This window comes from Camelina sativa, chromosome 17 (assembly GCF_030686135.1).
Source record: "Camelina sativa cultivar CO46 ecotype springtype chromosome 17, ASM3068613v1".
NCBI classification, from domain to species: Eukaryota; Viridiplantae; Streptophyta; class Magnoliopsida; order Brassicales; family Brassicaceae; genus Camelina; species Camelina sativa.
In genome coordinates, this window is record NC_141896.1 from 32,616,859 (window position 1) to 32,688,090 (window position 71,232).

General features: G+C 36.1%; 6 protein-coding genes, 1 long non-coding RNA gene and 1 pseudogene across 12 annotated transcripts in view; 5 read left to right on the plus strand and 3 right to left on the minus strand.

Annotated features, from left to right (window-relative positions):
* The window catches only part of LOC104742293 (filament-like plant protein 6), a 5,900-nt gene extending 2,805 nt beyond the window's left edge, over window positions 1-3,095 (minus strand). For both annotated transcript variants that reach the window (XM_010463286.3, XM_010463285.3), the window contains exons 1-4: window positions 1,696-3,095; window positions 1,072-1,179; window positions 658-982; window positions 1-562 (exon numbers count right to left, since the gene is read on the minus strand). The exon at window positions 1-562 is cut by the window's left edge and continues 1,710 nt beyond it. In XM_010463286.3, coding sequence (XP_010461588.2) covers window positions 1-562; window positions 658-982; window positions 1,072-1,173 — 989 coding nt within the window. In that variant the 5' untranslated portion in view covers window positions 1,174-1,179; window positions 1,696-3,095. The remainder of the gene's footprint in view (window positions 563-657; window positions 983-1,071; window positions 1,180-1,695) is intronic.
* Window positions 3,096-9,828: 6,733 nt separating this feature from the next.
* Window positions 9,829-13,369, plus strand: LOC104758080 (uncharacterized; annotated as a pseudogene). The gene is made up of 15 exons (XR_015587204.1): window positions 9,829-10,081; window positions 10,218-10,282; window positions 10,376-10,482; window positions 10,575-10,632; window positions 10,790-10,865; window positions 11,010-11,076; window positions 11,216-11,292; window positions 11,342-11,416; window positions 11,563-11,646; window positions 11,724-11,765; window positions 11,853-12,008; window positions 12,173-12,250; window positions 12,414-12,482; window positions 12,606-12,671; window positions 13,199-13,369. The product of XR_015587204.1 is annotated as an uncharacterized LOC104758080 (transcript).
* Window positions 13,205-15,404, plus strand: LOC104758079 (F-box/LRR-repeat protein At1g48400-like). The gene is made up of 3 exons (XM_010480891.3): window positions 13,205-14,635; window positions 14,734-14,874; window positions 14,971-15,404. Exons 1-3 carry the CDS (start codon window positions 13,649-13,651, stop codon window positions 15,301-15,303), a joined length of 1,461 nt encoding a protein of 486 aa, XP_010479193.2. The 5' UTR covers window positions 13,205-13,648; the 3' UTR covers window positions 15,304-15,404.
* A 258-nt stretch (window positions 15,405-15,662) lies between these two features.
* On the plus strand, window positions 15,663-17,849 carry LOC104758081 (F-box/LRR-repeat protein At1g48400-like). The gene is made up of 4 exons (XM_010480892.2): window positions 15,663-16,791; window positions 16,889-17,029; window positions 17,135-17,388; window positions 17,768-17,849. Exons 1-4 carry the CDS (start codon window positions 15,811-15,813, stop codon window positions 17,847-17,849), a joined length of 1,458 nt encoding a protein of 485 aa, XP_010479194.1. The 5' UTR covers window positions 15,663-15,810.
* Window positions 17,850-26,927: 9,078 nt separating this feature from the next.
* Window positions 26,928-29,001, plus strand: LOC104758082 (F-box/LRR-repeat protein At1g48400-like). The gene is made up of 3 exons (XM_010480893.3): window positions 26,928-28,129; window positions 28,275-28,415; window positions 28,503-29,001. The coding sequence occupies exons 1-3, from the start codon at window positions 27,134-27,136 to the stop codon at window positions 28,800-28,802; spliced, it is 1,437 nt and encodes a 478-aa protein (XP_010479195.2). The 5' UTR covers window positions 26,928-27,133; the 3' UTR covers window positions 28,803-29,001.
* Window positions 29,002-31,216: 2,215 nt separating this feature from the next.
* Window positions 31,217-35,830, minus strand: LOC104758083 (uncharacterized). 2 transcript variants are annotated; one of them, XM_087493593.1, is made up of 9 exons: window positions 35,456-35,830; window positions 33,771-34,630; window positions 33,584-33,671; window positions 33,206-33,253; window positions 32,955-33,122; window positions 32,722-32,872; window positions 32,550-32,636; window positions 31,915-32,039; window positions 31,217-31,802 (listed from the first exon to the last, which is right to left on the minus strand). In XM_087493593.1, exons 1-9 carry the CDS (start codon window positions 35,564-35,566, stop codon window positions 31,614-31,616), a joined length of 1,827 nt encoding a protein of 608 aa, XP_087349719.1. In that variant the 5' UTR covers window positions 35,567-35,830; the 3' UTR covers window positions 31,217-31,613. The 2 variants fall into 2 exon arrangements, with proteins under 2 accessions (XP_087349719.1, XP_087349718.1); XM_087493592.1 differs by having other exon boundaries at window positions 31,217-31,805.
* Window positions 35,831-38,863: 3,033 nt separating this feature from the next.
* LOC147924614 (uncharacterized) lies at window positions 38,864-40,153 on the plus strand. The gene is made up of 2 exons (XR_015587274.1): window positions 38,864-39,162; window positions 39,278-40,153. It is a non-coding gene; the product is annotated as an uncharacterized LOC147924614 (long non-coding RNA).
* LOC104758084 (F-box/LRR-repeat protein At1g48400) lies at window positions 39,563-41,748 on the minus strand. Of its 3 annotated transcripts, none has more exons than XM_010480895.3 (4): window positions 41,622-41,748; window positions 40,435-41,502; window positions 40,149-40,289; window positions 39,563-40,061 (listed from the first exon to the last, which is right to left on the minus strand). In XM_010480895.3, exons 2-4 carry the CDS (start codon window positions 41,428-41,430, stop codon window positions 39,762-39,764), a joined length of 1,437 nt encoding a protein of 478 aa, XP_010479197.2. In that variant the 5' UTR covers window positions 41,431-41,502; window positions 41,622-41,748; the 3' UTR covers window positions 39,563-39,761. The 3 variants fall into 3 exon arrangements, with proteins under 3 accessions (XP_010479197.2, XP_010479198.2, XP_087352319.1); XM_010480896.3 differs by having other exon boundaries at window positions 40,435-41,452; window positions 41,622-41,740; XM_087496193.1 differs by having other exon boundaries at window positions 40,435-41,737.
* Between the last annotated feature and the right edge of the window lie 29,484 nt (window positions 41,749-71,232).

Sequence of the window (71,232 nt, forward strand, 5' to 3'; positions counted from 1 at the left end):
AGACTTCTCAGTCTCTGGCATTCTCCTTCCAACTTTGCTATTTTCTTTACCCCTTCCAAATGTTGCTTGTTGGCAGATTCAGCAGATCTAATACACATGTTCTTTTCTTCATTGCGTATCTCCAGCTCTTTAGAAACTACGTGAACTTCATACTTGAGAGATTTTATTTCTCTTTCGCACATTTCTAGATTGCTCTTCAGGGTCTCGATTTCAGCATCAGCTCGTGACTTCTCCTCACTGATTTTAACTAGCATGTTGGACCGCTCCTGCAAAGTTCTCGATAAGGCATCACTATCCGCTGCAGACCTTAGCAACTCTTGTTCATAGTCACACATCCTCTTTTCAAACTCCATGGTTAACTTTTCAATTTGCTTGGTCTTGCTTAAAGCAACATCATGCAGTTTCACTTCATGGTCTTTCTTCAAGTTCCGTATCTGTCTCATACACTCTTTCAATGCACCATCTAAATGTGCCGCACGGTCTTCAGCTGTGAGTTTTGAGAGAGTAACAGTCTCCAGTGTATTTTTCAATGTCAAAGCTTCCGCATCAGCTTTTTCCCAACCTGAAGGAACAACAAAAAGCTATAAAACTTTACTCTACATTGCAACATAAACATTCACTGCTAGTAAGATTAAAAAAAAAAAGTTAGTAATATACCTGAGACAGCATCTTCAGCAACCTTGGAGTGTTGCTTCACTAAGGCCTCCTTTGTAGTTATTTCATCATTAGCAGTAGAAAGCTTTTCATTCAAGTCCTCGACATCCTCGTTCAGTCTCTGCACCTGTTCTTCATACTCATGAACCTTCTCATCATACGCATCAATCTGTTCTTCAAAATCCTTAACCCGCTCCTCATAAGTCTCAACTTGTTTCTCATAAGATTTAATCTGAACATCGTATGTCTTTACTTGTTCTTCCAAACCAGTGAAATGTGTATACTGCTCCACAGAAATCTGAACATACTTTGGCTTCTTAACTGATTCCTGATTCCAAAAACAAACAAAACCAAAACCATTCAGTGTAAGCTGCATCAAATTGATTAAGCTTAACTCACAACAAGCAAATCACATACCTTTTCAATCTGAGAATGAGAAGCATCAGCTGAAGCAGAATCAATCACTAAGATTGATTTATCAGACCCCTTTTTCTTCCACGGCCAGCTTCGTCGGTCCATCGCAGTCTATAAGTTTATTCACAATAAAGATTGTTAAAAACATTGCCATTAACAAAGAAGAGTGAGCTATATAGTCCCCAAAACTAAACTTAATACTTATAGGACCAAAAACACGAACTCAATGTATCGGATTGAAGCGAATCAGATCGGGTAAATCTGATAGTGATTGTTAAGTGAGATTTATGAGAAGAAGGTGAAAGAGACAAAGTAACATGATGAAATTGTTATTTTTTTTTTGCAGAATGAGGAAAAAAGATAAGGTAATCTGAGAAGGCTGCATCGTTCTAAAAAGTAGGTTACTAAATTAGGAAAAACAACAAGGTAAAGTGAACTTGCCGACACACTAAATCGAAGACAAAATAGAAAAGAAATAGTAATTAACTCTACAAAACTTCAGTAACCACTGTAATCGAGTTTTGAAATTAAATCAAGAACACACACAAACACAGAGACGACGACACCAAGACGAAACAGAAGAAGAGAATAAAAAAAAAGAAAAAATACAGATGTTAAAAAGCTTACATCGGAGAAATGTAGCTTGTGGAAACGAAATCTGGAAGTGAAAACGAAGCTTTTCTTAGTTGTTTTCGTAAGTTTAGAAGTGTTTGGACATGCGATTGTTGTCGGTAATGGAGATCTGAAATCGAGTTTGTTATTACTTAAGAAGGTGTTTGGATTTGGAAACTGTTGTTGGAGTAATCGGAACCCTACGGTTTGGTTTCACGGTGGCGGTAGTGAGGGAAAAAACAAAAAAAGGCGATGAGGTCAGTGGTGGCTGAGCTGAGAAAAGGAAAAAATGGTGTTTTATTTGTTTTAGTATTTGTTTAAAGAGAGAGAGAGAGTCAGTCTCTTCGTTAAATGTGTCAAAATTTTAAAGAACGTTGCTGCAGCATAAAGCTCCAAAAGAAAAGCATCTTCTTTCTTCTTTCTTCTTTCTTCTTTCTTCTCTTCTTCTTATTTATTTTTTTTAAATGTCAATAAAGCATTTTCTTCATTTTGCTTTTAAATATAGAGGAAAAATAAATAAGTACTAATAAATTGACATAAAATAAATAAATTTGTTTACTGGTAATAATAACTATGACAATAAAGGGCCCATAGCTCTACCTAACACATTCAACTCCAAAAAAAAAAAAAAAAAAAAAAAAAAAAAAAAAAAAGAGTCTTTGGCATTTGGTTAACTGACTACTATATAGTATATACCATTTGGCACTTAAGTAATTAATAGAAAAGACTTATAAGGTCTAACACTCTAACATCTGTTGGAAGATTTGCTGAATTTAAGCTGAAAACAAGAAGAAAAGTAACCTAATCCTAATTTTGAATTTCCAAAAATAATTATTCTAATTAGGTTACTTTGGAAGTGTTGAAATTTGGTAATTAGTTTTGAAATTTGGTAATTATTTCTAAAATTTATGGTTGAGTTTTGATTTGTTTTTGTTTTTTTGCTAAAGGCTTGTTGAGAAAAAAAAGACAGAATTATTATTAGTGGAATAAATAAGTTTTATTAAGGTTTGTTGAGAAAAAAAAAGACAGAATTATTATTAGTGGAATAAATAAGTTTTGTGAAATAATTGTTGAAACAAATAATTATTTTTTGTCAACTGTTTTTATATTTGTAAAACTATATGTGGGTTATTCGAATAGTTTATCCCACATACTTTGACGATTATCCCGTACCATAAAATTTTCCCAAACAATGTAATTTTTCCAGTATGATGAATATAGTACGAGATGTGAAGGACACAAAATTTGTCTCGGATTGACAGCCTACTTTTTATGATACATAATAATTACATATATTTGATAAAGTTAATCTAGGAATTTTTCTTAATATTTTCATATGGAACACATAATTGTAGTAGTCGGCACATTCTATCATTGATGTTAATTTAGTTACTTTACAATATTAATCTATTAACTAGTTATTTTAGTTTTTTTTTTCTTGGATTTCTCCATTCGCAGTTTTCAACTAGCTAGACAAAATTTTACTACATTAATTTGTGGGGAGAAAAACTAGATTGACCCAAATTAAGAGGTTAATTACTAAGATAACTCATAAAATATGAGGGTTAGATGAGTTATTTTTGGTCAAAAATACCCTTTTTGCTTTGTTAGGAAAAAAAATAAAGTCAAATTTATCCTTCCAGAATTTTTTTTAAGAAATCAAAATATTTTCAAAAGTCTGCCGGACTAGTTGTGACAGACTTATTTGTGTATGACAGATTTGTTTTTACACAACCGATTTATTTTTGTATGACAGATTTTTTATGACAGACTTATTTTGGATGACAGATTTTTTAACTACAGTTATGACAGATTTATTTTTTACGACAGATTTATTTATAAAGACACAACAGACTTTCATAATATATGACAGATTTGATATAATGTTTGGCAGATTTCTTTTCCACAGTTATTTCAGATTTATTTTCTTGATAAAAGATCTATCGTAACATAACAGATTTTTTTACAGAGAAATAATTACTAGGTTGACTTCTAGTGATAACAGATTTTTTAAACGTTACAACAGATTTTTTAATTTAACCAAAAATCTGTCGTTTGATAACAGATTTATAACGTTTTTTAAAAATTGCTAAAATGACCTATGCGAATACCATATGTGATGGCAGATTTTTTAATGTTATGACAGTTTTTTTTGTTTGCTTCTAAAAATCTGGTGTTTGATAACAGATTTATTAGATGTAAAATGTAAATATAGTGACAACAGATTTGTTTTAAGTTATATTTTTCAGTCATATTTTTATTAATTATATTTTATAAATCATATTATGAATCATATTTTTAAACTCATATATTTAAAGCATATTTTATACATTTTAATTTTCCTAAATCATATTAAAAATTTTAACATTATATTTTTATATATTATATTATATTATATTTTCATAATCTTATTTTAATATTTTTATATACATTATTTTAAGTTATAATTTCATACATTATATTTTTTATAAAACTTATTTAAACTATATAATCTTAAACTTCATATTTTAAAATCATATCTTTTTAGATAATATTTTCATGAACAATTTTTTGAATATTATTTTTACACATTATATTTTAAATCATATTTTATTTTTATAAATTACATTAAAAATAATCATCATATTTTTAATCATTTTATATTTTTTATTAATTATATTTTAAAATCAAAATATTAAATCCTATATTTTTTTGGTTTTTTCAAAATATTAAAGCTCTCTCGTTTTTTCAATAATCATCATATTTTCGTTTTGTAGTTATTTTGTTAGTCAACTATATTTTGCCAATCCTACATTATTGATTTATTGTCATAACTCTAGACAATTTACAAGAACACTAACCTTTAGTATGATACGATTAATTACCTTTAGTATGAGATATATTTAGTCCAACTATATTAAAATTTCTGTAATGATTTGTCTTGGCATCAACAGGGATTTGAGCTATTAGGATTCTTATAATTATGTGCTTTCATGGATCTTATGAATTTTAATTGGAATGCCAGAGTGATATTAAGGATTTACTCGGGATGCACTTCCAACACTCAAAAGCCCAAATAAAAACTACTACATCTGTTTCATAAATAGTGTCATTTTGACACATTTCACACAAATTAAGAAAAATTTAAATTATACATGTTTGTCTCTATTTAATAAGTGGTTAATGATCTAAATTCAATGAAAATAACTTTGAGTTTAGAGATAAAAAAGTAAATAGCATTAAAACATTCATTAGAAATGTAAAATGATATTTTTTGTGAAACAAAAAAAAAAATTCTCTAAAATGACATTCTTTGTAAAACGAGAGAGTATTATATAGGACAAGATATACATTTTTAAGGAGATTTTCAAAAATACATTTTTCCTATATCACTTTTCAAAAATACATTTTTATGTTGTCCATTAAAAAAAAACAATTTTCTATATATGAACAACTGAATTCTAAATCCTAACCTCTCAAAACTATATACTAAATGTAAAATAGAGAACCCAAACCTAAAAAAAAAATTAAAAATTAATTTAAGATATTACAATTGTGTAAAAAAGGTAAAAATGCAAATATACAAAAAAAAATGAGTATTATTTGAAAAGGAATATCCCAAAAGAGGTATTTCTAACAAATTCTCTTTTTTATTTGTCTCAACACCAAAAGTTCAAGACTATTTGCAAGACCAATATTAAGTGGAGTCTCCGAATAGACAAAATTTGCTCCGGTGCCAAGTTGGGGATTGTTGGAATATAAACAGTTCCTCTTTACGTTCAAGAACATGTGAAAACAAGATCAATACCATGCATTTTACGGGTTAAAAGAATAGTCAATGGTGTACTGTAGCCTATCAGTTCTATACACAAAGACAAAGCTATAAACTCTCATTTGGTAGTTTGTTCAAAAAAACTCTAATCTGGTAGATGAGAAGTATTTTAGAACTTAGAATGGATTGCTAGAGAGTGTTTAAAATAAAATAACAAAACAGCAACCAAAAAAAAAAAAAAAAAAAATTTGTTAGCCTCGTTAATTTTATGGGTTCAACTTTAAAATCAACTGAAAATTAGTCAATTGGTCCACATCATTTATGCATTACTCTATAGGTTCCACATCTCTGATATAATGATTTTTTTGCTCCCACTTTAAACTATAAACCTCACTATATAATGACTAGCAATTAATAAATCTTATTTAAGTTAACAATTTTGGCTTTAATACTATATTAAATTTCATAATTTTCTTTAATTCAAAACTAATTGATAATAAATATATTGGACCATCATATACATTACTTCAGATCCCATTACATTCCACTTCAATGTAGAGTTCTTAACATTTTCTATCTCCTCAATTGTTTTTATAGATGTTTTGTTTCGTCTACAAAAAATAGTTTAAGTTTAGGCTTTAAATGGTTGTTATAGGCCAAGCGGATTGAACAGTTAGTTCATGGAACCATTCTATATTTAAGGAGAACAACAATACACCGCAAGCCAAAAAAAAAAAAATATGTAAAGCAGTTCGTAACTTGTCTGGAACGGATTTCTTCTATTTTTCTTAATCCTCTCTACTACAAATATTATAACATATGAATAGTAAATAAAAAACAGTACCAAGCAGATATTTCCACCTCAACCACTATAACCATTTAAACTTTTAATCTATATATTGTTTTCTTCGTAGTAAGGTAGACCATTGGTAATATATTAAGAGATGTTAATTTAGCTTTTGTAGGACCTGACCTTTGGAGTGGTTTAGTTGCACGAATCTGTAAGTTTCCAAAAAAACGTTAATATATAATTATCCTTCAGTACGATTCAAGTTATAATATTTTCTGGATAACCAAAACGTAGTTTTATTGTTATGTTGTCTCATACGGATTTAAATTAACATAATGCATGTTGAAAATATTCTTATATGTAAAGAATCCAGGATCTAAAGAAATTTTATTGTATTTGTAGTTTTTTTTTTTTTTTGAGCAAACAGATATTATTATTCACTATTGAAAGAGTAACATACATGAGGAGTAGGGTAGCTTAAAAGATAACATAGGAGGGCATGCCCCAAATTTAACAACAACAAAGTAGCATAGTAAGATAGGAGCAAATGATATTAAGGGCTTGAGAGCTATAGACCACAAGCTAAAAAGCTTACTGGAACATGTGAGATCAAGGCATATCAAAGCTGCTTCCAAGAGCAAGCCAATGGAAGGGGAGATGGCCATTTCTTTCAAAAGAGGGTTTAGTGGCAAAGAAGCGGACAAAGCTGACATTCTCACCAAGTTGGGAAGGACTACTCTAGGTAGATCTTTGTCAGGGGTTCGAGCAAGTCTGAGAATGCTCTGATAACCGGTCACTACTAAGGTGGTGGCGGTTCTGATGATGGGATAGAGATGCTTGAAGAGATTGGGGTAACCTTTGCTTCCATGAACAGAGGTCATAATGCCCCTAATCTTCAAGCTGATCTGAGGGAACTTAAAGAAGTTGATGAAAAGCAGATTGGAGAACTTAGTCAATAGGCAGGGTAATGGGAGGAGGCGGATGAAACAGAGGTAATCCTCACTCAGTGGAGCTAGGATCATAATGCCAAGTTTCAACAAGTTATTACTTTCAGAGAAAATAGTCCTATGTGTTTCTGGTAACATGGGTTTTAGAGGACTCTTAAACCAATCTAGCAACATAAATGACTTAAGGTTCACTAGCAGTCTTCGAACTAATGGAGACCTTAAGCTACCAAGTTGTTGACTAGAATGGGAGAGAGTGGATTGCAGGTCGGACCTAGTTACACAATGACACTGAGGCAATCGAAATATTGGTGATAGATACGGTAAAGGTGCAAAGGATGCAGGCACTAAAACAAGCCCGACTAGCGGGACAGACATACTGATGAAGCTCAGCCAAACAAACATCCAAACCAAACCAAACAACTGGCCATGACAAAAGGGGTTTTCAAGACAAATAAGTGCATCAACTGTTCTGCTACCGAGTACGACTCGACTTGACCACTCAGTGTAGACTGACACTAACCAATTTGACCTTGGTATGAAGTTATAAACGGGTCTATGGGACTTCCAGATCAGAAATAAATCATGGTTTCTCTGAGGACGACTAACTTCTAGGGTTCCAAGAAAAGAGCGAGAATACAACCTGGGCCAAATGGGTAACAAGAGGGAAAGAGAGGATGCCGATAATGTGGGTTGCTTTGTCAAGATCTTCATCATCTCCGGCGTCAGAACAGAGCTTCCGTCCAACTGCAACCAAGTAAAAGCCTTGGTGAGGGGATTAAAATCCGAGGAGCGGTAAGATGTTGTGGTTGACAGCAAAGTGAGGCGGTGAGATCGACAGAAACCGGGACTAGTGGGGCAATCATGGCTCTCAGAGGTAGTAACGGATGATTGGGGTCTCGATGAAGCAGGCTCACCGAGAAGAGAGACCGGGTGCAGAAGAGAGGTAGGGGGTTGAAGCTGAAGCATGGTCAGAGGTGAGATCTGGAATCTCAAAGGGTCTCCAATGGGGATGAAAGCAGAAACAAACGGACTAGAGCGAACGAGGAAGCAACAGAGACGCAGAAACAAAGACCCAACGACGCCGATCGGATTCAACGCCGCCGGGAGAGGGTGTCTCGGTGGTTGTGCCAGAGAGAGGGTGGCTAAGGCGAACTATTAGTGCTTTTACATAATAGTGAATTTATTGTATTTGTCGTTAAGAGAATGAATTACGAGAGAATCTTCTTACGTGTAGCTATGAAAGGGTTTCGAGGATTTAATTTTGTTTATATTATAGAGCCGTTACGTATGAGTGGAACCTTTAATTTGTACTTTAATATTCCATTAACCTTTAAGTCAACTTTCAAGTCAACCTTTTTTTTAACACATCTCATTAGCGGTACAACGTGGTAAAAAAAACTAACGTAACGTATTGACAGTATTAATTCAATTTATTTACCTTGATTTTTGGTTAACAACATAATTATGAGTAGTTTATTTTATTTTTATTTTACTTCAAAAATAATAAAATCTATAAGTAATGACTTTCAAATCCATTAGTAGTGTTTTCAAATCCACTTTAAATGCATTAGAAAACTATTGAATTTTAAAATTTACTAGTGATTAAAATTCATTAAAATTTTTCATCCAATAACATCCCCTTAATTTAATCTTGTTTACATATCTTGATGGATCGTAGATCTTTTTCCAATGCAGTGCTTCAAGTCGGATTAACATATGTGACTTAACTACTTACATTTCATTAATAACTATACAAATATAATATCCACTATAGTACATAGTATGCACATATACCAAATTTATCAATTGTGGATTAGTTCACATACTAATTTTTGCAAATCCAATTGTTTGTTCTTCTTTTAAGTCTGTTTGTACACACTGATTAGTCTGTTTGTTATTCTTTGCAGGGTACGGCTCACTCTCACCAACATGTTTATTTGTCTCTCCGTAAACTTTGCAGGTGGGGGATTTGTGCAACCTTGCACCAACTTAGCTATACATGGTATTCATTTGATTTTTTCCACGAGATCCCATTTATAGATTGTAAAATGTAGAAAGATATGTGTGACATGTGAATCCTTTCCCTTGTTCAGTTTAATACAATGTAGCGACTCATTCTTCTGTATGGATAAGAATCATACAGTTTTTTGGATGCTTGATGCTAAACGAATGTTTTGTATTGTCTTCTTTCTTGGTTTGTTGTTCTGAGACTGTTTTCCTATTTCCTTTCTTGATTTGTAGACACACCACCACAAATTTTGAGCCTTTTGTAACAATATAAGAAACAAGCATAGTGAAAGATGATCAAATAATTTGGCAAGACAATGAACATAATAAGACAGAGATGAATTATGAATAAGCCTCTCTCTGGTACTGAGTGTTATAAGCAGTTTTGGTGGGATAAAAATCTAGGAACTTGTTGTAATTAGTAGGGGGTGCTCAAATCCGGTTTGAGAAAATCGTAAAAAACCAACAGTTTGAAAATCAAACCGAACCTAAAATGAAATACAAAACCACAAATTTTCCTTCTAAAAAGAGAACCGAAACCGTATTCAGTTCCTAAACCGATTTATTTGAATCGAACCGAGATAAAAACCGGATTTGTCCTGCATCTGTTTGCCCTTCTCCATCATAAAGCTCTGAAACGGTGACGTTTGGGTATGTGAAACTTTGAAAAGACGAAGTCGAAGAGAGAGGGACGAGACGAGGGAAACCAAGTTTATCAAAAGTGATTCCGCCATTGAAGAGGGTCACATCACATTCGAAAGAAGAAGAAGAGATCCAAAATGGATGATGACTGGGGTTTGACCGTGGAAGAGATGGATGCTGTCGAAAAAGATGCTCTTCGGATGATCAACCAGAAACGCAATTTATCTTCTTCTTCTTCCTTGCCAACTCCTAACCAGTAACGAGGTTTTAACCTAAATTTGGGTTTTTTTGTTTTTCTTGTTTGGTGCGGTAATTAGGGCAATTTCGTATGGCTACGAGTGTTTGTAATGTTCAATTTTGCTTCTAATCAGTCCCTTATGTGTGTGTTTCTTACGCTTAGGTTCATGCTTCGTCTCAAGGAACCAGAGTCTTACCTTCAACTCTCGCCCCTAAAACCAAACCCTGGTCAGTTTATTTTTTATTCCAGTACCATTTTATCTTATGTTATCTCTCTGCATATGGGTTTGTTCACGTTTACTGTATTAACTGCGAGGCTAGTCTCTAGGCCAAAAGATGAGAGCTTTAAGCCAAAGGAGCAAAAAGTTTCTGTCAAAATTTTGCTTCATTATAGTGGAGATCTTGCTGCTAAGTTCCCCTATAACCAGGTAAGTTATCATCACAAGTCAGAAGTCTTTGTGTGGAAATATGCTAAAGTAGTTTTGTGTTTGACACTTACTAGGTCTTTGTTTTTCTCTAGGTTGTGGTGGATGCTGTGTGCGTAAAATTCCTTAGGCTATTTGGAATGCTAAAGAAAGGTTTGTCTTTTTTATACTCTTTCATATGCATGAGTCATTTGTGTGATTTGTTTCTTTGTGTCTTTTGTATATCTTATGTGTTTTGTTGTGATCTGTTAACAAAACTGAGAAATAAGCCTTGGTATAATGCATTGTTTATTCTCTTGTGGAACTCCAGGTTATGGACCTTTCCCCTTTCTTCATTGTCATCAGCAGAAAATATTTTGCAACATGTTTCCAGCGTTAAAGTCGAGGTAAGGCACCTTGGTTCTTTATAATGGTTCAGAAAGTTTGATCTAGAGATCAAGCATCAATTAGGGATAGAGAACTTAGATCCTCTTGAATTTGATCTAGAGATCAAGCATCATTGCTATCTAATTTTTCCTTTTAATTATCAGATAGAGAACTTAGATCCTCTTGTGCAATGTCCAGTAGCCTCTGCCTCAAGAGTTCCAGATCTACAGCGTAAGTCAGGCACAATGTTTATTACATCAGACACTAATGTGATTCTTTAATATATGTTCATTCGTTGGACCCCTTTTTATTGGATTTTCATGTCTAACTTTCTCTTGCTTTCTTCTTCTTCTTCTTCTAATCTCCCTAGATCTTTATGAAAAGATACCAAGCCATATTGAGCCAAAGCTTCTTCCATTTCAGCGTGAAGGCATAAAGTATGTGTATGTCAGTGATATGTAGTACTTGTGATTCTTCTTTATTACCAAATGAACAGCCTTTTGGCTTTTGGCTACAGCACGGAGGACGTGTGCTCCTAGCAGATGAAATGGGTCTTGGAAAGACTTTACAGGCGAGTAGTTCCTGCTTATAGGCCTCTGTATATCTTTTTGTTTCTTTATAGCCCCTTGCAAACCAGCGAGAAACTATTTCTGGAGAACTGCTTGTAATATTTGTTTTTTGACACCAATCTTATTCGCATGCCCATTGTCTGTGCAGGCAATTGCTGTTTCAACATGCGTTCTGGAATCTTGGCCAGTTCTGATTATTGCACCATCTTCATTACGTTTACATTGGGCAACAGTATGCTTATGATATTTGAATTTTCTTGGACGTTCTTTATGTCACTTGAGATGATTCATTATGTTACTTTCTTGCAGATGATTCACCAATGGCTGCATGTACCTCCGTCAGACATAGTTGTATGTAGTTTAGTGCTTGTATAACGCTTGTAGCTTAAGTATACCCATTCTATATTTTCTCTCTAATCTAAGTTATCCTTTTAGTAGGTACTTTTACCGCAACCAGGTGGATCAAACAAGTGGGGATTTACTATAGTTTCCTCAAATACAAAGGGCACAATCCATCTTGATGGTGTCTTTAACATTTTTTCCTATGATGTGGTCTCTAAGCTGGACAAACTTCTAATGGCGCTGGACTTTAAGGTAACTAGACATTGCTTCGCACAGATGTTTTTAAGAGGAGGAGCTAAGTTAAGGAATGGAGAGGAAAGAGGCATTTATAATTTGCGTTCAGAAGCTTGCATATAAGGCTTTTAGTGTTTGTCACAATTATTTGAGTTTTTACAATGTACAGTCCTTCTTTGCAGGTCGTTATCGCAGACGAATCACATTTTTTTAAAAACGCTCAAGCAAATAGGACTAGTGCTTGCCTTCCAGTCATAAAGGTTTTATCGATATATCAATATATCATTCTCTTATTGTTTTGCCTACCAAGCTAGTTTTAAATTATCAGTTTCTTTTTGGTGTAGATTGTTACATTATTATTGAGTAATATTTCTCGTAGTTAGTTATATTCTATTAAAATTCATACTCATGCATATGTTTCAGAACGATCAATATGCGATCCTTCTGAGTGGAACTCCTGCTTTATCCAGACCAATAGAGCTATTCAAACAGGTGAGTTTTCCATTTTACTAGTCCGCATTTCTTTTTATTTTATTTGGATTTGTGAGGGACCTTGTGTATCTAGGGTTGTAATTTGATTTACTAAAAAATCCTTTTGGTCTTTACTCTTGGCAGCTGGGAGCTCTATATCCAGATGTTTATAAAAGTGTTCATGAATACGGGAGCAGATACTCCAAAGGCGTAAGTCAATTTATTCAACTTTTATATAATATATAATTCAATTTTTTTTTTTGTATTATATATATATCTGTGATATTTTTGTTGAATATATTGTAATTCTGCGGAGTATGATCAACAAGTTTAGGTGAATTTGATTAGATATGAATGAGATTGTTTGAGTTTAGTAATTAGTGATTTACTAGAGAGTCGAAGCTTAGGCTCGTGTTTAAACTTAGTGTTATTCAATTGAGGATTCGTAAATCGTAGGATTTGTAAAATGTTGAAACGTGATTGATTTGGTATACTTGTTCAGGAACCTTCAAAAATTGATATGTTTTGTAGACGTAAATATGCTTCTTTTCTTGATGTAAGTCTGCTTTTTTTTTTTGGTTGTAGCTTACAGTTTAGACCCTTGTAGTTGACAAGAAGTGATGACATGCCTTTTAGTTTCTTCGTGTGAGTTACAATCTCTATTGAAAGTGACTTGTATTTTGTGGCTAATGTTTCTTTTTTGAATCTCTGATTTTGGTTTCTCTTTGTGAAACTAGGCTGATACATTCAACGATTCTCATTAATTACATCATAGACTCAACACTCAAGTCTCTACAAGAAATCTCTATTGGTCATTCTGGCTCTCTTGGAAAGTTTCCTCTTTCGAGAAACGACAAAATTTATATATATTTTTTTTTGGTATTATAAAAACGCTTTGGGTTCTCTCTCTCTCTCTCCCAAATTCCTCCTTACATTGTAAGCTTTTCGATCTTCCTCGTCTCCTCCTCTGCCGTCGTAAGTTCCTAAAACTTTCTCTTGCTGAAAGATTCCTCTGCCTTCCGATTTGAAAGGATCCATCTTTGAAACTGGGTTTCTGTTGTTTGTTTGTTTGTTTGATTGCAAAACATTCAATTCAAATCGGAGGAGGAGCTTGTTGTTCCGATCCCAACCCCAATCGAGTTGTTTTAGTATGTAGTAGTAGGAGTTATAATTAAAATCCCTAAGTTATGATGAGTTCTACATATTCTAGAGACTCGATAAGCAATTTGCCAGATGAGATACTAGGCAAAATCTTGTCTTTGCTTCCGACGAAAGAGGCTGCTTCTACATCGGTTCTGTCCGAGACGTGGAGGAATCTTCTGGGTCTTGTAGACAACCTTTGCTTTGATGATTCGATGGTTGTGTATCCCAACGAAGAAGAAGCTTTAAGTGGTTCACATGGCTTCTCTGAGTTCGTAGACAAGGTACTGGCTCTGTTAAGCAATTCTCCTCGCATGAAGAAGTTCTCTCTTTGTCTTAGATATGATGACTACGATCGTTGTGTGAACCGTTGGATCTTGACTGCAATGGAACTCGGTTTATTGGAAATACACTTGCACGCCACCCCATGGTCATATATTGAGATCGAAACTAAGTTGTTGACGAGTAACACACTCGTTAAGCTCACACTATCCGGTCATTGTTCCCTTGAAGCCGAGCGTGTGTTTTTCCCAGTGCTCAAGTCACTCTCTCTCTTATTAGCTTCAGGGATTGATCATCCCAACTACTGCCGGCTCATAGATGGCTGCCCTGTCCTGGAAGAACTCTTCATAACCGAAGATGATCCTTCCGATTCACCATGTTGCGGTACGGGTGTGGATAGCGCATCCATCAAGCGACTTGTCGTTTCTGTCAATCTTCCGGGTTCTAAATATGATCACGAAGTAACTTATTTTGAAGCACCGAGTCTAATGTACCTTGACTATTCTAATTATGTCTGCGAATATTATCAGTTAACTGATTTGGGTTCGCTTGTCGAAGTTCGGCTGAGTCTCCGGTTATGGGAGTCAACTATCGATTATGATTACTCTGATGATGATGAAGAAGGGGTTGATGACTTTTATGGTTTCTATTATGGCTACGAATCAGAGGAGGCTATATTTGGTGATGTGACAAACCTAGTTGCCGGTATAAGCAACATTACGACCTTTCACTTGTCTCCCGATTCCCTTGAGGTCAGTTCTTCTTCTTCTCTTTGCTATTTGATTCTGTTTTGGTTTGTATAGGTAGGATCTGTCTACTGATGATGATCATATATATAAATTAAATTCAGGCGTTTCATTTCTGTTGTGAATCTATGCCCATGTTCAACAAACTCCTTACTTTATCTATTGAGAGTAACAAGGATAAAGGTTGGCAAGTAATGCCACTTCTCCTCAAGAGTTGTCCGATTCTAAACACATTAGTCTTCAAGGTTGGTATCGTTCATTTCCTTATTAATATTCTTTTTTTTGTTGTTAGTATACCATTATTGCCCATTAAACATTGTCAGATTCGTCTCTCGTTTCAGGGCCTTGTGCACAGAGTAACAAATAGATGCGGAGATGCATGCTCTTGCATCCCGAAGAAGCATAAGATGAAGAACAATAAGAAGAGGAAGATTGTGAAGGAGGAGGTTGAGAAATTGTCTTGTTTATGGACATGCCATGTGAAGGTACTAGAGGTTTCAGAGTATGGAGGTTCTTTTAAAGAGCTGATACAGATGAGACATTTCTTGAGCAAGTTGGAATGTCTTGAAACTGTGAATGTTGGTGTTGGTGTGGACAACAACAATGAGTTCTTGAGAACTAATCTACTGACTCTCCCCAGACAGTCATCAGAGTGCAACATCCAATTCATTTGACCTTTCTTTCCTTATCTTTCTCAGTTTGATATCAATGTGAAAGTAACATACATACGATTATAGCACACTATCATAATAATATCATGAAAGTTCGTTACAAATTGTTTCTGAAATGTGCTGATGTTATCATCACATGAACGTTAAGTTACATATGCTATGTTCTGATGCTATCATCACATGAATGCTTTTCTCCCAACCCAGAGTTAAGTGAGAGGTCTAGTGACATACCTGTATTGTGGTTATGGCAATCATCAAAACTTGCATTCCAAATGGTCTTGGTGATATCATGATTTCCTGTGTATTGCAGGAGGCGGGATCCCACTGGAACAATTAATGCCATGAAAATGGAAACTTTTTTTTTTTTTTTTTTTTTTTTTTGTCTTTTTTTGTTTGTTTCTCTTCGATTTAAAGGATCTGTCTTTGATATTCTAGGTTAAGATTCGAAGGCTTGTGATCCTAATCGAGTTGTCTTATTGTGTATTAGGTATAAATTAAAATCCCTAATCTATGGCTATGAGTTCTCGTAGTGATCTAATCAGCAGTTTGCCAGATGAGATTCTTGGCAAAATCTTGTCTTTGCTTCCGACAAAAGCTGCTGCTTCCACATCGGTCCTGTCCAAGAGGTGGAAGAATCTTTTGGGTCTTGTAGACAACCTTTGTTTTGATGATTCGATGGTTGTTTACCCCAACGAGGAAGAAGCAACAAGTGGTTCAGATCGCTTCTGTGATTTCGTAGACAAGACACTAGCTCTGTTAAGCAATTCGCACATAAAGAAATTATCTCTGCGTCATGTACCTCGACCTCGCCTTAACGATGCATACCAACGTTGGTTTTGGACAGCAATGGAACGTGGTTTCTTGGAACTACACTTGCACGCCACCCACCGCTATTTTGGTTTTGATATAGAGACAAAGTTGTTAACGAGCAAGACACTTGTTAAGCTCACACTATCTGGTGAATGTTCTCTTGACGTTGAGCGTGTGTTTTTCCCTGCCCTCAAATCGCTTTCTCTCTTATCAGTGTTAGGGCTTGATTGTCCCAACTATTGTCGGCTCCTTGATGCCTGCCCTGTGCTGGAAGATTTATTCATAACTGATGCTGATCACTGGTACCTGCCATGTTGCGGTGTGTTCGTGGAAAGTCCCACCATCAAGCGACTTGTGGTTTTTGTCAATCTTCCCGATGCTAAGGAGTATCACAGTACTGTCTTTTTTAAAGCTTCACGTCTTGTCTACCTTGACTATTCTAGTTATGTCTCCAAACAGTATGAGTTTGTTGATTTCGATTTGCTTGTCGAAGCCAGGCTGAGTCTGAAGTTATGGGAGTCAACTGACAATCATGACGAGGACGATGATGGTTTTTCTTTTTATTGTGATGATGACGATGATCTCTTTGATGAATATGAACCCATATATGGTGATGTTACAAATCTGGTTGCGGGTATAAGCAACATTTCGACTCTTCACTTGTCTCCTGAATCCCTTGAGGTCAGTTTTTGCTACGTCCTTGGATTTGTTTTTAATTTTCGCAGGCAGCAATGTCTCTCACCTATATATATATATATTTTTTTTGGGTTGTGATCAGGTGTTTCATTTCTGCTGTAAATCCATGCCGGTCTTCAACAACCTCCTTAAATTATCTATTGAGAGTAACATGGAGAAAGGTTGGCAAGTAATGCCACTTTTGATCAAGAGTTGTCCAAATCTACAAACTTTAGTCATCAAGGTATTATCAATTTCCTTATTGAGATTCTTTTTCTTGTTAGTACTGTTGCCTCTCGTTAGTTGTTAGTTTATACATGTCAAATTGGTCTCTCGTCTCTGGTTTTAGGGTCTTGTGCACAGAGTAACAAACAAATGTGGAGATGCATGCGCTTGCATCCCTAAGAAGCATAATAGGAAGCACAACAAGAAGAGGAAGATTGTGAAGGAGGAGGAGGAGTTAAGTTGTTTATGGACATGTCAAGTGAAAGTGCTAGAGATTTCAGAGTATAAAGGTTCTTTTCAAGAGCTGAAACAGATGAGACATTTCTTGGGGAAGTTGAAATGTCTTGAAACTGTGAAAGTTGGTGTTGACGGGGACAAGTACAACAACAATGAGTTCTTTTTTTTTTTTTTTTTGCTAAGCGAGTAAATATCATTAAAATGAAAAGTTTGGATTTACATAGGGGATTACCAATATATTGGTCCCTTGGCAAAAAAGCTCAAAAAACAAGGAAGCAACAATAACTCAATTAATAGCCAGATAAACCTAGACACGAGTCAACGGACCCAGAGAGTGAAAAACTTCTTGAAGCTCTTCTTATGGCCTTTGGCAATGGTGGTGTTAATGATTTCTCGGTCAATTGATTTGAAGATGGTAAACGGAGGAATGGCTTGAGAATTATGAAGGATGTTGTTTCTCTGTTTCCAAATTGCATAAACTGCTGCCTGAGCTACCAGCTTTCGAAGCGCAGAGAGAGAGGAAGCAGAACAATGAGTTCTTTCGAGCTAATCTGCTGGCTCTCCCCAGAGTTTCATCAAAGTGCAACATCCAATTCATCTAATCTTTTCTTTCGTTATCTTTTTTTTTAGTTAGATGGCAATGTGAATGTAACTTAATGGGGGGGGGGGGGGGGATATATGATTATAATAAGATTTTATTGAAACGGTTGAGTGTAAAGGTCTTTCTTGTGTGGTAAGTAATATTAAGAAAACCCGGTTTGTTGGAGATTGACCTTGTTTAAAGACAAATCATCAGAGGAAGAAGAAAAACTCTAGCTTTGTTGAGGCTCTAGCTTTAAAATACTGTGTCGTTTTATGTATAAGAATACTACAGCTAGTATGTGTTTAAGGTCTGTTTCCATTTAGGTGGTAAACAAAGAAATTAATCAAAACTATTTTCTCATCTTTCTTCTATGTACTTGTGCAGAACAAGGTGGAACCAGGCTGTAATTTGTACTTTATTTTGCTTAGGACTTAGGAGAGATTACTAATAGAACTTTGCAGTACCTTCAAATTAGCAGCTGCAAGTAGAAGACTGAACAGGTTAATGATTATCTCTAAAGTATATGAGCTAAATAGACAGAGACTGATATTTAAGATACTTTCAAATTCTTTTGGAACAACTTTGTATTAAACTGAACAATCGAAAGGATTGTGATTCACATGTCACACATATATATATCTTTCTATATTCTACGATAAAAAATATGGATCCGTGGTTAATATTCTCACATATAAAACCAATTTAGAAACTGATTCCATTTATAGCCTATATATTTGAGAATATTTGGGAATTAGTCTATGATGGCATTGACTATATATTTTGTATATAAATTACTAGTTTTTAGTATATTGTAAATAAGAGATTTCCAATATTTGGTCTCGTTTTGGTTCATTAAGAAAAAAATAGGGAGATTTGCACCCACACCTACTTTGCATCCATCTTCTTTCACTTTCACCTACTTTCTGCTATTGCTATACTTTTTCAAGTTTTTTGGCTTAGGTGTCATTTTTAATGGCCAAAATGCCCCTCTCCTCTTTCTCTCCTTCTTTTCTCTCTTTTTTTCTTATTTGTTTTCTTTTTATTGTTGTTAACACTTTAAATGATTATCATAAAACAAATTATCTATTTATTTATATATAATATGTTATGATTATATATTTTCTATATTTTAAAATACATATTGCTATATTTATTATGAATTTTTAGATTATACAGTATCCATTTGTCATTGAACAAATGTTCAATGATAAGTGGTTAATCAATTGCAGTATTATGTTATGTTATGATCTCTTTGCAAAGTTCATGTGTTACCCAAAACTCAAAGAACATAAAAAAAGAGCTTATGATGATTAGTTACGGACCTTAACTTGAAAAGAAAAGAAAGAAAAATAAACAAAGTTTAAAGTTTAGTGGATAAATAAATTATGGATAGGTCTCCATGGATTCATTCAAAACAAAGTAAATTTTTCCAAGGTTAGACTCTTTTCCACCACCAGTTCGGAATGTGCGGCAATAACAAAGTATATTCATACTTTAAGATTCATGATTTCCATCCAAGCCCATCCACTTAACTTTGACCACATGAACATTAAACTTAATTTGTTGACATATGTTTGTTGGACATGAGCACATGCTTTCTTCTGCTATGATATCATTTAGTTTAGTTTGATGCTACAAATGATAACCATGTGTACATGGTAGCATGGATATTATTGGTGTTTTGTTCATTCATATTCTGTAGGCATAGTATTGTTATTGTGGGATATCATTTATTTTAGTTTGATCGTTACAAATGATAACCATGTGTACATGGTAGCATGGATACCATTGGTATTTTGTTCATTCATATTTTGTAGGTATAGTATTGTTATTGTGGGATATCATTTAGTTTAGTTTGATCGCTACAAATGATAACCATGTGTATATGGTAGCATGGATACCATTGGTGTTTTGTTCATTCATATTCTGTAGGTATAGTATTGTTATTATGGGATATCATTTAGTTTAGTTTGATCGCTACAAATGATAACCATGTGTACATAGTAGCATGGATCCCACCGGTGTTTTATTCATTCATATTCTGCAGGTATAATATTGTTATTGTGCAAAGAAATAAATAGATAGTACACATGGTGTAGGAGTTAAATTTAAAAATTTTAATTACAAAAATTAGTATCTTGTTTATTATTTTCAGATAGCTTAACATATGTTGTTAATTTCCCGTTAATATATTATGTTAAATTATGCGACGTTAAGTGGCAGTTATTTCTGTTTTTTTTTTGGTTTTTTTATTTATTTTAAATTTTCTTAAATGTGTAATTCGATTTTTTTTTTGGTTTTGTAGAATAGAAAGAAAGTGCTCTTTCTTTTATCTTTAAACTGATAAATTTAAAATATTTTTTTGTGAAAATATATGGTGGAACACATAAAATTCAAATTCATGAGTTGTTTAATTGAGAGTTATTTTAAGATTCTTTTAACTAAGATCATGAGAGTTGCGGTAGAGTAATTAAGATTTTATAGCATAAATATTATTTGTTTTGATATATTTTGGAAACTAAAAAAGTAATAATTGTTTTTTAAGGTAAATAAGATATCTGATTTTTAAAAAATAAATTGTGACTGTTTTCTTATTTTGTTTTTGGATTTTTTGTTAATAAAATCTGATGTTGAGAGAGAGAGAGGAGAGAGAGAGGAGAGAGAGAGGAGAGAGAATAGAAGGGATTAGAAGGAGTGAGGGCTAATATGTAAAAAAACTTAAAAAAGTATATGAGTAGTAGAAAGTAGGTGTAATTGTAAATAGTTTTGGAAAAAGTGGGTGTGGGTGCTAAAATCTCAAAAAAGTATGTAGATTTTTTAAAAGAATTTGTTAGAAATACTCTTTTTTGGACACTCCTTTTCAAAAATACCTATTTTTTTTAATATATTTTTTTTATCTTTTACACAATTACATTATGTTAAATTAATTTTTAGATTTTTTTAAGGTTTGGGTTATCTATTATATATTTAGGATATAGTTTTGAGGGGTTAGAATTTATTTGGAGTTTAAAGCTTAAAATTTAGTAATTTTATACATAGAAAAAATGTATTTTTGAAAAGTGACATAGGGAAAGGAGTATTTTTGAAAACTCCTTTTTAATGAGGGATTCTTACAATTTTTTATATAAAACAAGTTAATTATAGTACATTAGTTTGTGTGGGATATTCAAAACAAAACAAAAAAATACATAAATTAAAATGGAGAATATATACTAGAAAGTAAAATGGAGAATTAATCTATGATGACAATGTGTAATAAATATTTTGAAGTTTCTTAAATACATGATATATTAATAAATATTTTGAAGTTTCTTATACAAAAAATATATTAGTTTTAGTATATTAGCATGCCTAGAAATTAATTCTTAAAAAAAAAATACAGGATATTTGAATTATATTATTATCTTCAAGTTCAACCATACATAAAATTTTAGGAAAAACAACATGATAATATATATGTGACATTTGTACCATTTTTTTTTGTTTTTTGTCGCCAAACATGTGGGCCATTTGTACAATTCATGAATAGTTATACAACTTTAACAAAAAAAATGAATAGTTATACAAATGCAATATCAATTGATAATAGTACATAATGTGCACATATCCCAAATTTTTTGTAGGTAAGTTTACATATTAGTTTCTGGAAATCCAATTATTTCTTATTCTTTTTACTTTTAGCGATTATTTGAAATATTGATCAAAGCTTGATTGGTATATGACAAACATGTAACTTCAATGGAAATGAACAATATTTATGCATTTCTTTACATGTAGATGAGATGATTTTTTTTTTGTTTTTTTTTGTCACCTTATGATGTTTTTTATTTAAGATTTTGAATCATTAGATTTTATTAAAACGGTTAGTGTCAACTACAACAACAAACAGCAGAGAGATACACTATGTTGCACAAAAATTCTTCTTAAAGCGGATAATATTGATGTCGGCATTCATGAACTTGAGACCACCAGCATTTTCACAAAAGCACTTTGGGAAAATGGTGATGTATTCAACACAGACCTTCATGGGCAAAAAAGAAGCCGCGACTTCTCGTTTTTCACCGAGCCTCCTCCCACTTACACCCTTTGGAGACTCAATGGCCGCAATGAAAGAACCATTGATGAGAATAAGGTCAATATTACCCTCTTATCCCTAAACACAACAAAAGCACCGAGTAAAAAAGGGTGGAAACTGTTCAGATCTCTCCACATGTATTGTCTCTCCATGGAGGATGTGGAACGAGTTCGTCCTAAACTCCCTCCTAAAGCACCTAACCCGAAAGGCCCAAAAAATCGAAAGACCCTGATGGTGACGGAAAAGGGATGGAAGAAGATTTTGGGTTACCAAACCCAATTCCAAAGCCTGCCAAGACCAAGCCATCTATGCCTAGGAGACAAGGCGGCAGAGGTAAGGACATTGATGCCTGTGGAAACAGCCTGACTAAATACGTCTGTGGATTAGGTGAGCCCTCTTGCTTAGGTGGTCTGGCCAGAGTGAATTCTCCAATGGGAAACATAAATGTGATTTAGTATAATTATATCTCTTTTGAATCTGCAGGTGTCTATGTGGGAGGGGAATTACATTTTGGAGTAACCAACTTATTCTCTGCCCATTCTCTTACCTCTCTCTGTTCTGTTCATGAGACCGTGAGACCAAACACCATGACCACCATATACGGTATCGACTGTGTCCTGGATTGCTGCACTGTGGTGTTGGTGCTAACTGCTAACCTTTTGTTGTTTTGAATCTGCGCAGGGGAGGGCTTCGAGAACAGGATCATGGAGTTCTTTTTCAAGTTGACTAAGAAGAAGCACCAAAAGGTCATCAGCAAGGACAACAAGGCTCTTGGTAATCTCGGAAGGAAATATATGTCTTAAATGCATTAGAAAGATACAAAGTATAGTAACGCTTGACTACTTGCACTCTGTTGTTTTGCAGTATTCTTCCCTGAGGTGTCTGGATCAAATTTTGACTCTCACCATGGATTTGTTGTTGAATATGGTGAAGATAGGGATGCTGACTTAGGTGAGTCCCCACCCCTTGATTTTATTTAATTAATTTGCTACAACACTTCTGCAAAAAATTTAACATGACCGTATGATCATTACTGAGATGGAAACGTATAATGTGATACTTAAGCTGCGTAGAGAAAACCATAGTAGCAAGCGTAAATATTCTCAAGGATCTCTTATATCTGCAGGTTTCCATGTGGATGATCCAGAAAAAACATTCAATGTTTGCTTGAGTAAACAAGTTGAGAGGGAGGGGAATTATATTTCAGAGGCACACGATTGCAAGAAACATGCCAATACAGATGCAAAGCGAGAGGTATGTGAGACCTTTTCAGGAGCATTCCTCTTTGTCTACTACATTCCAGTATTCCGCCGGTAAATGGTTAATTGGTAAAAGTAAAACATTCATTTCCCACCGTTTGATTTAATCTCATATACTTGGTCAGGCTGTACTACACCGTGGTGCCAGAGCAACAACATCTAGTCATGAGGTCAACATGGTTCTTTGGTGCAAAAGGTAAACACTCTTAAAGCTTGCTTCAGGATTTCAAATGACAATTGAATCACAATTTTCTTCTGCTGGTGCTCTCTTTCTTTATGAGAGATGAAATCATATCACAAGGAATTCTCAAGCTGGTGCGGTCAATGCTTCCAAGGAAAGAAAAGGCAGACTCTTGCTGCCAGGAGAAATCATATCACAAGGATTACTCTATAGTCTATAGTATCGATGAGATTACTTGTATAGAAATCATAAAGACTTTTTTCCCTGTAGTTAATAATTCACCACTGCGTCTTCAAACTGTATATAGTACGTTTTACTAATTTTGTTCTCCGTATATTAGTACGATAAATCTATGATATAAAATCGGTTTGATTATTTTTTTTTTCCTTTTTTTGTCAAGAATTTCTTATAGTAAAAAACTAGTAAAACGCATACAACCAATTCCAGGTTCACTTTGTGCTCAAAGTTCATCCCCGTTTTGTTTGTTTAACATTTAGCTAGGATCCATCCTTTGTGAAACCCTCTATCATTCTTTCCTTGGGTAACCTTTTTTACTTTGTACGTATAATCTTATGGGTCGTTTAGGTTGTATCTATCTTTTTTCTATTTGACTCGTTTTGGGTTTAAATGAAATTTGAAAAGAGTAAACTCAAACTCAATAACTTGGCGTACTTAATTACTATCTAACGCGTTGTTTACATGAACAAGTGTTTTCACCGATTGTCCATTTTTCAATATTTGCTTTCGTACAATAATGGTTACAATATACTACACATTTTGACTACATGATTAGTCGGAGAAATACTTTTGCAAAGCCGATCGATCTGTGCACTGCTTGACAAGATTCTTCTTATATATTCATGATATTTTGGTGACACAATCATATTCATGTTGACTTACACATTTTCCACATCAAAGCGGGAAAAAGACAGGTAAAGAAGAAAAGGTCAGATGATCATTGGATGTTGTTTCACTTTCTTTGATGATAGTCTGGGGAGAGTCAGCAGATGAGCTCGCAAGAACATACTTCTATTGTCGTTGTCCACATCAACAACACGTACAACTCTCACAGTTTCAAGACGTTACAACTCTTCACAGTTTCAAGACGTTCCAACGTACTCTGAAATCTCTAGCACCTTTGCTTGACTTGTCCACAAACAACATAATGCATGCCTCCTCTTTCTTTACAATATCCCTCTGCTTCTTAGGGATGCAAGCGCATTCATCTCCGCATATGTTTGTTACTCTGTGCACTGTGCAACCAGAGACCAATTTGACATGTACAAAATTAACGGGCAACACTAACAAGAAAAATAATCTCAATAAGGAAATTGATCATACCTTGATGACTAAAAACAGTCTGTAAATTTGGACAACTCTTGATAAAAAAATGGCATTAATTGCCAATCTTTTCCCTTGTGTTACTCTCATGTCAACAGATAAATTAAAGAGGTTGTTGAACATCGGCATGGATTTACAGCAGAAATGGAATGCCATGATACTACACAACAACAACAAAAAACATGTATAAAAACTCAGAGACCTTGCAACCAAACAATAGAAGGAGGGGAGACGAGAAAGATAGAAAAGCTTCTTGCTTTGCATGACGATGGAATTTGATCCCTAAGATTTCGATAGACATAACACAAAAACTACAATTTACATAGAAACTAGAAACAAACTACATTTTACATAGAAACTTGAAACAACAACAAACTCGGACATGAACATTCTTATAGTTCCCATATATATAATTTTTTTATGAAGAGGATAACATTTCAATCAAACACATATAAACCTTATATAATAAAATCAAAGCAACATCGGCTCTAGTCACATTAGAGATGTTTTGCATTGATTTGGTTAATCTACTAGTCAACGGAGATTTCCCTTGAAACTCTTCTTCACAAAGAGAAGCTTCTACCCTGGCATCGATCCAAATTTAGGGACTCCTTTAGAGATATGTAGAAACTGATGTTTCTCACAATGAATTTGTTTAGGAGAGAAACAAATTCAATAACAATCTCTTAAAGAACTTGGATCAAAGTAGACAAGAAAAGGAGAAATGAAATCTCTTGAGAAACAAGTTAGGTTTTGCTCAAGAACAAAGAGGAATTAGGGTTTTTGTATTAAGAATTGGTTGGATCTTACAATGAGAGGATTGCCCTCTATTTATAGGTATTCAAATATCTATTGAATATATTCGAATATATTAAATATATTGACTTTCCTAAAATCAGGCGAACTGATTAGGAAAGTCTTTCCCTTCTTACTAGGTCAGCCGCAGGGCGAGTTGAAGTGTCGGTTCGTCACCTCGGCAGTGGGCCTCTCGGTGTTATTGGGCCTTCAGGGATGAAGTCCAAACCCAGGTCGAGTTCCCGGTTTAGATGATCGGTTCTCTTAACGGGTTTAGATCGGTATGTTGGGGGTGCTAATTCCCGCACCAACAAGATAGCTTCGATGGCTTCGGGAACATCAGCATTTAAGATCGTTTTGTATCTTCGACTACATATGTAGTTCCGGTCTCTTTTAAAGCCTGTTTTAGCATTTAAGATCGTTTAAGTTCCGGTCTCTTTTTTGTATCAGCATTTAAGATCGTTTTGTATCTTCGATGGCTTCTAAAGCCTGTTTTAGTTCCGGTCTCTTTTTATATAGACCGTTGATTTCGTTTAAGGTCTTTGTCGCTAGCACCTACAAAATTATACTTTTATAAAATAACCGCATAAGTTTATGTTTCTACAGAAATTACCTCACATTTTTTATTTGTAGTTAAACTCTCCTCTTAATTCAGATAATTTTGGAAAAATAAAGCTACATAATTGGTGGTATAGAAACGAGACTTATACACAATTCTGAAATTGAAAACAATATTTCTACGACATGTAAGAAAAAGAAGACAAAGAGCGTGTGCCCATCTTTTTAGGGAATACTTCAAGAAAGCTTCTCTAAAGATAGGCATATGGCTTTTACAACTGATTAAGGATTTTGCTTCCTCTCCTCTTCGATTGTGTCTTTTAGAAGGCATAGTAATGGCAATTGAAGCTTTGTGCAATACAACACTTTCTCCAAGTGTCTTTTCAGGTTCTTGGTTTTCAAGATCCTCGTCTTGTCTAGCGTGTAACCATTTTTCCCAGGGACCTTTGGTGCACGCACGAAATCCAAACACCGCGTTCATTCTTTTGTAACGTTTGCGGCAATGGTTATCAAGGTGGCTGACTATGTGGCAGTGGTCGGTCATCCTTTACCATGAGTGGTCTCACTTTGTGTGGCAATTCTTTACCTTAGGACTTATTTTCGTTTTTATGTATCTTATCACTTTATGGTTTCAAGTCAAGCTTTAAAGTTTGTTTTATGTACGTTTTTTAAAATCGTTGTTTGTAGTTTATTTTGTCCTCATGTGTAAGTTTATTGGTGTATTTGGCTCTTTTTCAAAAAAAGTTTGTAAACCTTTAATCTAATATATAATAAAAGAGTGTTTGATGGAAAAAAAAAATAATAATAAAGTTGTTTGGTTTGGGTTCAGGTTAAAATTATTTTTTTACTTTTTTTTTTTTATCAATTTTCCCTTCTACACTTTTTTTTGTCTTTCCTTTTTTAGATAATAGTATAACATTCTCTCTCTTTCTCCGACTCTCAAAATCTTCCTGTCCTTGGAACGTGAAGGATCAATATTTGATTCTGGATTTTTCTCTCTCTCTCTCTCTTTTATTGATATAATTGCAGAACATTCCATACAATTAATTGAGTTGTTGGTTGTTGTTGCTAGAGAGATTCAGTACAATTAATTTATGAGTTCTGCTAGAGATTCGATAAGTAATTTGCCAGATGAGATACTAGGCAAAATCCTGTCTTTGCTTCCGACAAAAGAGGCTGCTTCCACATCGGTTCTGTCCAAGAGGTGGAAGAATCTTCTGGGTCTAGTAGACAGCCTTTCTTTTGATGAATCGATGGTTGTGTATCCAAATGAAGAAGAAGCTTTAAGTGGTTCACATCGCTTCTCTGATTTCGTAGAAAAGGCACTGGCTCTGTTTAGCAATTCTCCTCCCATGAAGAGGTTCTCTCTGTGTCATGTACCTAGAGATGGCTGCGACGATACATACCGCCGTTGGATTTTGACTGCTATGGAACGTGGTCTATTGGAACTACACTTGCACGCGGATACATATGTCCTCCGTATAGAGACAGAGTTGTTCACGAGCAAGACACTGGTTAAGCTCACACTGTCCGGTGAATGTTGTCTTGAAGCTGAGCGTGTGTTTCTCCCTGCCCTCAGATCACTTTCTCTCTTAACTGATTTCGGGATTGATATTCACAACCATTGTCGGATTCTTGATGGCTGCCCTGCTTTGGAAGAGTTATTCATACGTGATGCTGATCATGGCTATCCGCCATGTTGCAGTTCATTCGTAAAAAATGCATCCATCAAGCGACTTGTGGTTTTGGTTAATCTTCCGGATTTTAAAGAGCGTCACGATCTGTCTTATTTTGAAGCACCGAGTCTAGTTTACCTTGACTATTCTAGCTATGTCTGGTATGATTATGAGTTTGTTCATTTGGATTCGCTTGTCGAAGCCAGGCTGAGTCTCAAGTTATGGGATTATGATTACAATTATGATTACCAGTACGATGATGACGATAGTGATGACTATTATTCTTCTGATGAGAACGGCGGTTCATGCTATTCTTATGTTGAACCAATGGAGGCTTTATTCGGCGATGTTACAAAACTAGTTGCGGGTATAAGCAACATCACAACTCTTCACTTGTCTCCCGATTCCCTTGAGGTCAGTTCTACCTTCTTCTGTTGACTGTCTTTATTTTGGTTTGTCTACTGCTAGCTAGCAGGGTCTCTCTCACACTTATTATATATGGTTTTTGGTTGTGATCTCACACTTATTATATATGGTTTTTGGTTGTGATGATCATCAGGCGTTTCATTTCTGCTGTAAATCCATGCCAGTTTTCAACAAACTCCTTACTTTATCTATTGAGAGTAACAAGGATAAAAGTTGGCAAGTGATGCCACTTCTCCTTAATAGTTGTCCAATTCTACACACTTTAGTTTTCAAGGTATTATCAATTTCCTTACTGAGATTCTTTTGTTGTTGTTTGTGTTGCCCATTCATTATTATACATGTCAACCTGGTCTGGTTTCAGGGTCTTGTACATAGAGTAACAAACAAATGTGGAGATGCATGCTCTTGCATCCCGAAGAAGCGTAAGAGGAAGAAGAGCAAGAAATTGTCTTGTTTATGGACATGCCATGTGAATGTACTAGAGGTTTCAGAGTATGGAGGTTCTTTTCAAGAGCTGAATCAGATGAGACATTTCTTGGGGAAGTTGGAATGTCTTCAAACTGTGGAAGTTGGTCTTGTTGCCGACAAAAGTGAGTTCTTGCAAGCTAATCTGCTCACTCTCCCCAGACTTTCATCAAAATGCAACATCCTGTTCAGCTGACCTTTTCTCCCCTCGTCTTTTTTTTTCGCTTTCGATGTAGCAGAGTGAAAGTAACTTAACATGAATATATGGTTTTATATATATCATTGGAGTTTTAACTCTGTTTCTGAGATAGTTTTTTTTTAATATGCATGCGTTGTACTTCTTGATAGTGCGTATGATCTGAAAATACATAATATGAAGAGTGAGCTTTACTGTACATTGTTCCTACCATGGATTTGTTGTTGTTGAATGTTGATTTAGGTGAGTCCCCACTTGAATTTCAGCTATTACTTTGATACTTAAGTTAAAGCTGCTTTGAGAAAACAAGAGTGATTTAGAGAGAAAAAAAAAAAACAGAGAGAATTCTTTAATTGCAAACGAACGAAATCTGGTTTACGGTAAGACATGATTTTTCAAATCTGCAGGCTTTTTTTTTCATGTGGATGATTCAGAAACAACATTGAATGTTTGCTTGAGTAAACACAGGAATACAGACTTCAATCTGTAAGTAAACACATTGAAAGAGAAGAGAATGAGAGCTAATAAAAGGGAAGGATGAGCGGACACTGAGAACTTACAAGATTTCAGTTTTGGCTTACAAGACATTGAGAACTTACAATCAACACCTTAGACTTCACTTCTAGAATCTCGGTCATCATTTGTCAAACTTTTCAGGCGTCTCAGGCTCATGCAGAGAAGCTGCAGGACTTGTAATCCCACCGTATGAAGGAAAAAATGTGGAGCTGACATTAGTCGTTTCACTGGTGGTGAATTGGCCCAATCATTGAAATATTCACAAGGTTGTGCTACTTTGGTAGCTAGCTATTGCTATTCTAGAAAGTTTCAAATTTAACCATGGCTTCTCATTGTTATTTGTTAATTTACTTGCTCTGATTATCTCTTTATGATTTTATCCAGTTGAAACTTGCGTCTCTTGCTTCAGATATAATAACAAAGCGGTTTACCTACTCAGGTTGTTTCAGTTGTGATAGTTGGACTACCAACAGGTTGTTGAACACATTAGATGTCCAAAATGGACGTAAAGACTATTGGATCCTTAAGTGTATGCTGATTCAGGAGTAGATTTTCATAGACAATCTGAGTCACAAGCTTTAAAGAGCATATATATATATAGCGATTTCTTAAGCTTCTGCAGTACTATCTAACTTTCTATCTCTTCCACTTGTTACCATACTTTCTCACCTAAATGTGGCTTTAGTGTACCAACTAGAGAAGTGAGAAGTGATAATCTTGAGTCACTGGTTGTGGTAAATGGATTCCAGTAGGGGACTGGCCTTTTCCAACGTGTATGCATAGCTTTTCGCTTGTTTCAAGGGATAATGACTAAAGAAAGAACATGGAAATCAAGTATGTGATAGCCATTAGCGTGTTTGTGGTTCACCGTATCTTTGTAGAGTGCTATGAAATCCGTTGACATGGTCCAAGTGCGGCTTTGACTGTTTATTAGTACAACATCTTCTCTCAACACTAAGTTCTAATAAATTAGAGAACATTCTCTATATATATCATAAGCAGTCACTCTCTCTTCTCTTCTCTATAACTACATGCTCCACCAGAGAAATAAGCATTCTACACAATCCACGATCTTGACGAATTATATGGCACACTACTCAAACCAGTTCAGTTGGAAAAAAATCAAAAAGGCATGTGCTTGGACAAAGTAATGTAATGAAATCAATAGGGCCATCAAACTATGAAAATACTATAACTCTATATAAGAGTACGACCAACTTACTGGTTTCTTATCAAACCATTAAAATTGGTAGATATTTCAAATTTCTAAGGATAGAGTGGCATATATGCATGCAGATGTCCATATATAGTAATATCAAATTGTCAATTGTCCGTTAATCGTTATCAATTCTTTTTGTCAAGAACATTTTTTTAGAAAGAAACCTATATATACTCTTATAGACCTCTTGTCTTAAGTTAAACTTGTTTGTATTTCTTTGATAAGTGGATAATTTTCATGGCAATAAGAAGTTAAATAAGATAAATGAAAATGATCATGTGACCAATTGTTTTTAAATTGTGTCAAAACAAATTTATTTATTTATTTTTATTTATAAAGTGAAGTGTAAATTTTTAATAACAATTTATTTTATTTTGAAACACCAGTTTTTATGTGGACATCTGATTTATAATAGAACACCTTAACAAAACGAAATCTTAAATATAAAATCCTAATCCCTAATATACATTTAATAAACTAGATTTTTAGGAGAAAAAAAAAATAACACTTCTAATAACAATTATAAGTGTTAGTATCTACTATCTCAAATTTCTTAATATATCCCCAAAATATTTCAAATAATCATTAAAAGTAACAAGAAGATGCAATAATTGGATTTTCAGAAACTAATATGTAAACTTACTTACAACTTAAAAATTTGGTATATGTACACACTATGTACTATCAATTGATTTTGCATTTGTATAAACTATTTATGAAATGTAAGAAGTTAGGTCACAAACTCATATACAGTATCAGTTCTAAATGACAAAACACAACATAAAATACATATAAAACGGCACACATGTTTGGCGACAAAAAAACAAAAACCAAATGGCACAAATGTCACATATATATGATCATGTTTTTTTCCTAAAATTTTATGTATGGTTGAACTTGAAGATAATAATATAACTGAAATATCCTGTATTTTTGGGGCATTCTCAAAAATGCCCCTTTTTCCATATCTCTTTTTAAAAATACCCCTTCATGTTGACCATTTTTAAAACTACCCCTCTTTATATACAAAATGACCAAAGTACCCTTTTTTGAGTGACAGCAAGAATGTACAGTCATCAAAATCGAAAATATTTTCCCGCCAAAAAATTTCCCGCCAAAATTTTTTTCCCGCCAAAATCGAAAAATTTTCCCGAAAAAATTATAGTGGCCCGATAACAAGGTGTTCTTGTGGTATTGACACCATGGCAGTGGCGGCCACGGTGAAGTATAGCTTGACCCGGTAAATGAGTGTAACGAAACATTTCCTGCTTCAGTGAGAAATAGTTGTTTCCTTTATTTCTTAAAACATTTTGCCATTTACGAAATACTGAAATGTAGTAGGACAACAACAAAAAGGCTCCTCAAAAGGACACATACCTCTGCCTTAAACTTTGTCGTCATATGTTTTTTGCATCGTGTGCCTCCGAAGAATATTTCCCCTCCCTCAAATTGTTTCTTCAAGCAAACATTCAATGTAATTTCTGATTCATCCATATGTAAGTCTGCATATTTTATAAAAGAAAATCAGGGCACTAGTTACTGATAAGTTGAAACACAGATTAACAAAAAGAAGCATCCATTGCCCAAATAAACAGTCACTAGTATTCATTCTGTCCCAGACGATTTTCCCAGAGATTAGTCATATATATAAGCACTTTTAATCCATCATGTAACAACCCCAATAGCTGACTTTTCCATGTTATTATGTTTCCTCTCTTCCTAAAAATGGCACACATTCATATGTTTCCAACTAAGAGTGACACAGACACACTGCAAATGTACCTCAGATAATCAATTGAACAAAGATAGACACACTTCAAAAGAGACCAATCAATCACAAGAACATTGATATACACAGGTTTGTAAAGAAAATCCTTATACTAAACCAGGTTCATGTTTGGTATTAAAGAATTCACTCTGGTTTTCTCTAAGAGTTCGTTTGCACTTCAGGAAAGATCGTACATTGCAGAATCAATGTTGCAAAGTAATTGCAGAAAATCAAAGAGACTCACCTAATTCAGCATCCCTATCATCACCATATTCAATAAAAAAGCCATAGTGAGAGTCAAACATTGCTCCACGCACTTCATGGAAGAATACTGCAAAACAATAGAGTGAAGTTCAGCGTTACTGTATTTCATTAGATTTGCTTAACCAAAGCAAACAAGTCAAGTATTGACTTGCCTTTGCAAAGAGGAAAGATAAAATCCTGCATGAGTTTGTTAAAGAAAATATCCAGGCCAAAGTTGCCAAGCACAACACCGTAGTTACTCGTGTTGTTAAGTCTCCTGATCCGGTAATTTTTCTCTTGAACCCACTTTCTGAAAGTTTCTGCCTGGTAAATCAAAAAAAAAAAGTAGCAAATGAATGATACAAAGAGGATAAAGTGGCTGGCAAGATGATGGGGTTATTATTACCTCAACCATCAATTTCTCAAAGAAGTCATGCTGAAACATTTGAAAGACAAAAACACTGGGATACGCTTGAGAATTGATGCGTCTGAAGCTTGCCTCTGTGATCGCCTCCAGGAAAGAGGGAAGCAAAAACAATTTGGGATCAAAATTAGACCACCCCCTGTAACATAGCTGCAGAAAAGGAAACATTTGCAATAAGAGAAACTCAAGAAAACCTATTAAAAAAAAGACGAGTAAAGGCTTCTTATCATTACCTCATAACTGGATATTATATTCTCCCTATAGTTCTTGCGCAATTTAGCCTGGGACATTATACATTCATGTAACCAGAATTAATGTGTTTCACAAGAAAGAAACAAGCTAAAGATAATTCTCTGATTCGTATCCGAGTTTAGTGAACTTCTTAATTTCAAGAACCTAACGAGAACTTTATGAAGCAATTCCAATTTTCACAGATATGGTTTGTTCATAATCACCATCACTAACCAGATTCTAAGAGAAATCTAATAATCAAATCAAGAATCAATTCCAAATCCGATTTCATATTTTGGGATCTAAGAAAAAGAAAGAAATCAGAAGTTGAAAGAGAGCTAGTAGACAAAGAAAAATGCTCCTCAAAAGGTATCACATACCTCTGGCTTTGCATCTGTATTGGCATGAAAGCCTGCATTTTCTGTATTAACAAGCCAACCTGGAACAGTGACAACAAAGTCCTGGAATCTGCAATAAAAAAAGACAAAGACAACAATAAAACCTCACCACTGTAAAGGTACGTTATAAGAGAAAACAGAGAGGAGAGGAAGGAAAGTATAAGCTTACTTTGTGAGAAGTGAATCCATGGTAACCTCTGGAATTGCAGTAGCAGGAGAAGATTTATTGGTGGTTCTTCTCCTTTTTTCCTGGTCCTGGTTTCTCTTATTTCCCTTGCCCTGTTTTGGCTTTCCAGTCTTATCTTCCTTGGGATCTTCCTTGGGATCTTCCTTATGAGTCTTGTCCTCCTCCTCCTTGTCACTGTCGTCTTTGCCTTTTTTATTCTCAGACATGTTGTCGCCCATTACATAGGTAAGGCAATATAGAGAGACACCTTCATACTCATAGTGATGGAGAGTCCACGTTCCTTGCTGTGCGTGTTTAACATCTTCTGAGCCCGTCTTATCAAAGCGTAAGGTGAGTGTCTTTGTAGCTATAACTTCTTCATCATCCATTCTGAAAGATTTCAGACGGTCTGCCTTCCAATGTATGCCCAAAACCTTGTTTATGTGTTTGTAGATTGAAGGTCGTTTATGGAAAAATAGCCAGGCGCGGTTTGGTCGAGGATGAGGTATGGTGAAGAGCTCGGGCTGATCCCATGGATAAGTGGTGAAGATGTCTTCGTTATCAAACTCAGGTATACCAACGTCAATGTTCTGTCTTTTCAAACGTACAGCTGCTGCACATGTGAGATTTCTTGCGGCTGGATTGGTGAACCCACCGAAGCAGTGGAGAGAGACGTCCTCCTTAGACAATTTTGACGCCAGATCTTGATGCCACACACAACAGTACACCATTCCACTCTCCCTAGACAGTGTGCATCCTACCAATGCACATTGATGTTGGAATGTGCTAGGATACACCACTTTCAGCAGTTTGGATTGCTGACGGAAGATGTCAAGGAGTGTGTTTGCGGCTACTACAGCTTCCTGTGGAAAAAGTAGAATAGGTCAGGCCAAATTATTAAATAATATTCAGGGTTATAACCCTTAAAAGACAGCAAAATTTCTAACAAACCAGAGATATTTTCCAAACATAATTAACATACAAATCATCTTCTGGCCCAAAAAACATAAACCACATCAAACTTATAGAGTCCAGCTGAACCAAACAAAAGATATTTGGTCCACACACATGATTAACACATCCATACTTAAAACTAATCATCTTCTGGCCCAAAAAACATAACCCAAATTAAAATTTCTAACAATCAGCCGAACCAAACCAGAGATAATTCTTTCCAAACATGATTAACATCCATATTTAAAAGACTAATCATCAGCTGGCCCAAAAAAAACATGAATCACATCAAAGCTGAACCAAACAAAAGATATTTTTGGTCCACACATGATTAATATCCATAACTAAAAGTAAACTAATCATCTTCTGGCCCTAAATCAAACCACATCAATCTTCTAACAATTTTTATAGAATCAAGCCGAACCAAACCAGATACTCCAAAAATGATTAACATCCATATATACTTAAAAAGACTAATCATCTTCTCGCCTAAAACCAAACCACAGTAAACTTCTAACAAGTGAAGGAGAATTCAACCGAACCAAACCAGAGAGAATGAATGATTGACATCCCTAATTCAAACTAACGAATCCATGAATCTTGGCGCTCAAATTCTAATTCTCGAACCCTAGAAACCCTAAATAGTAACGAATCATCCGCAATTTCGTAGACTCAATCTCAAGAAACCGATGATGAAGACGATAACGAAGAGAATTAGATTTTAGGTTTTGTACCTCATCGATCTCCGTGTTTGACTCGTCTGCTGCTTCGTTCGTCGTTATTTCCTCGTTCATCGCCACGTCTGCTTTCACCGTCGGATGCGAATCATCTACTTCCTCGTTCATCTTCGTCAGTGTCAAACGAGATTGGAGGAGAAACGTGGAATCGGAGGCGAATTGTGGAAAAAGCTCAACGAGATGAATGTCGCAGGGAAAAAAAAAAACAAATTGATTTGAGCGGGCGATTATGGGTTTCTTGGAATCGCGTCGGGTTTATCCCCAATATTTTCACAATTTACATCATCAGACCCTGACTTTTTCTTTTTTAAGGTTTGAAAACCCCAATGTTTTAGAAAAACCCCTAATTCTTAGTTTGATGATCCTTTGATCTCATTACATTACTTTGTCCAAGCACATATGCCTTTTTGATATTTTTCCTACTGAATTGCTTTGAGTAGTGCCATATAACATTATTATAAATAAAACTAATTAATGCAGTATTATTATATTTTTTTATTATTATACAGTATATAGCTGGTTAAATTTTAGAATTAATAATCAAAATATAATTATACAATCTTAAACACCAAACAAAATTAACACACTAATACAATTTTTAAAATTTTAATTTTTTTTTGTTATATAAATTTTGTCCCGCGATGTACAACGGGTTAAAATCTAGTTTAGTTGGTAAAAAAAGTAATTAATCAAAACTATTTTCTCATCTTTCTTCTATGTGCTTCTGCAGAATAAGTAGAACCAGACTGTAATTTGTACTTTATTTTGCTTAGGACTTGGGAGAGATTACTAATAAAACCTTGCAGTACCTTCAAATTACCAGCTGCAAATAGAAGACTGAACAGGTTCATGATTATCTCTAAAGGATATGAGCTAAAATTGACATAGACTGATATTTAAGATACCTTCAAATTATTTTGAAACAATTCTACTTTGTATTAAACTGAACAATCGAAAGGATTGTGATTCACATGTCACACATATATTTCTTTCTGTATTCTACGATCAAAAATATGGATCTCGTGGTTAATATTCTCACATATACAACCTTTATAAAACCAATTAAAAAACTCATTTCGTTCATAGCCTAAATATTTGAGAATATCTGGGAATTAGTCTATAATGGCATTGACTATATATTTTGTATATAAAGTATTAGTTTTAGTATATTTTAAATAAGAGATTTCTAATATGGTGGGATTGGAAGTAAATCTTGTTTAAACATACAATAATTTTGTAAAAGTTCATAGATTTTACATAGTTTTGGTCTCTTTTTGGTCTCGTTTTGGCCTCTGGAAATGTACATATCCACTAATCATTAAGAAAGAAAAGTATGTAGATTTTTAAAGAGGGATTCTTACACTTTTTTTTAATAAAACAAGTTAATTATAGTACATTAGTTTGTGTGGGATATTCAAAACAAAACAAAAAAAAATACATAAATTATATTATCTTTGACCAAATATATATATACTAGAAAGTAAAATGGAGAATTAATCTAGTATGACAATGAGTAATAAATATTTTGAAGTTTCTTAAATACAGGATATATTAGTAAATATTTTGAAGTTTCTTAAACAAAAAAGATATTAGTTTTAGTATATTAGCATGCTTAGAAATTAATTCTTAAAAAATACAGGATATTTCAGTTATATTATTATCTTCAAGTTCAACCATACATAAAATTTTAGGAAAAAAACATGATCATATATATGTGAAATTTGTGCCATTTGTTTTTTGTTTTTTTGTCGCCAAACATGTGTGCCGTTTTATATGTATTTTATGTTGTGTTTTGTCATTTAGAACTGATACTGTATATGAGTTTGTGACCTAACTTCTTACATTTCATAAATAGTTTATACAAATGCAAAATCAATTGATAGTACATAGTGTGTACATATACCAAATTTTTAAGTTGTAAGTAAGTTTACATATTAGTTTCTGAAAATCCAATTATTGCATCTTCTTGTTACTTTTAATGATTATTTGAAATATTTTGGGGATATATTAAGAAATTTGAGATAGTAGATACTAACACTTATAATTGTTATTAGAAGTGTTATTTTTTTTTTCTCCTAAAAATCTAGTTTATTAAATGTATATTAGGGATTAGGATTTTATATTTAAGATTTCGTTTTGTTAAGGTGTTCTATTATAAATCAGATGTCCACATAAAAACTGGTGTTTCAAAATAAAATAAATTGTTATTAAAAATTTACACTTCACTTTATAAATAAAAATAAATAAATAAATTTGTTTTGACACAATTTAAAAACAATTGGTCACATGATCATTTTCATTTATCTAATTTAACTTCTTATTGCCATGAAAATTATCCACTTATCAAAGAAATACAAACAAGTTTAACTTAAGACAAGAGGTCTATAAGAGTATATATAGGTTTCTTTCTAAAAAAATGTTCTTGACAAAAAGAATTGATAACGATTAACGGACAATTGACAATTTGATATTACTATATATGGACATCTGCATGCATATATGCCACTCTATCCTTAGAAATTTGAAATATCTACCAATTTTAATGGTTTGATAAGAAACCAGTAAGTTGGTCGTACTCTTATATAGAGTTATAGTATTTTCATAGTTTGATGGCTCTATTGATTTCATTACATTACTTTGTCCAAGCACATGCCTTTTTGATTTTTTTCCAACTGAACTGGTTTGAGTAGTGTTTCATATAATTCGTCAAGATCGTGGATTGTGTAGAATGCTTATTTCTCTGGTGGAGCATGTAGTTATAGAGAAGAGAAGAGAGAGTGACTGCTTATGATATATATAGAGAATATTCTCTAATTTATTAGAACTTAGTGTTGAGAGAAGATGTTGTACTAATAAACAGTCAAAGCCGCACTTGGACCATGTCAACGGATTTCATAGCACTCTACAAAGATACGGTGAACCACAAACACACTAATGGCTATCACATACTTGATTTCCATGTTCTTTCTTTAGTCATTATCCCTTGAAACAAGCGAAAAGCTATGCATACACGTTGGAAAAGGCCAGTCCCCTACTGGAATCCATTTACCACAACCAGTGACTCAAGATTATCACTTCTCACTTCACTAGTTGGTACACTAAAGCCACATTTAGGTGAGAAAGTATGGTAACAAGTGGAAGAGATAGAAAGTTAGATAGTACTGCAGAAGCTTAAGAAATCGCTATATATATATATATATGCTCTTTAAAGCTTGTGACTCAGATTATCTATGAAAATCTACTCCTGAATCAGCATACACTTAAGGATCCAATAGTCTTTACGTCCATTTTGGACATCTAATGTGTTCAACAACCTGTTGGTAGTCCAACTATCACAACTGAAACAACCTGAGTAGGTAAACCGCTTTGTTATTATATCTGAAGCAAGAGACGCAAGTTTCAACTGGATAAAATCATAAAGAGATAATCAGAGCAAGTAAATTAACAAATAACAATGAGAAGCCATGGTTAAATTTGAAACTTTCTAGAATAGCAATAGCTAGCTACCAAAGTAGCACAACCTTGTGAATATTTCAATGATTGGGCCAATTCACCACCAGTGAAACGACTAATGTCAGCTCCACATTTTTTCCTTCATACGGTGGGATTACAAGTCCTGCAGCTTCTCTGCATGAGCCTGAGACGCCTGCAAAGTTTGACAAATGATGACCGAGATTCTAGAAGTGAAGTCTAAGGTGTTGATTGTAAGTTCTCAATGTCTTGTAAGCCAAAACTGAAATCTTGTAAGTTCTCAGTGTCCGCTCATCCTTCCCTTTTATTAGCTCTCATTCTCTTCTCTTTCAATGTGTTTACTTACAGATTGAAGTCTGTATTCCTGTGTTTACTCAAGCAAACATTCAATGTTGTTTCTGAATCATCCACATGAAAAAAAAAGCCTGCAGATTTGAAAAATCATGTCTTACCGTAAACCAGATTTCGTTCGTTTGCAATTAAAGAATTCTCTCTGTTTTTTTTTTTTCTCTCTAAATCACTCTTGTTTTCTCAAAGCAGCTTTAACTTAAGTATCAAAGTAATAGCTGAAATTCAAGTGGGGACTCACCTAAATCAACATTCAACAACAACAAATCCATGGTAGGAACAATGTACAGTAAAGCTCACTCTTCATATTATGTATTTTCAGATCATACGCACTATCAAGAAGTACAACGCATGCATATTAAAAAAAAACTATCTCAGAAACAGAGTTAAAACTCCAATGATATATATAAAACCATATATTCATGTTAAGTTACTTTCACTCTGCTACATCGAAAGCGAAAAAAAAAGACGAGGGGAGAAAAGGTCAGCTGAACAGGATGTTGCATTTTGATGAAAGTCTGGGGAGAGTGAGCAGATTAGCTTGCAAGAACTCACTTTTGTCGGCAACAAGACCAACTTCCACAGTTTGAAGACATTCCAACTTCCCCAAGAAATGTCTCATCTGATTCAGCTCTTGAAAAGAACCTCCATACTCTGAAACCTCTAGTACATTCACATGGCATGTCCATAAACAAGACAATTTCTTGCTCTTCTTCCTCTTACGCTTCTTCGGGATGCAAGAGCATGCATCTCCACATTTGTTTGTTACTCTATGTACAAGACCCTGAAACCAGACCAGGTTGACATGTATAATAATGAATGGGCAACACAAACAACAACAAAAGAATCTCAGTAAGGAAATTGATAATACCTTGAAAACTAAAGTGTGTAGAATTGGACAACTATTAAGGAGAAGTGGCATCACTTGCCAACTTTTATCCTTGTTACTCTCAATAGATAAAGTAAGGAGTTTGTTGAAAACTGGCATGGATTTACAGCAGAAATGAAACGCCTGATGATCATCACAACCAAAAACCATATATAATAAGTGTGAGATCACAACCAAAAACCATATATAATAAGTGTGAGAGAGACCCTGCTAGCTAGCAGTAGACAAACCAAAATAAAGACAGTCAACAGAAGAAGGTAGAACTGACCTCAAGGGAATCGGGAGACAAGTGAAGAGTTGTGATGTTGCTTATACCCGCAACTAGTTTTGTAACATCGCCGAATAAAGCCTCCATTGGTTCAACATAAGAATAGCATGAACCGCCGTTCTCATCAGAAGAATAATAGTCATCACTATCGTCATCATCGTACTGGTAATCATAATTGTAATCATAATCCCATAACTTGAGACTCAGCCTGGCTTCGACAAGCGAATCCAAATGAACAAACTCATAATCATACCAGACATAGCTAGAATAGTCAAGGTAAACTAGACTCGGTGCTTCAAAATAAGACAGATCGTGACGCTCTTTAAAATCCGGAAGATTAACCAAAACCACAAGTCGCTTGATGGATGCATTTTTTACGAATGAACTGCAACATGGCGGATAGCCATGATCAGCATCACGTATGAATAACTCTTCCAAAGCAGGGCAGCCATCAAGAATCCGACAATGGTTGTGAATATCAATCCCGAAATCAGTTAAGAGAGAAAGTGATCTGAGGGCAGGGAGAAACACACGCTCAGCTTCAAGACAACATTCACCGGACAGTGTGAGCTTAACCAGTGTCTTGCTCGTGAACAACTCTGTCTCTATACGGAGGACATATGTATCCGCGTGCAAGTGTAGTTCCAATAGACCACGTTCCATAGCAGTCAAAATCCAACGGCGGTATGTATCGTCGCAGCCATCTCTAGGTACATGACACAGAGAGAACCTCTTCATGGGAGGAGAATTGCTAAACAGAGCGAGTGCCTTTTCTACGAAATCAGAGAAGCGATGTGAACCACTTAAAGCTTCTTCTTCATTTGGATACACAACCATCGATTCATCAAAAGAAAGGCTGTCTACTAGACCCAGAAGATTCTTCCACCTCTTGGACAGAACCGATGTGGAAGCAGCCTCTTTTGTCGGAAGCAAAGACAGGATTTTGCCTAGTATCTCATCTGGCAAATTACTTATCGAATCTCTAGCAGAACCCATAAATTAATTGTACTGAATCTCTCTAGCAACAACAACCAACAACTCAATTTAGGGTCACTAGTATGGAATGTTCTGCAATTATAACAATAAAAGAAAGAGGGAGAAAAATCCAGAATCAAAGATTGATCCTTTACGTTCCAAGGACAGGAAGATCAATTTTTTTTCGAGGTAGAGAAAAGATAAAAACTTACGATTTGCAGACGAGAAGAGGAACAAATCGAAAAGCTTGCTTCGCTGCTTGACCATGGATTTTGTGAGTCGGAGAAAGAGAGAGAAATGTTATACTATTATTTTAAAAAAAGAAAACAAATAAAAAGTAAAAAGGAAAAATTGGTAAAAAGAAAAAGTAAAAGAATAATTTTAACCTGTACCCAAACTAAACAATTCTTTTTTTTTTTTTTTTTTTTTTAGAAACGATGATATATCAATGAGCATGCATATTAAAACTCTACAAACCATTTAATTAATCCTTCTATATTAACTAGATATAATCATTGAACATTTGATCTAACGACACAAATACCTCTAGATTGCATTATACACAAATACATCTAGATTGCGTCATACACCTACGGATGCAATAGTTGAGAGATAGTCATTGATACATAAAAATTAGTTAGTGCGATAAAATAATATCTCAAGTGTCTAAATACTTAATTTGTGGTCGTTTCAACGTACGTATGCATTAACAACGTTTCTACACGTAATAGATGTGAAATAGAGAGCATCAATATTTAAAGCTTTGATCTCTCATGAAATTTAGAAACATCTAATGAGAGTGATAAATTTGAATGTAGATTATTATTATTATATTGCACTAGAAGCATCAAGATGGAGAATCGTTACATATATGAACTATATTTTTATAGTTATTAAATTGCTTAATTTTTTAATTTCTTATCATTTACAAATATGTTTGTATAATTTTAACCTGTACCCAAACTAAACAATTCTTTTTTTTTTTTTTTTTCAGAAACGATGATATATCAATGAGCATGCATATTAAAACTCTACAAACCATTTAATTAATTTTACTATATTAATTAGGAAATATAAATATGAAACTAACCTTAAAATTTGTAAAAAATTATATTAAAAAAATTTAATTAAGATTAATTAATTAATTATAATTAATTAAAAACGAAAATTGGGAACACATAAAATAAAATAAATTGTAGATTAGTAAAAAAAAATCATATTAGAATCAGAACTAATTTGTATTTAAAAAAATTAACAGGTAAAATTCTAAAAATTTACTCGAATAAAATCTATAGAACCACAAATTTTATCAAAAATCTAATCGAATAAAATATATAACAGTTCCGTTTAACGGTTTAGATTTTAAATATTAATAAATAAAAAATAAAGATATAGATATAGTATCTTATATATTTAAAAAGTTATATTTTTCTTTTAGCCACACCGTTTTTTAGGAAAATAGAATTAAATTGAGATTTAAATATATACAATGCTTGAAAGTGCTTATTCAAAGAGGTTTTTCAAAAAATTCACTAGCTATATTTAGTTGATGTTTTTACATGTTAGTTATATATTTTTACTTACTTCACAACTATAGCAAGAATTACGTTTAATTGACAAAGGTTTAAACAGTTTTATTCATTACATGCAAATGTTTTCTTGACCGGTTTTCAATAAACATTTTTAAAATACAAAAAATTTAATATAAGCAAACCAAATTTTTAATCACAAACCATTATAAAATAACATAATAACAAAATAAATTATTACAAATTTTCATCAAAAAAAGTTTAGCCCGCGGTTTTCTGCGGGTTAGTACCTAGTACTTAAGTAATTTTCTCTGTTTTTGTAACATTTCGGTTAGAAGAAAAATCATATGCAATCTAAAAGAAGTTTGCAATCGTATGCAATCATATGCAATCCAAAATCATATGCAATCTAAAATCATATGCACTCAAGTATGCCGACATCAACTCGCCGCCACCTGAATATCAACCCCCTTGTTCCTCCAAGAACCTCTAGTAACTTGCCCGTTAGGAAAACCTCCACAAGTTAGCTTATTCCTTCTGCTTGGCAATTCTCCACAGCAAATCATCAATACGAACGTAATAAACCAAACAAGTACCATACGTTCGCGTATTCAGATTCACCGCTTCAAATGCTTTGCAGGCCGCTAACTCAAATCACTTGACTTATTCCCTCCAACAAGCTTACCAAAACCTTGAATCTAGCAACCTTGTCCATCTCCAATGAACTTCATCCAACATCGTCGCAACGATTAGTTTATTCTCCCATGAAGGCTTCTCGTGAGCTTATGTACCTGGCAACCATGCCCTTGCCGGCTCATATCTGCTGCAGCTCTCCTTCCCGGGACTCCAGCACCACCGGCCACTCATTGTTGGCACATCAGCCACACATTCTTAACCGCTCCAGCCATAAAACCCTAGCCCACCGGCCAACATAATCCTAAAATCCAATATTAAACCACCATCACTCTCGAGGTCTACATTCCGTCGTTATGTTTATACTCACGTTCTATACATTGCTTGCTCCCACCTCTTCCACTCTTAGGTCGCAACCTTCGAGTCATACCGATCTCACTCTCAGACCAGCGTCTTCGAGTTATACCGTCTCACTCTTGGACCACAATCCTCAAGATCTCGGTATCAGGGGAACTACTCATCCCCTCAGGAGAACAACGTCCCCTCTGCCACTCTCGGAGCCCTCAGCCCCTCGAGCTATCGGTATTCAGGGGAATCACCATCCCCTCAGGAGCAACAATCCTTAACGACTATAAACATCTCTCGACACAAGTACCTCCTGTGGTCCGAGCATAACATTGCAATGTTACACCTGCCCACTAAACTTCTAATATCCAACTGGATTAACCCCCAAACAGAGAAATATCTGCTCCAACTGCATATGTCCACCTATCCACCTCTCTAGGCCTGATACCCCTTGAGAATAATCTCATACCGGTCATCTACAACCGCTCCATCCTCTTAACATAAGGTGCAAAGTCCTCAACATCTGCAGCCCTCTGCTGCACCCCGCCACATGCGGCACAACTGGAGATGATGCAGTATATCGAGGCAATTCACTAATGGAGAAAGAGAGTGCAAAAAAAAATATCATGAGTTACAAAAAAAAGTGGAGGCAATTCACTAATGTACCATATTTGGCCTTGTAATCGTCATGCAAAATATTTCTCTTTAGTTTTTTTCCTCTGTGTTAACAAGTGGTAAAAAAATTCAAAGAAAAAATCCATGTACATAAAAACGTGAGTGAGGAGAAGATTCATTATTACAAAGGGTCACGCTGCCAAAAACTGCACTTGCTCAGCTTAGCAAACAACTTCTTCTCCTGCAGCTTCTCCATAACCGCCCTCAAATGCACTGCATGCTCCTCAGGTCTCTTAGAATAAACCAGGATATCGTCGATGAAAATGATGACATATACATCCAGAAACTCCTGAAACACACTGTTCATCAATCTCATAAACGCTGCTGGTGCGTTAGTCAACCCGAAAGGCATCACCACAAACTCATAATGCCCATACCTCGTCCTGAAAGCAGTCTTCCTTATATCTGCCTCATCTATCGGTATCTGATGATAACCCGACGCCAGATCTACCTTAGAGAACCAAGTAGCACCCCTCAACTGATCCAACAACTCATCGATCCTAGGAAGAGGATACTTGTTCTTCACAGTGACCCGGTTCAAACCCCGATAATCAATGCACAACCTGAAACTCCCATCCTTCTTCTTCACAAACAACACTAGCGCTCCCCACTATGATACACTAGGACGGATGAATCCCTTACTCAATAAATCCTCTAGTTGCTTCTTCAGCTCTGCCATCTCTGCTGGAGCAATCCTGTAAGGAACCTTGGATAACGGTGTCGTCCCCGGTTCCAGTTCAATGGTAAAAGGATCCGACCGAGATGGTGGTAATCCCTGCAAAGACTGAAACACATCCTCAAACTCCTCCACTACCGGAATACCGCTAACCGTAGACTTCCCCAATGACTCTGGCATAGATATAGTAACCAAATAAGCCTCACGGCCCTTCTCGATCATCTTCCCAGCCTGAATGGCTGAGATCACGAGACTCTCCGAAGTCGGTCTAATACCCTGAAAAACCAACTTCCCTCCTAAACTCTCAAACTCCACTCTACCCCGATGGCAATCCAAATGCACCCTATGCCGATGCAACCAATCCATCCCGAGAATAACGTCATACAGCTCCACTGGACTGATAAGCAAATCCGCTGGCCACGACTCCCCTACGATCTGAATATAATTCCTCTAGCCCGTCCGATCACTCTCAGGAACTCACCTCCCGCAACCCTGACAACTCCTGCACGCTCTCCAGGATCCCCGCTGATCCCCGCACACTCTGCACACTCTGGAGTAATGAAGCTATGAGAAGCTCCAGAATCAAACATAACGTGGGACTTAAACCCGCCCACCAACAAGGTCCCTACACAAACCTCATGTGTTGAGAACCTAACACTTTATCACAGGAAACATAAAATCTGACCCTACTAAAATCACAAAAATCAAGTACCAGAAATTATACCTGTGATCGCCCCAGCACTGGTTCCACCAGTCTCTACTGTCGTGTAAACCCGAGGCCCCTGCTCAATCCATGCCACCTGCTGACCTCCAGGCTGCACCTACTGCAACGCTGCCACTGCTGCCGGCTGCAACTTGGGACAAAAAGGCATGATGTGCCCTGTCTCCCTACAATGATAAGACACTAGAGGTCCTGTCGTCGGAACACTCCTCTTAGGACAACTAGCAACCCTGTGATACTTGCTCCCACAACCGAAGCAACCCGCACCACTCGGCTTCTGCGTAGCCTCCCATTTCCTCTTGGTTCCCTGAGCAGGCCTACCGCCCCTGCTAGAACCACCCTGCTGCTGAGCCTTACTAGGCTGAACTGCTGGAGCTACCGCCACTGACTGTGCCCGGATATCCTCCTCAATCTCTGCTGCAGTCTCAACCAGCTCTGCACGTGTAGCATAACTCCGCCCTCTACAGTGAACCCTCAAGTCATCCCGTAGAGCCCTCAAAAACCTCCTGATCTGAGCCTCCTCAGACTCCATAGCCCGACCCCCATAACATAGAAGTCGACTGAACTCCAAGTCCAGCTCCCGCACTGACCGCGTCCCCTGAGATATCTGAAGGAACTGCACCTCCAACCGGTCCAATGCCTCTCTAGGAAAATACTTGCGGTTGAACTCCAAGACGAAGTCAGCCCAAGTCATCTCCCTCTGCACCCTCCTAGCAACCACTGATCTCCACAACAACTCAGCATCACCACCCAAAAAGTAGACCCCTATGTCCACCCAAAACTCCACAGGACATCTCAGAGTATGGAAAATACGTTTCACACTCGTCCTCCATGCATCCGCAGCAGTAGGATCTGTACCACCCAAAAACCTCTCAGTGAACAGACCCTTCATCTCCTTGAGCATAGCCAAATAACGTCCAAGCTCTCCCACATCCGCAACCACTGGCTGCCGCTCCTCCGCCACCACTGGTGGCACTACCTGAGCCCGAGCCGGTACCACTGGTGGTAACCGTTCCAACACCTGTGCTAGCATAGCCGCAAAGTCAGTACCAGGGACTCCACCCGCTGGGACTCCCACACCCGGAACCCTAGCATCACCGGCCACTGGAGCATCAACACCTCCCCCTCCTGCCACATTCACGGAATCCCCCAGAACACCCTGCGACTCGCCAACACCCTCAGCTGTCACACTCTGGTCCTCGGTCTCACTAACCACTGGGACTCTGCCCCTACCACGACCACGTCCGCGTCCACGACCACATCCGCGTCCACGACCACGACCAGCCACAGCATCCTCTCTAACCATCTGCACTACCATGAACAGAAGGCTAAGCAACCAATTTCTATTGTAACACAGAAACATAAACTCACCGTGGAATCACACAGTCGGCTCGAAGAGGATGTTCTAGGACTCCATGCCACACACAATTGACTAACTCACATAATCAATCAAAGCATGCAAATCCCAAACATCTACAACAGAAACCTAGTGAACCCAAACCTAGAACCGTAAGGGCTCTGATACCAAAATCAAACGACCGACCTTTTTTTTTAATAAATAATAAATAATATAAATAAGCTACAACTAGTGTTCCCATACCCACTAGCCACCTAACCACAATCACAACCAACAGCGGAATAACCAATACCAAACAATATCCAAATAATAATCCAATAATAACCAATAAAATAATATCCAGTATAAATTCCAATCATAAACTAATAAACCAAACAACATAAACCATTGAACCAACAATCCTAAGCAACATTCTAGGACTCAACTCTAGCAACCTAACAGAAGCTAGACAACCAAGCGAACCACTAGAACATCCTCCTCTTCATTACCTTGATTCCACGATCACACTTTGCTTTTACCTGCACGACAAACACATATTGCAATGCATGAGTATTTTATAAACACTCAGTAAGGCAATCCTCCCATCTACTGGGCTATACACACAAGCAATAGAGTATCAATAACCATCACACAACAATCAACAAACGACATTAACGAACCAGGACTTAGCATCGACCGACGTCACACATGCATCGATCGATGCCAAATGGGGAAGCATCGATCGACACAGAAGCTGCATCGACCGATGCAAGTACAACTTGCATCGACCGATACCCAGTCTGCATCGACCGACGCATGCTCGACGTAACGCGAAAACCCTAGAGTTTTATGCGCCGTCCTCGCACTTGCATCGACCGATGCAAGTTATGCATCGATTGACGCAACATCGAGCACCGTGATTTCCCCGAAACTTCTCGCCGGATCTTCGTTCCTACAACCACAAAACTTGATCCCAAGCCACAAGAAAGCTTCCTAACGTCCATAGCAACGATCTAACAAGCCTAACATCACACAACAAACAGATTAAAGAGTCCTCTATCTTAGATAAGCCATGGTCATGCACTTACCTTTGCCACATAAGAATCTGAACCTCAAACAATCAAGAACACGCTCCTAGGAAGCTCCTACAACGATCCCAGCTACAGATCTCACCAAGAAACGCCTCAAATCTACAGAAATCACCAAGAACTTTCAAGAACTCTTTCTCCCTTCTCTTTTATCTCAAAAACGGCCACACACGTCTAATGAGACAAAAGGAACGACCCTAAGGGTTTTCTTTTCTCTTTTTGCCCAAAACGCAGCGTTTGACTTAAGTCAAAACGCAGAGATTTGAGCCAGCATCGACCGATGCTCCTACTGCATCGATCGATGCACATCCCAAACCGGGATTCCGGTTCACGGATGTTACACCAATTAATCATAACCATGCTCAACTGAACATCATATAAGCTTGTGCAAAATCATTGTTTTATCTTCTTATACCTTACATGTGGTAGCAAGAGTCTGACTTTACTTTTCTTGATATTTGAATTTGTAATCTAAGTTCTTGACCGTAAATTAAAAAGAACAAAAAAATTGTTAGAGAAAAATGACCAATGAAATTTTTGTATGATATGTGGAAAATCTTATTTTTCGACATGTTTTTTTGAATATTTTCTACTTATTTTGTCACTTAAGAGAAATTTATCATAAGTTATTGGGTAGAATAAAGTTTTTTTTTCTTGAAAGTTTAGATGATTGTAGATATGTATTTTTGGTTGTTTTTCATCCTTTAGAAGTGATATATGAATTTGTGACCTACCTTCTTAATTACATTTCATGATTAGTAACACAAATGTAATATCCATTGATAGTATATAATGTACACACATACCAAATTTTTAAGTTGTAGGTTAGTTTACATATTAGTTTTTGAAAAAAATCCAATACACAGTTTTTAGGATGATTATTTAATTTGAAATATTGATAAAAGCTTGAATTCACAGTTTTTGATGAATTATAATTTTTTCCTACATTATTAGATGTATGTCTCCAAATTTGTTTTTTGCATGTATGACAATGTCTATGAAACATGCATTGGACGTGACATCGCTAACATGATCAAGCTGGACGGTGACAACGATGATGATGTTATCTATAATTATGGTCCTGCAGCATGAGTGCATCATCTTTATTTGCTTTTGTTAGACCATGATTTTGTACTTTCTATATATCTTAATGATATTATGGCCAAGGGCTTCTTAATTTAATGTTTGTCGACTTCTTCTCTCAGCCTCACTTTATCTCACATTATATATTTACTGGAAATAGTTTAAAGCTATTAATATCTCATTTTTATTATTTTCAAATTGTGACTATCCAATAAAGATTTACTAGAAAAAGTCACCGTACATATATGTTTTCCCAAGATTTGCTGTCAAAGGTCTCAGCATAGGAAAGAAAAGTTCGACCCTAGCTAAACAAGCTCGATCGATCAATCGGTACTCTATAAACTATCAATTATTGGATTTACTAATACCCTAACATCCTATATATGATTTGTATTAAAGTAGGAGAAACAAACTAATCGTTGTAGATAGGCTTCGCAGATGGTTGGAGGGTCTTCAACCAGTTTGACTAAGTTTTTCAAGATTTGAACTTCTCAAATCTAGCAAGAGAAACTAACTATTTTTCTGTGTTTTAGTTGGGTAATTGATAATGGAACTAACAAGTTTTTTTACAATAAAATACAACTTATTTAAATTAACAAGGTTCATAGTCTATATACAACTTAACAAGAAACAAGATTCAATGTCTATATACATAAACTTTGAGTGTTTTGTTGTCGATACATTTTTTCTTTCCGATATATGGCAGCGTTAGTAGTTACAATAAAAATATGTCAAAATTATATAGGGGCAGTGTTAATTGTTGAGTAGACGAACATAAAGGGACGTCATTAAATAATTAATTTAACAAGACAATGATAAGACTGTAAACGGATATCAAGTTATATTAAGCTCAATCGATATACAAAACAGTTGATTATATCATCATCTTAGATCCCACGTAGGAGAAATTGTACATAAATCTTGCATAAAAAGCTAGATATATTGCATCGTCTTATTTCTAGTCGAGATACACCGCCTAAACCAGATATTTTCCTTCAGCAACCACATGTTGTTCATCTATTTTAACCTGAACCCAAACCAAACAACTTTATTTATTTATTTAGAAACGATGATATATATCAATGAGCATGCATATTAAAACTCTACAAACCATTCAATTAATACTTAAAAAATTTTTTCTGTTTTTGTAACCTTTTTCGGTTAAAAGAAAAATCACATGCAATCTAGAGTCATCAAAAAGAATTAAGTTTGGAGATATATAATGGCAACTGTTTTATGATCTTTGCTTTCAATTTCTATATATTTAAATCTTTAAATACAAAACAATGCTTACAAAGTGATGAATATATATATATATATATATATATATATATATATATTTATATATATATATATATATATATTTTCTTTTTTTTTTCTAAACGGGAAAGTGAAAACTTGAAGTGATTAACATTGTTAATTTCACATTTCGAGTGAAATTGTTTTGGTAATTTTTTAACTGTATAATATAAAAGTCATAAATAATGACTAAGATGAATTAACCAAATTAGTTAAATAAAATATTTGTTATGTATATAAAAATGAAAAATTGATTCAGTGACAATAAGAGAATAATATTAAAGATATATAAATCTATGTTTACTAAATCATACTCAGATAATCAATTTTAAAAGATATTCACATAGAATAAAATTTAAATCATTACTCTATCGAAATTTATAAAAAAAATAATAAGAGAATCAGAGAGAAAAAGCTCATAGCTGCAACTGCAACCAAATTGACTAAAAAGATAAATCTATGAAAAATTAGAAATCACAATTAATTACCTAAATTAATACTTGAAAGAGATGATCAATACAGTTAGATGGAGAACGACACCAAACAAAAGTTAGATGAATGAATCAATAAATAAAACAATCTAAATTTTTTAACAAAGATGAGTGAATTAATGTTGATTAATAAATTGAATGAAAATAATACTCAGAATTTTTAAATTTGGAGGTATTAAACAATAGTCAAATAACAAAAACTATTTTCAAGGTCCATAAAATATATATATATATATATATAAACAAAGAGGTATGAAACAAAAATGTGCGAAAACTAACAAATGTGAACATTGAAAGCTGGGAGTATGACGAAAAAACAAAATTGTTGGATCAAAATATTGCAACTTTTAAGATCATTAACAAATCTAAACAGTTAGATGAGATAATAAAAACAATCTCATCCGTTATATTTAAATTGATCCCTAAAAGTGAGTTTGCTATAATATATAAACATATAAATCTATGATTTTATTTATTAACTTGTAAGTTTAAAAAATACTTAGAAAACAATTTATTCGAAACTTGTTTTTGTATTCCATAAGAGTTTATATATAATAAACAAAGAGGTGTAAAATATAAAGGTGTAAAACATAGAGGGGTGAAAAAAATGTGAAAAAATTAATAGGTGCGATTTTTGAAGATGGGAGTATAACGAAAAAATGCAAAAATATGAAAATAAAGACGTGTGAAACAAAAATGTGTGAAACAAAAAGATGCAAAAACTAACAAGTGCAAACATTGAAATCGAGGGGTACAACGAAGATGCAAAACAAGCTTCACAAGCTTGTCGTGTGTTGTTTCTGCATCTATCTGCACAACTCTACACCCTCTATCGTCGGTGTTAAATACATATTTGTGTTTCTTTACCCAATTAGCAAAAACAACAATTACCGGAACTTGATCTATGAAAGAAAATGAAGAACAAGGTGAAGAAGAAGGTGAAGAAGAAAGTGAAGAAGAAGTAGAAGAAAGGTAAAGAAGAAAGTGAAGAAGAAGTAGAAGAACAAGGTGAAAAAGAAGGTAAAAACCATGTAAATAGTTCCCTTATTAACCAGTTGAAGAACAAGAGTCGAAGGAACGATGTTTCGTATTTTCGAAGAAGAAAGATGATGACATGGAATGCTAACATGGATGATGCGTCCGACGTGGCAAGTCAGCCATCAAACAAATTATTAGTCAGCCTAAATATAACTCAGCCATCAAACAAATTATAACTCAGTCACAACATGAATAACATTACAGTAATTAAAAAGAAAAAAAATGGCTGCCAAATTCAGCCGCTTCATCAAGTGAAAATATGTAACTCAGCCGTATCGTTTAATAAGTCAGCTGTAACTGAATAATTTTCTATTAATTAATCTTTTGTTACTAAGTCAGCCGTAAAATGGCCGAGTTGTACGATAAGTCAGTCTATCACAGCTGAGTTATAGTTTTTAACCATAACTCAGCCGTAACTACATCTCATAAGTCAGCCGTTTTTCATAACTCAGCCAGCCGGAAAAAGTTAATTAAACCGTGTTGTAGTGATAACTCAGCCAAAATTTTGACAACTTAACCATCGGGTTAAAACTCAGCCGTAAGGACGGCTGAGTTATAGCATAACTCAAACAGATTTCAATAAGTCAGCCGTAACGTTTGGCTGAGTTATGCTATAAGTCAGCCGTTCGCTCTTACTCAAATGTTTTTCCATAAATCAGCCGCAACATACCTATAACTCTGCCGTCATTACCTCTGTAATGTGTTACGGCTGAGTTATTTAATACACTTCAACGATTTCTGACGTGGTGTCTGATGTGGCAATGACATTTTTATAATTATGTTTTTTCCGGTAACATAAAACAAGGGCACGCTGGGTATTTTGAAAATACCCAAAATATCCTAGTAATAAAATTTTTTTTTGTAGATTCTGGTAATATTACCTAAAATGTATAATATCTGAGTAAAACTCCCTTAAAAATAAAGATCTACAAATGCTTGAAAAGTTAAAATACAGTAAAATCTTCAAATACAAATAAGAAAGTAATTCCAAAATGTTGTGTTTGTGTTTATATATCGTCCTGATTTCTCGTTCGCGTTTTAAAAGAATTTTACAAGATAAAAATTTCATTTAAACCTCATCGTTTTCATGAAAGCACAGTTTTGACCACGATAAAATTAGTAATTATGCTCTAGCAGCATGACTGCATCATACGCGTAAATGCTACTAGTTTGGTTGGATAACATAGATGCATGATTTTGTATTTCTCAAGATGATTATGGCCATGCCTTTTGTTAGTAAATTGTAGATTATTGAACATAGTATTATTTTCTCAACCTCTGCATGCGTATTGTTTGAATGTAATAGAAATATCTCCCAGCTTAAATGAGGATACACGTAATTAACTAAGACCTTTAGCTAATTTATAACTGTTCGAATTCATACCAGTTTATACAGTTTAATTATTAATAATAATTATGAATTCAATCGCTTGCATTTGTGTAAATACAAAGTTAGTTAAATATCTCCCATCTCTCCACATCAGATGAGCCACTACACGAATCATGCATAGGATAACTGTTCCGCGATCGGGTCATCCACAATACTTGCTCCGTGACCTATCTCACTTCAAGAACACTCCTCCAGTGCCGGTCCAGCAACATTAGAGGCCCAATACGACAAAGATTTGTACTTTAAAAATGAGGTCTTATAATAGTTTTTTTAAATTGTTTTTCTCAATAAGTCAAAGAAACTAACTCTTAAATTGATGCCTTCTAATTAAAAAAGGAAAGCAAAAAGTCCTTACAAAATGGGCTTCAAAAATTTGAGGCCAAATACCTATGTATCATAGGAATGTGTCAAGGGCCGGGCCTGCACTCCTCTAAATCTCTTTCTCTTAATGTCATCCGAAAACCTCTTCGTATTAAAAACACCATATTTATTGAATTTCTATAATAAACCAGAAAAAAAAATAAACCAGAAAATATACCCCCCAAATAAAGAGTTAAACTGTATGCATGGGCTATATTTACGGTAAGTGTTTTTTTAGCAATTTAGTTGATACTTCAAATACCATGATGATTCTAATTAACAGGTCTTAATAATATGTAACTAGAAAGTTACCCACGCGATGTGTGGGTTATAAAATCAAATACTTTATATGTAAAATAAAATTTCATTAAATTATATATGAAATGTACATTATATTATTTATATATGCATTAAAAAGAATTAAGTTACATACATTTATAAGTTTATAATTATGAATTGTGTTAAAAGAAGGACAATTTTCACATATTGCATTAAAATAAGTTTTGGTTTTAAATTAGCAAATTATTTCAAAAATTTTAAAAATACTAAAATAGCATCATACTTTTAATCTTATACTCTGAATACTAAACCATGACTCTTCAAAATTATACTCTAAACGTGAAATATAAAATTCAAACCAAAAAAATATAGATAACCATTGTAAATGGTGTAAGCTTTTTCCGGCATAATGACGGACGGAGTAAGGGTTACAGAAAAATAGACATGAGGTATGATAGGTAACTCAAATAATACCAATGCGATTTGAAAGTAGTTTTGCTTTTGTATATGTTAATCTACTTGTTAATTTATTACCACTTTTAACAATTGACATATGTCTATGATGAAAGTATTGAGGTTACAATATGTGTAGATATATATATATATATATATATATATATATATATATATTAAATATTTTACAATAGGTCTCTGTAATGTTTTTCCATATAATGTGAAAGGATGTTGTAAAGTTTGGGAAGTGATTCCATGTGATCTTGTGACCATTTATATATGCATTACACAGTAAAATTAGGTTCAATCTTCTTATCAATATGCAAAGTAATTTTTTTTTTTTTTGTAATGGGGATAAAGAACTTTTAAAAACAAAAAACAAAGCAAATTTACAAAACAAAAACTTAGAACTATATTGTATTTGAAGATCAGAGGACTTAAGAGGAGAAATCTAAGGTACTTACAATTATAATTTTATAGTGAATGTTCAAAGCCAAAGAAATTGTGCTTTAGGAGTCAAGCATTAGGCTCATCTTCACCACTTAAGACTTCCAACTATAGTTTGAAAGTTAAAAAAAAAAACACATTACAAAACAATGCAAAAACTTATCATGACTATCATAAAACAATCCTTTGAAGAGGCTAATAAATATTGACAAGGAAAAAAAATACATTGACATGGCTTTGTAAACGATTTCTTCAAATAGTTATAGAGAAATTAATCTGTTAATCATCATACTGCAAGACATCATGTTTTTTTAAAAAACTTCATAAAAAAAATATTAAAAAAATTACCATAGGAAATGATGGGAAAAGAAAGACATATAGTGAGTGATCGTTTTCTTTATTATTAGTCATGTGAGCATTGGATCTTATATAATATATTAAACATTGTTTGAAGTTTGTAAGGAATTCCATTGACACATGCATTATCCTGAATAATCACATTCATGGCAATAAATACAGTTATAAAGCATATTAATTGTAATTAATTTGGTCATATGCATTATTGCAACATGAACAGTTTGAACAAAAGAAAACGTCTACCCGTAATGTCATAAAGGCAATTGATTGAGAGAAGTAAATGTAATCTAAAGAAACTGAACAAATAAATTGTCCCAAACTAAAAAAATGTGTGTAGACAATTTAGTTTTAGATTAGCAATAATGTGTCTTTTTATTTCATTAAAATTGAAAAAAATGACACATGCTAAAAAAAAAAGATTAGTGCCACATGATAATTTCTCACAACTCTACTTTATTATAGTTTAATATATAGTAAATATTGACATGTGAAACCGATATAAATAGTTAAGTAATAAAGTTACGGTTGTGATAAAAAATAAGTGAAAAAATTATAAATCGTAAAAACAAAATAGAATAAATATATTTTTTGTAAAATAGATTACTTTTTCTTTAACAAAAGTAAACTATAAAGATTTTTACTATGAAATAATACTAAATTAAAAACTAAAAACAACTAAAGATTTGGTAGACGAAGAGTAAAAAAATTTAAAGGAACATTAGTGAGGAAGTTACAAATCGTATAAATTAATATAGACGAAATATATTCTTATGAAACAAATTTTATTTTTTTACAAAAGTAAACTATATAAATTCTTGCTATGAAATAATATTAAATAATACAAACCAAAAATAATTAAAGATTTGGTAGTAGAAGATAAAAGAAATGAATATATTTCTAAATAAATAAATTTAAAAAATTAAACTTCAAATTAATGTAAATACACATGTCGCAAAAATAGAATGCCAAATATCGCATCGATAGGCAAAATTAAAAAAAACCTTGTCATATTATATAAGATAACACAAAATTTTCGTTGTCCTATTGTATTGAAATATATAATGTTGATCAAATGAGGTTGAGAGAATATAATGTTGGACGATTTATAGTGAAGGTGTTAAGTAGATAAACGCAAAGGATTCCCGTAGGGCCACTAAAAATTTAATATAAGAAGTGCAAAGTGATGATTAATATATAAACTCAATTATCTACGCTTTAGCCTAATAAATATATGATCCATTCTTGCAGCTGGAGCGTAATCATAGATAACGTCATCATAGTTGTCACCGTTCTCTACAATGCTGCTTGAGCATACTCATCTTGATCATTGATGTTGACTCCAATGTATGTTTCATAGACACCCTCATGTAGGAAGAGAACAATTGTGGAGACAGATATCATTCGGAAATTAATGAAATACAAATTCAAGCGTTGAAGAGCAAATGAAAATACACAAAAGATTGGTATGAGTTTGATGAAAGGAATGGGAGGTCGTTGGACTCTTTATAGGTGAAACAAAAGTTGATATATGTTTGGACTCGTTTCCGTCCTCTAAAGACCTCAGCAAAGAGTGTGCCATGCTGGTATAAATTGGGGCATGGCACAATAATTATTACGAATCACAATGAACTCTTTGACACATGCGATTTATTCTGACACGTCTGCCCACGTATATTGGTTTACAGTTCTTATTTTACTACTTCTAGTTCTATAGATCGAATATTCTATTTAAAGAATGAAATTTATAAAATTATCTCATGAGAATATTAGTTGTAGTGGCAACATAATGGTGTAAAAGCCAAGAGGTAGTTGTCTCTGATTAATTTGTAAATATTACTAAGTACAAAAGTTTAAGTGATTCGTAATATATATTGTGTGTGCCATTTTCACAATTTTGTATCAGCATGTCACAATCCTTGTTGAGGTGGGATCCAAAAAAATTTATATGTGATTTCCAGATAGTTTAGTACTTTTTCTTAAGAATTGTTTTTTTCTTGTTTTCATTTAATATATATAAACTGAGGAAACAAATTAGAATGTAACTTTAATTTTTTTAGGAAGTGTCTGCAATAGTTTTATAATTAAACTCTTCATATATCATTAGAAAAATATCTTATGCATTTGTAGATGTTGGGGAAACTGTCGGGGTATAATTCACTAGGACTAGATGGAATGAAAATCTTTCAAAATTTAAATTCGGATCAAGAGTATTTTTCACAATTTTTTTAGAAAGCTTACATTTGTTTTTGATAAATTAGGCTAAGGTTTTCAAAAAATTATATTTTTTTACCAATTGGTTTCTTCCATAAACAAAGGTTTTTGTTTTAGTATAAGTAATTGAATCAGTCAGTGCTGCTAGCTTTACATGTGTGGGAACAAAATTCTACGTGTTGGAGGAAAAGCAGTCTTCTATTTGTGCCAAGCACACTTGTTTTTACGCATATCAAACTCTTTACTGAGGTTGACCTGAAGACACAATGAGCCCAAGTTTTTTCAAACCTTTTTGTTGCACATATAAATATTCCAGCTATCTCTCTCATTCCTTCACCAACCTCGTAAACCTCTTTCTGTGTCACATTTGCTTTATATATAGTATTTTCTTTTCATCACTAACCGAAAAAATGACAATATCGTATTCTGTTTCCAAGTTTGTTCTGTACAAATGTGACCAAGTATGTGAAACATGCATTCAAGGTGATGTGACTTTTAATAATGGAGATTTTGAAAACCGTAAGGTTGTATATGTAGAAATCATTTAAAATATGATGAAAACTCAAATCACTTAATTGGACAAAAAACTCAAATCATTAAAAATATTAGATTGAATACACCCTTATAAATTTCCAAACACAATTAACTTGGAGTGGAGTTGTTTTGGGAATTTTCCTCATATTATTTGTAATAACATGTTCAATATTCATAATGTTTAAGTTTTTTATTGTTTATAGAATATTCTTTTCGAAACAGAAAAAAGAAGCTAAAAAAAGGTTTAGCCTTTTTATGTTATTGGAATATATTTGAGAAAACTAACTAATGTGTCATTTACAGTGAAAAAACTTTCGAAATGTGGCATATCCGGTTCCGCCTTTCGACATCTGCCATAGCAATGGCATTGGGTATGAATAGAATTACCCAATTGTCCTTTGCCTAACCTGTAGTAAATAACTAAATTTTTTTTTTACAAATGTTTGTTACCCTAACCCCGAAACTGAGTTGTCTTCCTGTTCTTCTTCTACGCTGCTCTCTCTCACGCGACTCTCTATGTGTTTCTCGAATCATTCTTTAACAAAATAAAAGTTCTGATTACTGTTACTGTCTTTATCTTCTCCGGTAGGCCGTCGTACCAAGTAAGATCTCGTTCGAAAAGATTTTTGGAACATGCTCAGTTCGCGTCCACGGCGATGAGTTTCTCCACACTGTTGGCCGCCGTAGGAGGGTAATTTTACAGATTTAACCGCCGCTATTTATATATTTACTTATATAAATAAATAGACTTTAATATCTGTTTAAATTCTGTGAACGTGGTCCTCATAGTGGTCCAACATATCCCTCTGATTCCGGCAACAACACAACCTAAGAGGATTACCCGACTGCCCCCACCTTAGGGTAAGTTTTCTGAAATTATTTAACTTCCAGTAGACGATATCGCAGCAGGTTCTTGAAACATTATGGACCAGATCTATAAACTTGGATATTGTTTCTTTGTAGACAAACTTGAAACTCGCTTCAATTAACTTAAGTAGACGAAAGTTGTTTGTTTTAGTTTTTGTCTACATATTTTATGTCTACCATAAAGTGTATTTATGAATTTGTCTATTCAGATTTAGATGTTGTCTATTAGATTATGATATTGTTCACCATGATGGCTATATCGTAATGAAGTTTGTTTAAAAATTGTGTATGTTTATTTCGTACAAGTAGACAAGTAGACCCAATTATTGTGTTACTGTTATCGTCCACAGTTTTAATGTCTACCATGAAATGTTGTTATGAATTGGTCTATTATGATGAAGTTGTTGTCTATCGGATTTAGATGTTGTCAACTATTATTTTGTCTTCCGAGGTTACGTTCACTTTAATAAAGTCTCTGACTATTTTTTACAGGAACATGAGCCCCACAACAACAGTCTTACGGAGTAATGCGGATCTGCTGCCTCCTAGGCTATTCGCAATTGATCGTTATCCTCAGAAAGGACGTATAAACTCTTACTCGAAACCAGAGTATCTCGTCGACATTGTTGAAGTCTTGGATGGGACGAAAGAGTTTGAGTGGCTTAAGTCTTCTTCGTTTGGTTGTCTGTTCTGCCTACCAGTAAGGAAGAGCTCGCTGTCAGGGAAACTGCATCTAATCCTATGTCGATCACTTGTTACTAAGAAGAGACATGAGGTGTGGTTTGTTTATGGCGGTCATCCCATACGATTTTCCCTCAGAGAGTTTGCTATTGTCACTGGTCTAAACTGCGACCAATTGCCAAGTCAAAATGATATTGCAAAAATGCAGAATCCGGGAAAGGTGATGAATCTTACTGTTAGAGTCTTTTAGGACTGAAGAAATCATACTCTATACAAGAGATTGTTAATATGTTTAAACTAGACAAGAGGATGCCAAATTAAAAAAAAAAAAAATGGATGGCGCAAGGAGATTACAATTGGCGCTAATTGTAATTGTTGAGGGTATATTGGTTTGCGACTCATCTACTGTAAGAGCTTCAAAAAAAAAATTGGAGATGGTCAAAGATGTGGATGCATTTGCCAAATATCCATGGGGCTTGTAGCATTTGTAAGACGATAGAAATGGTATAAATTAGAGATAAAGTGGATTGTGTGGAGAAACTAGTTTACAAATTTAACCAATCGCATACAGCAACTCATGGGTTTACACTTTCCTTCCAACTGATGATTCTCCATGCCATTCCCCTCTTGGAAAAATACCTTCCAGAAACAACGGATGAGTTGAGGTTTACTGACTGTTCAGTCCCTCAGTTGACTATGCTTAAGACCTTCCACAATTCCACAATTATACAAACCGAGATTGATCAGAGTATATTTTATAATCTTTTACACCACTTTAATTTCAAATTTGTTTGGGATATAACATGGTGATAGTTTTTTTCTTAACGCAGTTTGAAATTCAAAGCATATCAGACACTGCAAACCGTGACTGTGACCTTCAAGATTACTCTTGGGGTGATGAGGTTGACGATGTGAGAGTGGATTACACTTTGGATAATCTTCAAGATGGACATAGTTTTTAGAAAGAGGACTGGCATGGTGGGTTTGCACAGTTACCTATAATAAGTATCACTTTGGTTGAAAAACCAAAAAAATTAGGACAAGCTAGAAGTAGCACACCCAAAGAAAGAGGCAAATCGAAGAGGCATATCAAAGTTGCAAAACCGCAAAGTCTGGATGGAAATTCAAGTCATGTAGTTGTAGATGCGGTAACTGCTGAAGAACTTTTGAAGGAGGTGGACCGTAGAAATAATATGGCTATTGCGAAGATAGAGTTAAAGCTGGATTTGGAGAGGGGTGCAATGAGAGACGAAATAGTTGACGATGTTTTGAAAACCCTTAGAGAGAAAGGTGTATTTGACCAGTATGGTCCTATTACCCATTCAGAATTGAGAAGTCATATCAGCAAGTCCTCATGGTCAATACGGAGAGACGGATCAGTCAAAATCCCACAACAAGAAGAGGTATGTTATGTGTTGGCTGCCATAGCGGAGTAATGCGTTGTTCTGATAAACAGTTTTGAGTAACATAATTTTTTTTTTCTGTTTTAAAGGAAATCCTACATACCATTGGGGAGTGTTCAAAATACAATGGTGGTGTTAAAGGTGGGTTCTTGCCAAAAGTGTCATACATGGGCATGAAGATGATGTTAGTGTAGAAGATGACTCACGAGATGATGATTTTGATTCAAATCGGGTGGATGTGAATCTTGGTATCGATGTGGCAGCTAACGATAGTTACGAAGGTGACGAAGGTGACAAAGCTGACAAAGGTGACAAAGCTGACGATGGTGACCCAGCTGGCAAAGATGATAAACCTGAAGAAGATGAACAAGGTGAGGATGGACAAGGTAATGGTGAAGGTAAGGAACAAAGTGATGGACTAGGTGTTAGAGTATATACTAGCATATCAACCTTCGTAAGAGCTTCTGGCACATTTGTGTCTCTCTCATTAGGGACTGGCATAATTATACTCTTGTACTTGTTCTTCCAGGGACCTACAAAATAACTTTCATCTACCAATGTGTATTTATCAACCCTCCGCACTTGTGTGGCTGCCAAAGCATGACAACAAGGAATCTTCAAGACGTGAAAATCCTACACGTGCATGTTTTATACTTCAAATCAGTTGTTAAGACACGACCGATTCCATCTCTCACTTGGTATATTCAGTCACTCGCTGATAAAACAGCACAATCCACCGAATCTTCTAAGTGGTCTATCAACATGTCCTCTATTTCTGGTGTACATCTTGTCTTCGTTTTACCCGCTTTTGTCCTCCTACACCAAAACCACCACATAACCATTGCCCTAATGAATTCTACCATTGATAGGATTGGGTAATCCACCGCTCTAACCATTTCTGCATTTAGGGACTCAGAGATGTTGCTACTCATTATATTGTAACGATTACCAGAGAAGTGAGATGAAACAACCCGACCCCTTTTTTTTTTTTTTAACAATTAAATACAATGTATAATTAAGCATCCCATACTACTTAATTAACCAACCCAAACCACAACTCAACATTAAACCAGCAATAACATTAAGCACAGCGGAAACATACCAATAATACAAAACCAACAACATCATCAATACAATAACATTCCTATCCATTCTATCCGGCAACCTAACATAACACTAACCAAGGTTCCAACAACATAACCAACAAATCCAATAACACACAAACGAGACCCTAGATCATCCTCCTCCTCATTGCCATGATTCCATGTCACAAACCTGCACACCACAAACAACAATTGAGATGCGTAAGTATTATCAAAAATACTTAGTGAGGCAATCCTCCCATCTACTGGGCTATACACACAAGTAACTGAGATTCCAATGCTTAACAAATGACAACCAAACACAACAAACCAGGAAAAATCACGAAACAAGCAACTTGGTGTCGACCGACACCAGAGAGGTGTCGATCGACACTGACCAAACATGGTGTCGACCGACACCTAACTGGTGTCGATCGACACTCCCTTCGCAGACGCAAACTGCACGAATCCGAACGACGAATCTCCGTTTCCAATCATCTCCAATCCGTTCCAACCTCACCCAAAACCTTCAGGAACCTATAAGAACCATAACACAACCACCACAAGCAAGAACAACACCACTAACACAACCAATCAAGCAAGAACAACACCACAAAGCACCACCAATCAAGCAAGAACAACAAAGGATTCTCAGGCTTAGATAAGCCATGGTCATGCACTCACCTTATCAACTGATTATAACAACCAATACAACCAGTTGAGACCCTCCTAACGTCTGAAACAGCCCAGGAACGCCCTACAACAAGCCACACAACCAAAAACGACTTATAACAAAACTGGACAGAAACATCAGAAAAGAACAGTCTTAAAGACGAAACCCTAAAATACAAACCAACCGTTAACTATCAAATCTCTCCGGTGAAAATCTACCCCTAGACGTCACGACGCTTCCCACAAAATTTCAGCACGATCAGACACCACACGAGACCACGATCTCAGTTACAATCTCCGATGGTCCCAACTCGCGTCTGAGAAAACGTGTCTCACGAAACTGCCAATAACTCATCGAGTTTAAATCCAAATCTACTTCTGTAAAAAGGCGAATGACGATGAAAGACTTGGGAATAAACCTACCAAATTTCATTACCTTTGAGAACGATTTGATATGCCGAAACTGTTTCCTCCCAAACCCTAACGATTCTGATCTTTCTCCTTTAATCTCCTTCACACCACAATAGGCTCTCTCCTCTCTCTCTATCTCTGAAAACGGCGACAAGACACCCTAAAACCCTTAATTTGTCGCTTCTCCACTTATAACACGATTTAGGGATTTTTCTTGAACCAAACCGAACCAAACAGCAATTAAAATGAACCAGACCAAACCAGAAAACATGATGTCGTTCGATACACCAAGGGTGTCGATCGACACCCACACCAAAACCTTAAAAATTGGTTCGCGGATGTTACAATTCTCCCCCACCAACAAGGATTCGTCCTCGAATCCTGCAAAACCGTCCAACTGTCAAGGACCTCCGTGCCACCGTCAACACGGCCCGCACGTCCCCGACCGGACTAAATACCGTCAGCCAAGGTTTCCCATGCCACTGTCGCAACAGCCCGCACACCTCCGACTGACCCTCGAGGTCTCCCTCTAGCCAATATACTCGCATCATAAACACTTTTTGCTCACAACTCAGTGCTTCCCCCGTCCGTGGTCGCAACCAACGAATCATGCCGGCTCGCTATCAGGCCAACCGCCTTAAGCTACGGCATCCAGGAAGTCACTCACACACACACTCCCCCCGCTCTCAGGTCACAACCTTTGAGTCATACCGGCTCACTGCCAGGCCACAACCTACAGCTACGGTATCCAGGGAGTCTCACACGCCCACTCCCCCCGCTCTCGGGTCGCAACCCTCAAGACATACCGGCTCATTGCCGAGCCGCGGCTCACAGCTACGGTATCCAGGGAGCCTCACATATCCTGCTCTTGGGTCGTCACCCTCAAGCGCGCTCTCGGATCGTCATCCGAAGCAACATATACCACTCCCACTCTCTGGCCACAAACTCCATCGAGCTATCGGTATCACGTGAGTTGGGCCCGCACGGCCTTGAGCAAAAACAAACCTGATGCCATCGAGTATCTCCCGGCTAGATCTACCTCAACACTTCCCACAAAAATTCCCCTTTTAGAAACTTCTAATTCTGGAAACTTTCCTTTTGTGGAAACTTTCTATTTATAGAAACTTCCAAAAATAGAAACCCGAGCTATTTCTCTTTTTCCCATGACAACAACAGTCAACACAAAGAAAAATACTCATCTTATTAATCTCAAAAAAATGTCATAATCGTCACAACCTCAACGAAAATACAACCGGAAAAATACGACAAAAATACAACAACCGGAGCCATCAACCCGCATCCCGAGCACCACTTCATCTTGATACTTAGTCGCACAACCAACCACCCCTAAGCGACCAAATATCAAGAGAGATGGGCTGGAATACTCCGTACCCGCTCCAGCCACGGACTACAACTCGGACCCGGCTAGACAAGCTAAAGTCGCGGTGTGCTTCTCAAACCACTTCTTAAACCTTGCCTTCATCCTCGCCTCGGGCTCCCAAGTCTGCTCCTCTACTCCGTCACAGTCCCACAAGACTCTCATCAAAGGAATCTTCTTCTTCCGAAGTTCCTTGACTCTCCTCTCAAGCACCCTCAATGGTCTCGCCTCTAAAGTCATGTTAGGCTGAAGATCCTCAGGAATCTTAGCCAACAACTGATCACCCTCGTGAAGACACTTCCTCAGCATCGACACATGAAATTCCTTGTGGAACGCACGCATAACCTCAGGCAACTCCAACCGGTATGCCACTGGTCCCACCCGCTCAACCACTCTGAACGGACCCATGTACCTCGGACTCAACTTAGTCTCTGTCAGTGACCTGTTCGGACCCCGCAACATGGCCATCTTGAGATACACTCTATCCCCAACCTGAAACTCAAGATCCTTTCTCCTCCTATCAGCATAACTCTTCTGCCGATCCTGAGCCTCCTTCATGTTCAGCCTCAGAACCCGGATCTTCTCCGAGGTCTCCTGAACAAAATCTGCACCAAATATGCTCCTCTCCCCCACCGGAGTCCAACATAACGGTGTACGACACGGCCTCCCATACAAAGCCTTATAAGGAGCCATCCCAATACTAGCCTGGTAGCTGTTGTTATAAGCAAACTCCACCAAGCTGAAGTGATCTGCCCAATGACCACCCCAATCCAGCACACACATCCTCAATAAATCCTCCAAGATCTGGATCGTCCTCTCTGACTGACCGTCCGTCTGAGGATGATAGGCTGTACTCATATGCACCTTCGTACCCATCTCTGCCTGAAACGCCCTCCAGAACACCGAAGTGAACTTGGAATCTCTATCAGACACAATACTAGCAGGCACACCATGCTGTCTGACTATCTCTCTCACATACTTCTTAGCCAAGACCGCTGCTCCATCAATCTTCTTAATGGATAGAAAATATGCTGACTTAGTCAACCGGTCCACAATGACCCAAATAACATCAAAAGTTCGTGACACTGGCAATCCTACCACAAAATCCATCGTGATCATATCCCACTTCCACTCTGAAATGGGTAGACTCTTTAGTAATCCGCTTGGAACCTGATGCTCAGCCTTCACCAGCTAACACATGTCGCACCTCGCGACCCAACTAGCTACAACCTTCTTCATCCCGACCTAATGATAATACCTCTTGAGGTCACGGTACATCTTAGTCGCTCCTGGATGAATAGAAAAACATGCTCGCATGAGCCTCCCTCAAGATCTCCTATCTCAAATCCTCATCCTTGGGCACACAAATCCGACCGTGCACCAAGATAGTACCATTAGTTGAGACCTGATACTCTGAATCAACATCCTTAGAGACATTCACCAGCCCCAAATCCTTCTCCTGAGCCAACCACACCCTGCTCAGAAGATCCACTCCATAAGCCGCCTCCTAACCCAATGGTTCTCGAGGAACCACACACAAGCTCAACGCACTGACCTCTCCTACCAGAGACTTCATCTCATGGTCCTGCAGTAACCTATCAAACCAAGGAAACTCCTGATCTTAGTGACATTCTGTTGTCTAGGCCAATTCCTGATAGCCTGAATCTTCTCCGGATCTACAGAAACTCACTATGCAGAAACAATGTGACCCAGAAAGCCCATCTCACGCTGCTAAAAACTGTACTTGCTCCACTTAGCAAACAACTTCTGCTCCCGCAGCTTCTCCATAACTGCCCTCAAATGCACTGCATGCACCTCAGGACTCTTAGAATAAACCAGGATATCGTCGATAAAAATGATGACAGATACATCCAGAAACTCCTGAAACACACTGTTCATCAATCTCATAAACGTTGCTGGCGCGTTAGTCAATCCGAAAAGCATCACCACAAACTCATAGTGCCCATAGCTCGTCCTGAAAGCAGTCTTCGTCACATCTGCCTCATCTATCGGTATCTAATGATAACCCAACGCCAGATCTACCTTAGAGAACCGAGTAGCACCTCCCAGCTGATTCAACAACTCATCAATCCTGGGAAGAGGGTACTTGTTCTTGACAGTGACCCGGTTCAAACCCCATTAGTCAATGCACAAGCGGAAACTCCCATCCTTCTTCTTAATAAATAACACCAGGGCTCTCCACGGTGATACACTAAAACGTATAAATCCCTTGCTCCATAAATCCTCTAGTTGCTTCCTCAGCTCAACTAAACAAATACTCAAGTATGCTGACATCAACTCGCCGCCACCTAAATATCAATCCTCTTGTTCGTCCAAGAACCTCTAGTAACTTGCCACTTAGGGCAACTTCCCCAAGATAACTTATTCCAGAAATAGCTTTTCCACTTGGCAATTCTCCACAGTAAATCATCAATACGAGCGTAATAAAACAAACAAGTACCATACGTTCGCATATTCTGATTCACCGCGTCAAATGCTTTGCAGGCAGCTAACTCAAACCACTTGACTTATTCCCTCCAACAAGCTTACCAAAACCTTGGATCTATCAACCCTGTCCATCTCCAATGAACTTCATCCAGCATCGTTACAACGATTAGTTTATCCTGCCATGAAGGCTTTTCGTGAACTTATGTATCTGGCAAACATGCCTCTCCCGGCTCAATCCTGTTGTAACTCCCCTTCCCGGGACTCCGGCACCACCGGCCTCACAATCCTGGCGCACAGCCAAACATTCATAACCGCTATGGTCATAAAACCTTGTCCCAAAGGTCAACACATCCAAAACCCGAGATTAAACCACCGTCAATCTCTTAAGGTCTACATTCAATCGTTATGTTTATACTCACGTCCTAGGAATTGCTTGCTCCCAACTCTTCCACTCTTAGGTCGCAACCTTCGAGTCATACCGATCTCACTCTCAGACCAGCGTCTTCGAGTTATACCGTCTCACTCTTGGCCCACAATCCTCAAGATCTCGGTATCAGGGGAACTACTCATCCCCTCAGGAGAAAAACATCCCCTCTGCCACTCTTGGAGCCCTCAGCCCCTCGAGCTATCGGTATTCAGGGGAATCACCATCCCCTCAGGAGAAACAATCCTTAACGACTATAAACATCTCTCGACACAACTACCTCTTGTGGTCCGAGTATAACATTGCAATGTTACACCTACCCACTCAACTTATATCCAACTGGATTAACCACCAAGCAGAGAAATATCTGCTCCAACTGCATATGTCCACCTATCCGCCTCTCTAGGCCCGATACCTCTTGAGAATAATCTCATACCGGTCATCTACAACCGCTCCATCCTCTTAACATAAGGTGGAAAGTCCTCAACATCCGCAGCCCTCGACTGCACCCCGCCACATGTGGCAAAACTGGAGCCTACACTGGTACCCCTCTCGGTAACCGCTCCAACAGCACGCCAACAGATCCGCCAAGCGATCATCTCGACCCTGGGCTCCACCTGCTGCAACCCCACACCTGGGTTCCCAGCACCCCCGGCACGCTCACCGGCTAATCCCCTCTGGTCCCTCCTGATACGCTTGCGACCCTCTGACGTACCTCCTCGTGGAACTCTGGACCACACACTCGCTGGCCTCGGAACCCGCCCAACAATGACCACGACCACGTCCCCGTCCACGACCAACTACTCAAACACCTTAACCACTGATCTTCCAAGAACAGAGGCTAACAAGCAGAAAACAAATCAATACCACACAAAGAAACATAACAATAACTCACCGTGGAATCTCATTGAAGGCTCGAAGAGGATGATACTAGGACTCCATACCGCAGACAAATTTACTAACTACTCATAATCAATTCCATCACACAACATCATGCATCAAGCAAAAGGAAAATAATTCACCCAATTAAATTCCTAACCGCTCTAACCATCCATTTAACCATCTTAGAACCGTAAAGGCTCTGATACCAAAATGAAACAACCCGACCCCCTTTTCTTTTTTTTTAACAATTAAATACAATGTATAATTAAGCATCCCATACTACTTAATTAACCAACCCAAACCACAACTCAACATTAAACCAGCAATAACATTAAGCACAGCGGAAACATACCAATAATACAAAACCAACAACATCATCAATACAATAACATTCCTAACCATTCTATCCGGCAACCTAACATAACACTAACCAAGGTTCCAACAACATAACCAACAAATCCAATAACACACAAACGAGACCCTAGATCATCCTCCTTCTCATTGCCATGATTCCATGTCACAAACCTGCACACCACAAACAACAATTGAGATGCGTAAGTATTATCACAAATACTTAGTGAGGCAATCCTCCCATCTACTGGGCTATACACACAAGCAACTAAGATTCCAATGCTTAACAAATGACAACCAAACACAACAAACCAGGAAAAATCACGAAACAAGCAACTTGGTGTCGACCGAAACCAGAGAGGTGTCGATCGAAACTGACCAAACATGGTGTCGACCGACACCTAACTGGTGTCGATCGACACTCCCTTCACAGACGCGAACTGCACGAATCCGAATGACGAATCTCCATTTCCAATCATCTCCAATCCGTTCCAACCTCACCCAAAACCTTCAGGAACCTATAAGAACCATAACACAACCACCACAAGCAAGAACAACACCACTAACACAACCAATCAAGCAAGAACAACACCACAAAGCACCACCAATCAAGCAAGAACAACAAAGGATTCTCAGGCTTAGATAAGCCATGGTCATGCACTCACCTTATCAACTGATTATAACAACCAATACAACCAGTTGAGACCCTCCTAACGTCTGAAACAGCCCAGAAACGCCCTACTACAAGCCACACAACCAAAAACGACTTATAACAAAACTGGACAGAAACATCAGAAAAGAACAGTCTCAAAGACGAAACCCTAAAATACAAACCAACCGTTAACTATCAAATCGCTCCGGTGAAAAGCTATCCCTAGACGTCACGAAGCTTCCCACAAAATGTCAGCACGATCAGACACCACACGAGACCACGATCTCAGTTACAATCTCCGATGGTCCCAACTCGCGTCTGAGAAAACGTGTCTCACGAAACTGCCAATAACTCATCGAGTTTAAATCCAAATCTACTTCTGTAAAAAGGTGAATGATGATGAAAGACTTGGGAATAAACCTACCAAATTTCATTACCTTTGAGAACGATTTGATATGCCAAAACTGTTTCCTCCCAAACCCTAACGATTCTGATCTTTCTCCTTTAATCTCCTTCACACCACAATAGGCTCTCTCCTCTCTCTCTATCTCTGAAAACGGCGACAAGACACCCTAAAACCCTTAATTTGTCGCTTCTCCACTTATAACACGATTTAGGGATTTTTCTTGAACCAAACCGAACCAAACAGCAATTAAAACGAACCAGACCAAACCAGAAAACATGATGTCGATCGATACACCAAGGGTGTCGATCGACACCCACACCAAAACCTTAAAAATTGGTTCGCGGATGTTACAGATCAATTGGTGACAGCTTGTCCTGTGGGAAGGTTGTTAAAGGGTGGGGACCAGGGTTCGAGGAACGCCTGGTACACCAATAACCTACTGTGGATTTGGATGAATAGTTCCATTTGCCCAGTGAGGGGTTAGGATCGATGCCCTGCAGGGCCAGCTTGGGGTCCGTTGGGGCGGCTAGTAGAGAGGCTAGTGGGGTCCACGGGACAGGTTGTTACAATAAAAATCGATTTTTATTGTAACAACCCGTCCCGTGGACCCCACTAGCCTCACTGCTAGCCCGCTAGCCTCACTGCTAGCCGCCCAAACAGACCCCAAGCTGGCCCTGCAGGGCATCGATCCTAACCCATCACTGTGGAAATCCACATCACTAGTAGGTTATTGGTGAGGCTAGCGGGCTAGCAGTGAGGCTAGTGGGGTCCACGGGACGGGTTGTTACATGAGAAAATGTCCAATGAGAGAAACCAATGTCTCTAAGATAAGCTGTACAAGCTGGCTTGCGATTCTCTATTTCTTTCCACCATTACTCGAATTCACCGATTGTGTAGGCCCTTGCAGCTTTTGAAACAATGGCAGCAAGACCACCGCAATGAAAGTTATGCTTAACATTCCTAAAAAGGTGGACTGCACATGCGACATGGTGCGCTAGTGGATAAACCTGACCAAGGGCAGAGTATATTGATGCATGTCTATCTGATACAAATAGCAAATCTTCTTCATCAGGGACAAACTTTTGTAAATTTTTTAAAAACCATACCCAACCACTATCAGTTTCCACTTCTACTACTCCAAATGCGAGGGGGAAGATCTGCATATTCTCATCTTGTCCACTTGCAGCAACCAAGCATCCTTTGTATTTACTTTTTATTGAT

Bases quoted from the DNA above. Each gene is read 5' to 3' on its own strand.
- LOC104758079 (XM_010480891.3), top strand. From the start codon at position 13,649: ATGATGAGTTCTACATATTCTAGAGACTCGATAAGCAATTTGCCAGAT. The intron at 14,636-14,733 runs GTCAGTTCTTCT...AATTAAATTCAG, and splicing joins TGTCTCCCGATTCCCTTGAG to GCGTTTCATTTCTGTTGTGA. The intron at 14,875-14,970 runs GTTGGTATCGTT...CTCTCGTTTCAG, and splicing joins TAAACACATTAGTCTTCAAG to GGCCTTGTGCACAGAGTAAC.
- LOC104758083 (XM_087493592.1), bottom strand. From the start codon at position 35,566: ATGAACGAGGAAGTAGATGATTCGCATCCGACGGTGAAAGCAGACGTG. The intron at 32,040-32,549 runs GTGAGTCTCTTT...TAAAATATGCAG, and splicing joins TGATAGGGATGCTGAATTAG to ACTTACATATGGATGAATCA. The intron at 31,806-31,914 runs GTATGTGTCCTT...TTCTCACTGAAG, and splicing joins CGACAAAGTTTAAGGCAGAG to CAGGAAATGTTTCGTTACAC.
- LOC104758084 (XM_010480895.3), bottom strand. From the start codon at position 41,430: ATGGGTTCTGCTAGAGATTCGATAAGTAATTTGCCAGATGAGATACTA. The intron at 40,290-40,434 runs GTCAGTTCTACC...GATGATCATCAG, and splicing joins TGTCTCCCGATTCCCTTGAG to GCGTTTCATTTCTGCTGTAA. The intron at 40,062-40,148 runs GTATTATCAATT...GTCTGGTTTCAG, and splicing joins TACACACTTTAGTTTTCAAG to GGTCTTGTACATAGAGTAAC.
- LOC104758081 (XM_010480892.2), top strand. From the start codon at position 15,811: ATGGCTATGAGTTCTCGTAGTGATCTAATCAGCAGTTTGCCAGATGAG. The intron at 17,030-17,134 runs GTATTATCAATT...CTCTGGTTTTAG, and splicing joins TACAAACTTTAGTCATCAAG to GGTCTTGTGCACAGAGTAAC. The intron at 17,389-17,767 runs GTACAACAACAA...GCAGAGAGAGAG, and splicing joins GTTGGTGTTGACGGGGACAA to GAAGCAGAACAATGAGTTCT.
- LOC104758082 (XM_010480893.3), top strand. From the start codon at position 27,134: ATGAGTTCTGCTAGAGATTCGATAAGTAATTTGCCAGATGAGATACTA. The intron at 28,130-28,274 runs GTCAGTTCTACC...GATGATCATCAG, and splicing joins TGTCTCCCGATTCCCTTGAG to GCGTTTCATTTCTGCTGTAA. The intron at 28,416-28,502 runs GTATTATCAATT...GTCTGGTTTCAG, and splicing joins TACACACTTTAGTTTTCAAG to GGTCTTGTACATAGAGTAAC.